Genomic DNA, 72,089 nt, shown 5'->3' with positions numbered 1-72,089 from the left:
ATGTTTTCTTGATTTGGTTTAATGTTGGATTGTAACTTGTAACTGGTGTTTAAGGTCTTAACTTATTTCAATGTATGTTGAGTGCAAGTAGGCAAGGTCCTTTTAGCTTGAGGTTTTTCTTGCTTGGTAGGTTTTGCTCTAACAATTGCTTTATTAAATGGTTTTATTTATGTATGATTGTGCTTATAAAAGATGATAGAGTTAAGCGATTCCTTCACAACAGTGAGACATTCTTTATTCATCAGTGTAAGTCATAATTCTATTTCATGTTTTAATTCTCAAAGGTGGGTTAAGATCAGATTTATATATATATATATATATATATATATATATATATATATATATATATATATATTGATCTCTAACAAGATTATTGCAGGGCAATGATTATCTTCTATTTGCTTCTAATGTTTTTTTGGCTAACAAGAATGGCTAGCAAGATAGGTGTTGAGTGCTTTTTAGGTGCATACAGGAGAAATGATATTATTGGAAGAAAGGAACACACTTCCATTTGACAGTTGGTCAAGGGAAAGAAATGTCATGACATATTGCAATGAGTGTGGTAATCTGATATGCAAAGTGTGATCCTTGGGACTATGGATTGAAATACTGTAACTCATAGTCATAAAAGGAGTTATGGCTTATGTTTAGGGTAGGGATTGCATATGTTAAATGTTAATATTGTATATGAGGACCTGACCCCATATGCCACTGTCCTGTATGAATGGTACGAGATTTGTAAATTACTTAATGTACAGGACCTGATAGGTCCCTGGAAAGACTAGAGGTTTTCTTTACTCCATTCTTTCCTACCAGTGGCCGCACTGAATGGAGGTGCACCTTTTAAATTTTATTAATAAATTTATTACTGGCTACAACATCTTAACAAATATATATATATATATATATATATATATATATATATATATATATATATATATATATATATATATATATATATATATATATATATTAATTACCCATGGCTTGTTATTTATTTATTGGGTTTTGATTTATTTGTTATTGGATAAATTAATTGGGGTAAGTGAATATATATATATTTGTGTGGGTGGGGGTGGGTAAGTATGAAATATAGTTTCTAGGAATATTTCTATTGGCCAACGTTTTCCTATAGTTTTTTTTTAATTTTTTTTATTTATTGGTTTTTTTGTGAATGTTGTCGGGTTAGCTTCTAGACTGGTTTTCTGCGATAGAGGAGTTCTTGCTTGGATTTGGATTGGGAATTCTTGTGGATTGGATTCTGGATTTTGCTCTACTTTGAATTTGTCCTTACCATTACTCCTAATTTTAGGTTGGAGGGTCTAAAACTCTTGCAATTTCATTTTCGGAAAAGAAGTGTATTCTTTGTGTCTGAATGTTGTTTGCGGGAATGGGTGTAGTATTATTGAAAATGGAAATGGAATAATTCAGTGTGAATAGTATATAAATATATATGTTATTAAAGTTTGTGAATTGGATTTTTATATGCTTCCTTAATTCTTTCATATTGGGTTATTTGTCTGAAATTGTCGTGAACGGGCTCTATATGCAAATTTTGTTTTCGCTGGTTTATTGGTTACATTGTTTTGGGCCAATTGATGGTGTTAATTATTTTTTCACAATCCCTTATTAGAAGTGATTGCACTCCCAGGACTTGATTTCATTTGTCTGATTTGAGAGTTTTCTCGGGAGTTACTATGGCAATTTTGAATGATTTTGTCTATGATTTGGGTTAATTGATTGAATTTATCCTTGATTATTATGTTTTGAATGTTACCTTATATTTCTGGATTGTTAATGAATCCAATTTTAATGCCTTCGTATTTTTCTGGGTCGTTTGTGTGTATATCTTTTCGAGTCTGAGTTTTTTGGCTCTTTGTTTCATATGCACGAGAAGAAATGTCATATGCATCAAAATATTTATCAAATGCCCCACTTTAAGTGTCAAATGCACCACTGTATAGGTCATATGCTCCAGAGTACTGGTGATATGCGCTAGACTGCATTTTCACTGTGTTTTGGGGGTTTTTGACAATTTTGATCACTTTTCTTGATTCTAACTTTTGACCAGAGGCATGTTGTGATGTGATTGAGGTTTTGGGGCATTGTGCTCTTCATATTTAATGTATTTGAATAATTTTTATCTTCGGTAAGAAGTTTTGTACTTGTCCATTTAGGTTTTGTATTGTTGCTCCAGCAAGTTGAGTGAATCCTTATTGTTTAAGGATAGATTATTGTTGCTCCAACGAGAGGATATGTTGTGCCTCACTCTAAAGGATTATGTGGAAACTATTGGCATTATGTTTTTCCCCTATTTATGTTTATTTGTCCTTCTCGAGGCTTTTGATTATTGTGCAATTTGGCATTATGAGCTTTATGGCTTGGTTCTTGATGTATAGTTCTTTGTGGATGACTATGGATATTATTTATGCTTTGTTTGAATGAGAATGTGATGTCATTTTCCACCCTAAGGTATTGGTCCGTGGTTGGGAGAGTGGGCTCTTGCATGTGTAGTACCTAGGTCATAAGCAATAGATCTTTAGGAGGGAGTCTAGGCCTATGGAACCACATGAAGAGTTAATGATTAATTGCAAGTGATAACCATAATAATTAATTAGTGGGTTTAGGTAAATAGGATCTACTTAATCAAGATAATGAAATTGAGTTTATGCCCCAATGAATCCCAAGGAGGAGGTTTTGGGATCTAGAATTGGGAAGACTATTGGTGCAGTAGACTGACTTCCCTTGTTTGGCTCCAAGGTTGAGGCAGATTCCACATGAGGCTAGCATGTGATGACACTCTTCCCTACATTTGTCCATTATCCTTATGCCTTGATTTGCCATTCATGCCTTTGGGAGTTTGTTATTTGATTTAGTCATGTCATGTGTTTTGATCTTTGTTTCTTGATGATATCTTGTGGTTGTCATGTTGAGTCCCTTGGTTGCTAGGTGTCAGCCTAGGTCTTGAGTGTGAGTTGGAACCTCATGTCATCTCCTGGCATGGGGGGTGGTTCCTATTTGGTTCCACGTGGTCAGGTGATTTGATGCCTTCTTCCACTAGGATGTTCTTCATTGATGCTAGTGTGCGTGGCTATGGATTCTATGATTCTCCTTTTTGTGAATGTACATGCAATTGATTTCTATATATAAAGATTATAATAGCATTGTAGATGTAAGAAGACTATGCACTTGTATCATGTACACTTATGTAATAGGGTATGATATTGATGTAAAGACTATGATCCTGAAAAGAAATAAGATGATGCTTTATCATATGGTTCATGTTGTGGAAATGTTCATTATGTATAGGAATGAGATCTTGTGATGGATGAGAAAATAGGATGTTTAGACTTAGTGCATTCTTGTTATAACATATGAGTCTTCATTTGGTGTTATAACATGAAATCCTATATAGAAGTGAATTAGTACTTGTTGTTATAATCTTGCATACATGTATGGTTAGTGATTTGATGCATTGTGTAGAGGATAATCTTAAGGAAATAATTTAATTTTATTTATAGGAAAAAGATATAGGTAGTTCCATGATGTAAAAATATGGGAATAGGAACATTTGATTTGGTGCTCTAAAATGAACTTAGATATTTGATGGGGTTATGGAGTTATGCATTGGAAATTTATAATATCATGATAAGGAAATAATGAATAGAACTTAATTGTATTGAATGTTAATGTTTTTATGATGTAGATATGTTAAGGAGATGTTGTTAGTAAGTAGTGAGGTTAAAGTACCCCAGGGAAAGGATGAATGGATATATGTTTATGGTTAAGATGTTATTTACGCTTGAGTTTGTTGTTGTATTTAGCTATGGTTAAGATCACCATGTTTTATACATTCATGTGGTGTTAATTTATGTTGCATTTATAGATGTCTGAAAATTTTTTATCTCTATTTGTTAGTTAGTTTAGTCATTTTCTCTAGGGTATTTTGGCGGGCATTACAAATAATAAAATTATATATAATAATATATTAGTATGGTTAAATATATTAAATTATTAAAATATCATTAAATTTGAGATTAAGATTTGAATAAATAATTTAATAAACTGCATGCAAATTATGTTAATAACATATTTAATTATAATCTAAATTATATTTATAGCATAATGAAATACAATATTATATATCCTTATCATATAATATTAAATCTATATAATGCAATAATTTAATCTAAAATATTGTATAAGATTAATATATTAATTATAAATAATTTATTAATGATAACATTACCCAAAATATATAATAATAAATATATTATTAATTAATAATTGTATTAATTTTTTCATTGAATAATTATTAATTGAAATTAAGATTATTAATTTTATGGTTATAATTTAAATAAATGATTATAACTTAATTTATAATTCTTAATTGTGTTATAACTTTAATCCTAACGCTTATTTATTATTATAATTCTAAACTCATTATAATAATAATGATTAGGATTAAAATTAGGTTTATAATAAGAGTTAGTGTTAGAATAAGGGTTAAGGTTAGCGTTAAAAATAAGGTTCAAATTATTTCTAAATTTAGATTAAATTTAGGCTTCGAGTTAGATTCAAAACAAGGGTTAAAGTTTTTTTGAAAAAAAGGATTGGGGTTGTATTTTATGTTAGATTTAGAGTTTAAATTAGATAAATAATTTGGGCTAGGGTACAAATTATGTTAAAGCTAGAATTAAGGTTATTGTTTAGATTTGAATTAGTTGTAGATATTCTTCAATTATTATCAAACCTACCTCTAAACATTTTTTTTATTTTTTCAATACTAAAAAGACAAGTATAACCATTATATGACACTTGTTAACCAAACATGTGCTTTGTGGATAGAAGTTTTTGGGATTGATTATTTATCAAGCTGTCGTAAACATAAGAGATAGGGTTTCTTGCATTTGAGTTTATGTTTTCTCATATATCATAGGCTGTAAAAAAAAGGTTTACGTAGAGTATTCTTTTTATCGTCCATGTAGAATACTACCAATTAAGAGTTGTGTGAGAGCTGTGTAAGCTACGAATTAGCAGTTTGCAAGAGGAAGATCACATCAGAAAATAACTTGGTTTTTGGGGGAGATTTTGTTTGTTTTTGAACATCATTGCTTTGTTTCTTATGTATATGGTTGTGTGTGAAGGATGTCATTAGTTTCCTCTTATATTTTTGAGTTAGTGTGTCCTCTCGATACAGTAGCTTAAGTTGTGGTTTTGGGTAGTGTATTCAACTTGCTCGCAATAGAGAAAGAACATGAATTCTTAGGAAGGAGTGAGTGTATGAAGAGAGTTGTGCGTGGAGACTAGAAAGTTGAGAGTTTTGGAGAGCAATATCAAGTACAAGCACATTGTTTTCTTCTTTCTTTCTTTTTTTAAAGCATTTCTTAATGTTCATGCAAAACATTATGGAAATGATCATGATCAGTATTTTTCTTCCAAATTTGAAATTATTTTCTTATCTTCGAAGTCGTTGTTGTTCATACATGGACTTCAATAAGGTAATAAACCTTCTTTATGTTTAGTGATAAAAGATTTTCACAATTCATAATATAAAAGATATTGCTTTTGGATTCAATTGTGTTTGATATTTTTGTATCAACATTTTATATCACACTCCATAATCCATCGTTAAGATGAAGAGAACCAAAAGAATCATAAAAACTTGTAAAATTACATACCCAGTGAAATCCTTTATGTTGCATGCATGTCTCCCTTTTCTAGATGAAGTCTTTGCAGTGTGAAAAGAAATTTTGTGCATACCCTTGAGCCATTCTTTATGCTTTTTGAAACTTTTATTTTTTTCTATTTTGCTAAGCACTGCAACATAAGGGAGTGAAATTCATTTTAAGGTGCAATCAGATGTGCATGTTTTTATTGTTTCATTTCTCTTACTGGATTAATAAGAACAACTTTATGCTTATGAATTTACAGTCATTTTCATTTACTTTTTTTTTTGTAAATTCAACAGCTATGTGTGTGAATATATATGCTTTTGTTTTTGAAAGTCCTGGACTCCCATGTGAGAGTGTAAGAAAAACTTGAGCCCAAAACTTGTCTTAAAAGACAATAATGTATCTGAGCTTATTAAGAGTCTCTTCTTAAGACATTGAATTCTGTTTATACTTGTTTGTATGAGGAAAATTTAGTTAGCATACTGACTCTTTTTTGGTTAAATAAATTATAACCCTGATTAAAACCATAATGATAATATAGAAAACCAAAAGTGTAAGAAAAATTATTTTGGTTTAATGACAATGTGTCCTCCACTTGCACGATGCCAAGTGTTAGACATAAAGTATAAGTCCTTGATAAGAAGGGAAATTGTCTGATTTTGGCTTAAATTTGCTAATAAGTCAATTGTTTTTGTGTTGTGAAACTTAGGAGTGTATTTTTGCTTTTGAGTCAATCACAAGGATAAGTGAACGAGTGGCAAAATCCAAGACTAGTGAGATGAATTAATGTTTTTAATAATGTCCATGAGACCGAACAACCTATGGGACCCACAAATAGCTAGCAAAGCATGTGAAGCCAAAAACAAACCCAGACTAAAAATTGAGACTGCTAGGTCTCTTTCTCCTTCTGCAGTTCTTGGTTCTTCTGTTGTGTATCTTGATTAGGAGATCCACAACTCTTGTTATCTTTTCCTCGACAAATAGATTACTCAAGGTGTCTACATTTAATGTCTCAACATAATTGATCTGAATGTCATTGTAGGTTGGACACTCCATGATGTAATGCCATTCTTTCTCCACTGCCCCTTGAGTGCAATACTTACATCTTCTATCTTCCATTCCTCTTTGAGTATCATTCATCTCCTTGTTTCACATCTAAGCTGATGTGAGTTGGTCCTTATCTGAGCAATTAACATTTTTGCCTTCCATTTTATGTCCATTCCTATATAGTTTTTTTGTGTACGATCATGTGTAGGATTGAAATGTTTGATATAGTACTATTTTTTTCTCCATAATTGACCTATCCACATATTTTCTTTGAATTTGTCTTGCACATATTTATTTATTTCTCCATTGTTGTTTGGGAAATCTTTTAGATTAATGCCCCATTTATTCATCCACTTCATGTTTTGTTTCGTCCATGTGCTCTTCCTTCTATCTAGTCTTTCTCCTGCTGCTATTTTTGGCCAGCATTGTACCTCTATGTTTTCTATCCTCCTTAAATAACTTAGCAATCGAAACATAGTTGATGCTTCAATAGGGAAAGCCCTTGCCTCCGCTAGGACAATCTCGTACATGAAAGATGACTTAATCTCGAGGCTAGCCGTAATCAAACGCTTTTGTAATCTTTCTATTTGTTTCCATTTCCTTGTTGAAGTGTTGTTGCTCCATGCTTCACATCCATATAATACCACTGAAACCACAAGAAGCCTAAAAAGAGTTTTCTTAGTTTTCCAATCCCATAACTCAGCTCTTCTACATCTATTTTGAAGTGAGTATAAGGCTTTCCAGCCCCCTTGAATCCTTTTTGCCCTACATGTCTCCCAACTAAGTTTATTGTAGAAGTCTAGGCCAAGGTACTTATATTCATTAACCATTTGTAAGAAGTTGCCCTCAAAAATAAATTCTCTATGAGCCTTCTTTCTTTTCAAGGTGAAGATCATGACCTTGGTTTTGCCAGTGTTCACCTGCATCCCCACCTCATGACAAAAATGTTCTAGAGCCTTCAAGTGTTCTTCAAATCTTGTGTTGTTTTTACCACTAAGATAAGATCATCAACATATAAGAGCAACTTTATGACGTAATTGGTCAAATGAACTCCCCCACCACCAAACTTGTTTATCCAATCCTCTAACTTATCAATGTATAACCCAAATAGAGTGGGAGATAATGGGTAGCCCTGCTTGACTCCAATGTCACTTCTAAAGCATTCTAATAAACCCTATTTGGTCAGTATCTTGGCCAAGACTTGGTCATATAATCTATGAACAACAACTCTATATTGCACTAGAATTTTCAACTCTTCCATTCTGCTCCACAATTTGCTTCTGGGTACTATATCAAAAGCTTTTTTGAAATCAACAAAGCAGCATAATACTTCCCCTCCTTGTTTATCCCATACCTTCTCAATCAAATGTTTGAGTGTAATGCAATGATCAATGGTAGAATGCTTAGGCCTGAAGACCACTTGCCCTTTTTCTCTCGTACCCTCTTTTTCAACCCATATGCTGATTCGTCTTTCAATCATGTTCCCAAAGAGTTTACCGAAGAGAGGATTGATCATTATAGTGTGGTAATTTGAGGGGTTATTGATGTCTCCACTTTTGAGCAAGAGGACAACAACACTAGTTGACGAATTTGTCGGAAATCCATTCTGAATAACTCCATTAAATATTCTTTTGATGTGAGGTGTGAGAATTTCCAACCCCCATCTTAAATGTTTTGCTTGTATGCCATCTATATCCCGAGCTTTACCCACCACAAGCTTTCTAATTCCTTCTTTGATATTGTCTGAGGGAAAAGTTTAATTCTTGATTCGATCATCATGGGGTATCTCTGTCTTGATCCCTCTCATATAATTGCTTTGCATACTCTAACCATTGAAGATTTGTGATATTATTTTCTTTGCCCGAGTCTCTCAACTATAGCTATTTCCAAAAACCTCTTGGGTTGTGCCTCCCAAGCTTAATCAACTCTTTTCTCCTTGTTTGCATATAATCCTCTTTTTTCATTCTCACTAGTTTTGTATATTCCTTGTTATTACCCCATATTTTGACCATTTTCTTTATTGCCTTGCACTCTTCATCATACCATGCGTTTGCAGGGAAGCTATTCTTGTTGTCCCCTTTGGGTCTAGATCATCTGCATGAGTTGAGGGTCTTGAGGATTATAGAAGTTAATTTGATGATGCCTATCATTTCCTTGTTTGAATTGACCAACCCTTTGGCTCCCTCAACATACAACTATTTTTTTTATCGTTGTTCAAAATATTTATTGATTTTTATGTATCAAGAGGATAGTCCCTTGACCAACCTCTTTCTTTACTATTTGTTGCATCTCCTTTTGGTGTTGATTATCCTTTTGCATGTTAGTCTTTACATATATTGGATTGTGATATGATTTCATTTATATGGGACAATCCTTCACCTCTATATCTATAACACTTGTCATAAGTTTCTTTGAACTTATAAAATAATCTACCACACTCTGACCATTGTAAGTGTGACATGTAATGTTCCCAGAGCTCGGCCAAGCCTTTAATCCATTGCATATAATCAAATCATACAAACTGCAAACTCCTAGCAATTCTGCCCCATAATGTGTGATAGTTGCTTTTCCATCTTGAGACATTCTTTCTCATTTTTGGCTCCCCTCTTCTTCAAACCATAGAGGATTGTCCCCTATTCCCTCCTCCATATTAAGGCAAAGAGACTAATTACTGGTTGTCCTAGCATTAAAGTCTTCAATTAGGCTGATTTCAACTTTGTGGTTATATGTTGATACATCTTTTTTCAATGCTACATAGGGATCCTCTTTGTCTAATTTCCTCTTCTTATAGAATTTTGAATCATAAGGAGCAAAGTAGCATGCTGCATGGTAAATTGTGGACTTTTTATCTTCTACTTTTATCCATATGCATTGCTTATTCGAATCTTCCTTTTCCACATGAATAATGCTTTCCCAAGAGTCTCTTACTAAGATGGTTAGTCCTCTGTGGCCCTCGTGTGTGTGAAAAGTGGACCTGTATCTAGAATACACAACACCTCAATTAAGTCATTAGATGCATGGTTAGTAAATCAATAATCAAAAAATAATAAACCATTACAAAGCGACCCATTGCCTTCTAGTAGATGCGAGTTTAGATTGCTCTCATATTGCTAAGCTATCTAGTGACTAGACAACACCTAAACGAAGGATTTTTAATCTATATGAGCATGGATTTAAGCTAGATGGATGCAAGATGTAAGCTAGATATGCATGATTTAAGTTAGATATGCATGTTTAATCTAACATGATCTAAGCAATATTAAGCTAGATGATTTGACTAAGGATGCAATAACTAATATGAAATATCTCAATGCACAAATCTCAATGAACCTAGAGCAAAAACAACATAATAACAATATATTCTCCAGGATCCTTGAATGAGAGATGAGAGCCTGAATTTATAAAAATTTAGAAAGAAACCAAAGGCTGAGATCAAATGATGATGAGTGGTCAAGATTTTCCAAGAGGAAGCACAATCCAGGTGAATTGATGTGATTGGATGCTTTTCTTAGTTTTAAAGGAAATTGAACTAAAATAAAGATAAAATCAGAAAAATTGATTTATTCTCTATTTCATTCAATTTTAATATTTAATTGTTTTATTTGCTTTTTTTTGAGATTATTTATCAATTTTTAATTTGTTTTTCAAGATTATCTCCAATTGATTTCTTTTCTCAAATTTTAAATTCTTTTTTTGTCAATTAATTCCTCTTTTTGATGATTTAATGGCAAATTGATTTATTTAATTAAATATGCAAAAGATATTTAATTAAAATAAATAAGATAATTGTTTAAAATGATTTACTTGGAATGATTTAATTAATTAAATAAATATTTAATTAATATTGAGTGATTAATTTTGCCATGTGACATTGATGATTAAAGAATTAATTGTGTGCTCAAGATTTATTTAAATTGCCTTTGGTTAGGACCTTGGTGATGTTGTCAAAATTAGGGGCTCATGGTTTAGATGACCATTTTTAGGGTATTACAACCCTTTCCATTTGCAGTTAACTCGTTCCATACTGATATCTTCGTATATCCCTCAAAGTTTGAGATCTTACATCCTTCATGCTCGTGTGTTTCAAGGAGGACAATCACATCCATCCCCTCCGTTATGTGCCCTAAACCGAGCCCTCTCCTCCAAGGGTAACCTCTACAATTCCATCTTACCACTGAGAGGTGTGCCTGGGGGGCCTCAACTTCCTATTTACTATGTGTTGTTTTGTTGCTGAATTGGGCCTTCCCTCTATACATCCATGCTTCATTGCCTACACTTCTTGCTGCTACGACTTTTTTCTATTCTTTCCTCCTCTCTTCTAATTGCAAAGGAGTAAATTCTTGACTTAAGGAAGTAAAAAAGTTTAGTCTAAAATCTAATTGAAAGATGAAAGAATAGTCAACTAGTGACAAACCATAGGATGAATATTATTTCCATGTCGAGTTAGAGGTTTGTGAACATTATGACAACATTTCTTATAAGAAATGTCATTTATTTAAAAAAACTTTGGCCAAAGTTATGTAATAGCCTGTGCTTGCATCTAGTTAGTTCATAGTGTCCAAAGTGCATAATCCAGTTAGATTGGTCATACTTAGTTAAAAGTTAGTCTAAGGTTGTATGGTCAATTGGGTTATATAGGGCACAACACCAAAACTCACATGACATAAACTTGTTGGTTCTTTTGTCTACACCCTCATAAAACGTAGTGCCACTTCCAAATGGAAGGTGTGTGGGGGACTATTGGTTTGTGGTTGGAAAAAAAATGCTTGGGTGATGCTCTCCCTCCTATAGATGACATTTTAAAAATAGGGTTTCTTCCTTTTGAGTTCATGTTTTCTCATATATTTAAATATATAATATTTTAAATATATGATTTTACAATATAATTTAATTTAAAAAAAATATATTTAGTAATTTGTTGTTTGCTCCATTATATCTACTTTATACATAAAACATATTTACTATTAAATATTTTGATTTTATTCTTTTTGGCCATTTACCATGTCACTATAGTAGTGTGGAGAAGGGAATGTCTATCCAGTCCTTAAAAGGCATCAAATATATATATATATATATATATATATATATATATATATATATATATATATATATATATATATATATATATATATATATATATATATAATATGTTTATAATATGTTTATAATTTGTAAAAGATAATGATGACTTGGTTCATTCTAAGAACTAAATAGCCATATAAAGTGAGGCGAGTTGTCTAAGAGATGATGCAATAGACACCCACTCTTTCTCGATGTTAGCTTAATCAACTCTATCTGATGATCGTGACCTTAATGTTGCCAAGTTAGATAATCAATTCACATTGTTTATCTTCAAGAAATCTCTCAACTCAAAGTCTTTGTTAGACATGTGGTAAATATTCGAGAAATGTAGAGTTGTTAGGCGTGTTGAATTGCCTAGCTTTACAATAATATATATGACAACATTCAGATGACTGCAATTCTTTTGTTGTCTTCCATCATTATAAGACATTGTCAACCTTTGATGTCGAAAGTTAGCTCATTCCCTCAAAGAAGAAACATTCTACATAAAAAAAATAAAAAATTAGTCTTCAAATTCTTTCATATTTCATTATCTTGCTTTATATCAAATACTCCCAATTTTCATTGTCATATTTTATCTTCTTGATATTTGCATATTATCTTATATATAAAAAAATTTCATTAATTTTTTATTCTATTTCACTCCAAACCTCTTAATATAATAATAATTTTGAATAAATATTAGAATTGAAAAATACCTATTTATTAAAGGTAAATATTTTGATAATTAATAAATATTATTTATTTATTTTGAAAATGAAATTTTTAATTAAAAATCATAAAATTTACAAAATAAGAAAGGAGGATTAAATAAATTTGATATTTATGTAAAAAAATTTTGAGTTAAAATTGCAGGTGGGTTTTGAAAAGCAAATTTACAGCCCGCGAACGCTAAAAAGTGACCCGACTTTTTCATTCAAAAACTCGCGAGCGCAAGGCGCCCATGCATTCCATTGTCTTGTTGAGATTTGAACCGTCGACCTCTCTCTTAGAGTGAACGCCTTCGAAGTAAGTGCAGCTTAAAACTACATTTATAAGCATTAGAATGATTCTACTAAAAGCTGCGAGAATTTGTTGTATGATCATTCAGAATGAAGAATTTTTTTATTTTATCAAGTTATAAACTATAGTCAAATAAAAATTTAAATCAGTCTACTTATGGTTCCCATTATACAGAGACAAGGCATCGTTGAAGGTTGCTAGGGTTTGAACTCGATAAATAAGACGAAGTAAGCAGTTTTCCCCTCCATTTGTTTACAGCCCATTAGTCTTGTTTAAACATATAGACTTGCAGCATAATATAAATCATTTCAATTTCTGCTGCATGTCATTAACTGACAATGGATGGCAATGTTGATAAGTAGGCCCTTATTATTTGGTCTGGTGAAATGCCATTTTCCCGCTTATTGTGTCTTGTGGATTAAACCCTAGTTAAAAGCTCGAATGGAAAATTTCATGGTGTTTTTCTTTCCTTTTATTTTTTCGGAATTGCGAGTTATTGATAAATTCCATCTGTTTGATATTTTTAGTTTTTGTCTGGCATCTGGAAGAAAGCACAGAGAGAAAACACTAAACAAGAAAGTTAACTATATGCACGCTCCTCCCAATATACATAATCCATCATACCTTTCTCGACCCCGATTATCTGCCAAGTTTCTCACACAACCACCACAGGTATAACTAGCATCTTAATAATAAGGTTTAGGGTGTCCTCAAGATTCCAGCAAAGGCATGAAGGCCAACCATGGACACCTATCGATCAACTATACATGTAATGCAATAAGGGTTACTCATGTGATTGAAGTATGTACAGCCCTCATCCAGCAACGAGAACACAAACAAAGCTTACAATGACATCTCTTTGAGGCATTCTCTCTGAGGCATTTTGTCAAACAATTCAAGTGCGTTGTCTATGATTCCACATTTTGCATGCATGTCTACCAGAGCATTCCAACTACAATATCGTACAAAATCTCCCTACCATTATGTTTTGATGCGGCAAAAAAAATGGCTTAATACCTGCCATTTGCATTTGTTTGAAATTTTCCAAAGCCTTTTCAACACATCCAGTTTCTAGAAATCTTGTGATCATTACATTCCATGAGACGTCGTCTCTGAGGCATTTTGTCAAACAGTTCACGTGCAACTAATGAACTAGAAGCAATTAATAGTCTAAGTGATCGTTGTGGCCATTTTTCCACCACATAGCCACACCCTTGCATCAAGAATGTGGGCAATGGTATATAATCTTGTAAATTTAATTCTCTCTATACGTTTCAGACTGACAGACTAAATTTTTTTAATTGGATATACCTAAAACATACACCTCCAACACAATTTTTTTTTGGTCATATCTGCATGTCACACACACTTGATACCCATAACTGTTCCAAAGCTCCCATTTTTATCATAGGCAGGGAGGATGCTACCATGTTGGAGGGTGCAGATTTTTCTGTAAGTAAAAAGTAGTTATAGTTACATGGTTAGTGACTTGCTGTTTCTTTCCGGTATTTTTATTGCTTTCTATATATCTGGGCTAGAACTTGGAGACCTTTCCTAACCACTACACTTTGCATATTCTTAGGTAAAAATTAGTAATGCATTGAAACATCTTAAGAACATTTTGTATATTCTACATTGATGAATTCTTTTCCTAAATCTATGGGTGATTACATACAACACTTGCAACAACTATTTAAAAATATAAAATCTAATTACAAATAAATCATCTATTTAAAAGTATCTTCCAATCATAGAATGACAAGAGCTTCATAGTTGACATTATGATTTCTATTCTTGAAATTTAGACGATCTCAATCTTAATCTTACAATTAAATAAAAATCATATCTGTGAAAGACACAAATACAATTAAAAACTCAAATAATGAAAGCTCATCTTGATATTCTTAAAAGAATCATATACATATTTAAAAAAAAGGCAATTACAATGACTGAAAACAAAGTAAATAAGAAAGACACTGATATTCTCTACACTTCTGAATAAACAAAACCGCAATTTTAAATGAACAATATCCAAACTCCAGGCCAACTTTTGTAGGAAAAACTTATTCCATAGATCCCAAGAGTTTGCTCCAGATAAAGCACGAGCACAAGCAGCTAATAAGGGAGTGGTGATATTTGAAGACTCCTTTCTAGAAAAAAAAAATGATGCTCTAGTTATAGGATAACGTGGCAAACAGAACCACAATCTAGAGCATATATCTACGACATCGACATGCATTTGGGTGCTTTGGTAAATGGAAAAGTAAATGAAATTCCTATGACAAACTTCAGTGAAATACAATTCACAGTCTGATTTTTATTTCAAATATGCTTTGGTAGACATGTAGACATGCATGCAAAGTGCAGCAGCGCACTATAATAAAAAATGCAGAAGAGGTGGCAAAACAGAGCAGAACAAAATAGAAAATAATTGCAATTGTTTTATGTTCAGCCAATAAATTACGAAGTCTATTGTTTACGAAACATATATTCTCTTAAACCTATTTTCATGGTGGGCTAGGTGCAAATGATAATTTTGTTTATAGGTTAATCTAGGTTTTATGCATCCTTCAAATAGATAAAACTTCACAATGCATGATCCAAAAATTAGCATGATGTGTGCTATCGCTGCAAATTTTATTCAAAAATTATTGTCCACTTCCAAACAAATAATGCTCTCAGCCAATGATCTCTATGTCTGTGAACAATCTTGACTACATAGCTAAGGCTGCCGACATGTATTTATCGATGTGGTGCCTATATGTTTAGGTGACCATAACAGAAGTCTAGAAAAATATACTAAAATCAGTCATAAGCTTCAAATGCAGTTAAAAAGATAATGTGGAGAAGGCTTGTACTTAAGATAGTCCGACAAGAAATTCTCCATTCCTTTCGTATAAGTATGAACTGGAAGCTGGTACCAGGTTCAGAACATGTCATCTCACTTTCTACCTTAGGAGTGGATTGATTGGGCTTGAAGTGCTCTATAGCCCTGTTGTAGAAGATTGATCCTCCCAGACCAATCTCCAATACCATTTATCCTTTTCTCTTTCAGGAAAAATCTCATTCAACAGTCTCTGATGGCAAAGTTAAGGTAAAATGGTCCCTCTGTTCAGCATCGCAAACCATGTTAGCAATTAGCCAAACAACACGGGTGATCAGCTGTGATCTACAATCTGTTAACAATCACAATATATTCCTTGTTATGCCTTAAGTTTTCCAATCTCATACCTCCTGATGCGAATGCATGAGAAGTCATAAAAAAATACTATACCCAGCCAATACTGAATATTTGCCAGATCCTTTAAACCGCCATTTCAGATAGTAGTTAGCTTTTTCTTTACCTAAAGAATATTCTAAAACTGATTTGGGCTTTTCTTGACTCAGAGATTCACTCCCTATAATTGCCAAGTCTCCTAGTTATCCTTCACTTTATGACCCCAAGCTTCCATCGGTGTTGTCTAAATGAAATCCAAACATGGATGAAGCTGAAAAGGATGGTCCTTGATCCAAAATCCTCCAAAAGACTGTCTTTTCTCCATTGTGGATTTTCCAGAATATATCTTTCAGAAGAAGAAAGTGGGGCTCCACACATTATTCCAAATAGCCGATCCTTTGACCAGTTACATCATGGTAAAGAGTTTTTGTGGTTTGTCATTCTAGATATATTTGATAAATTTGTCAACTTCAGTCCTTGTGCCTTTTCTTGAAGGTTCTCCAGGTAAGCTTCCCAATTATAATATGAAATTATAATAAAAATAATAAAGAATAGTGAAGGGATATTTTGAAGAGTTATGACCGTTGAAGAAAATTCTATTTAAAGGAGGCCAAGAAAGGAGAAAGGATCATTATGGAAAATATGTTTTATATCTGGTTTTTATTCCTTTTTGAATGTAGAACGTGGTTTAACACGTAGAGGATGAAACCACTCAGAGGCCAGAGATTTAAGGACAAAAACTCTTAATTTCTCTTGCCCAGTTAGGGTGCGAAATCCCCAAACTTGAGAGAGAAATTTATGAAACATTTCAAGACAATTAACAAGTAAAGAAGCTATAGATTGGACAACAGAATATAAGTTTTATATTTTCAAATTTGTATTAAGCTTTAAATTCAAAGTTAAGAATGATCAAAGTTAAAAGTTTGAAGTTAAATTAATATTTATAATTAATTATGCAAGTATTATTGTAACTGTGAAATATCTATTTAAGGCAAAAATGAAGAATTTTTAAAAAGGGACATTACAAATGGTATCAGAGCAATAGTCTTGAACTCTTGCTCTTGCCAGCCTGCCGGTCTAAATCAAGTTTATGTAATGGAAAGAAAAGACTAGAGGCAACATTACAAGATGCTGCAACCAGATTAGAGAGAATAAGATGGCCAATCGAGAGGAAGTTTGGGAGAATGAGTGGAAGGCTTATATGCAAAGACACAAACAAATGACACAATTTCTCGTTCAAATGCTTAAGAATATGAACAATACAATTAATTCCCTCAGCCTGCTCGAACTTTTGGAGAAGATAGTAATTCAAATCACTCAGAATTGGAGCATAACAATAGAACTCCACTTGGATCACCACTCAGAATCACACAGACCACATTCTTACCTAGAGATCACTATTTCAAGCATGGCATGAGGGGGGTTGAATAGATCCATTATTGACAAACTAAAAATGATCTTTCACTTTAGGATATTGGAATTAAATGGTTTTAAGTTTGTGGGTTACAACTTAATTGTAACTTCTAACAGTGTACATATTTTTTTTTTAGTGTACTCAGCAAACATCATAAGTAATTTAGTTCTATAGAGATCTATATAAGGCACTCTAGGCTGCAATTGCTATTTATATTTCATCCCAATGATGGATCATGTGGCATGATAGAAAACATTGATTATGAAAATCTTATAAACCTTTTTTCTTCCAAAAGGCATTTTTTCTAATGTATGGAATGTGAAATTCCTAGATCTTTGTCTCCTTTTATTATAGTTTTTTTTCCCATAATGAAGATATTGTTTGATTATGTGCACTATTTTCTCTATTAAAGGCTCTAAATTCTGAAGGAGGGCCAATACCTCTAATGCTCATTGATAAGATCCTCATTGTCTGCTCACATGAAGGAAATATTATTATAGTTGGGGTTGATTGAAGACAAAGGATTACCTTCAATTGGAGCTCTATCTTGTTAGCATTTTTGTTCTCTCTTGGAGATTGTGGAGATCTTGTAATGTCCATTTTTAGCCATGGACAAACCTCAAGAAAAACCTAATTAGTATTTTTGTCAAACAATGCATCATGCCCAACAATAATGTGACACACAACAAACTATGCCATTTCTACATGCAATGCCACTCGGAATTGATGACATGGCAGTGAGTGCACAAGAAAGGGGAAGGTAAAATTAGAAGAGTGAATTCTTCCATGGGTGACGAGGAAAAAACATTAGGCAAGGAGATGCATCCATGAAATTATCTAATTGAAACACTAATAATAAATATTAATGAATCTTTATTAATCCTTTAACATGATAGCATGTAAATAAGTAACATGTTATGCACTTACCTTTTTCATAAGTTTGCCCAAAGTCAATTAACATGGAATCATTTTCTAAATCTAACCTTCCCAATGAGAGTATGGGAATGGAAACAAGTACTCATGTATCATTCATACATATACCCATAGCCTAGACAACCTTCTTAACAAGAGCATATAGAAAATATTTACATTTTATCTTACATTTTTTATTCTTTATTTACTTTCCCCATTTTTGGCTTACTTAAGATTATTGTTTTTCTATCATTCCCACAAGAGTTTGAGAGAGATATAGAGGCTAAAAAAATACTTATCATTTATCCTATAGAGTTATTGCCTACTTGACCCCTTTCGAAATTAACACATAATCTGTAGAAGTTGATGATCAACCACAGGAGCCAAGAACCATCTGCAAGCAAAACACCTCACACCAAGGAGATCAAGCAAAGATTGTATGCTCTATAATAACTAGAGAATTTTGTATTATTGCACAAAAGAATAGAAGATTCAATATTGAAGGTACACAATATTGGAGGTACAATTACAATGAATGAATGATTTGCTTTATAGAAAGCAAGAGATGCCTTAATCCTAAAATTAAAAGAACTAAAACAATGCAAAGTAGGAGCTAAATTAAGCTCAACTACAAACTAAAAAAAGCTAACTAGAAGTGCCTCTAAGTGAACTCAAACTAAAAAGTATAACACCTAGATAAAATAAAGCACATAAGATTAGCTTAAGTGAAAAAAGTAATAAAATGACTTAATTAATAAATAATTAGATAATTATCCTAAAATTACTCCAACACCCCCCCTTAGTATTAACTTAGGGATAAGCTAAAGAGCTAATTATGAATGCAAAATGCATGCATGAATGAGTCTTGAGAACTAATGCTTGATCAGGTACTCATTTACAAACCAATGCAAAGCAATGCAACTCACACCAATGAGGTCTCTCTAAAAGGAGAAAAACCACATGGGAAAAACCCCTTTCCAAAAACGAGAGATGCAATGAACTGAAAAAGATCTACGTGTAACTGAGATGGACTCCAAGTGGCCCCCCAAGTACAGAATTGGTCACATAAGTACAATGAATATCCCCCCCATAAGAGAGAGAATGAGGATAAGAATCCTCCCAATGTAGAAGTAGCTTCTATGTCAATGATGAATGCTTGAAGACAGAACATGATCCATTGCCTGCAAACAACATTTCTCCCCTTCGGACGAAACCAATCCATTGGAAATAGTAGAAGCGACTCCCATAAATTGGAAGATGTAGGAATCCAAATCTAAAAATATGATAATGTCTCAGAAAAGTGCTCGTGTTACCAACTCCTTACATGATGAAGATGCCACAAACCAATCAGGTACATGCCCAATCACAATAGATGGTGACAAACAAGGAACCAGTGGAATTGATTTTGAAAAAGCTCCAAAGACAAATATGATGTGTCAACAATTGTGCTATGACTGTCATCAAATAAGAGATAAATCCTCAAATGTGTCCTCCAAATTTGAAATATGAGACTCCACAAACAATGAAGTAATGTTTGTCAAATAGGAATCCCAATTAGGGAGACAAATGGATGAATTATCTTGCTTAACGGGAATTTGGGTTTCAATCAATGAAGGTACAACAACTGTCTTTGTTGGTGGAGAAGGAGCAACTTGAGATTTTAATGCACACTCAAGCAAGATTTGAAAAGCATTATGTGAGAAATTAGGACACATTTCATGTCCATCCTAATTGCTCCCACAATATTTACACCTACAACCCTTATACATGATTCACTCCACAAGATAATCTCCAAAAATGAGACAAACATAGTATCCCTCAATACAAATAGAGACCCGATTTGCATGCAGCCCAAAAAGGACAAGATTGAGATCTCTGTGTACCTGATGAAAATTCTGTAGAAAAGGACCTAATATTTGAATAGGGGACTCTTAGAGCTTTCCAACGATGTATGAAAGTCGAAAAATGGAGTTTGAATGTGCAAGATATGGCCCCAGAAGCGCAAAACTGAAGGCTGACTTTGGAGGCCTGGTGTAATGTCCCCAAATTTTGGCGAAATAAATTAATTATTTTAAAGTTGTCCAAATGAATTAAATATTAAAAGGATGACTTTATTTTAATTAATTTAATTAAAAATGACTTCAATAAAATAAGTATTATCAAAAGTCACTTAAATTAATAAGTCCTCCAGCTTGTTGGAGAAGCTCCATTACACGGTGATAATTAAATAAATGGGCAAAAAACTATGGTTGTGCTAAAAGAATTTAATTATTCGTTTGCCCTCGCTAAGAAGGGGCCACTTATCATTCCTAGTTGATATCATGGGGGTGCTTTGTTTAAATAAGAGACAATTAATTTTTTCCTTAAGTCACCTAAGTCAAAACATTATTAATTGGATGGCTAAACACATGGGCAAATTAAATATTAAAGCCTAATTTAAATCAGTTATTGTATGGGGTGGCAAGCACATATCTTTATAAACCAAAATGGAATATTAAATTCATACAGATTGGGTGGCAGAAATTGTGGATCACATAATTGATGGAAAAGGGCAGAAATAAAAAAAAGATCGGCCTTGGGAAAATTTACATGACTTTGATAATTTTTACAGATTTTCTCTCGAGTGGCGTAGCCTTGAGAAAGCTTTCCAAGACGAAACCCTTGGTGGTTGATCGACTTGGACGTAGCCCCAAGTCTTCTAGTTTTGTGATCACATTGCCAGATTTACAGGTTCGAATCCCAGGTTTTTGGTTAAGAAGAACAATAATATTTTTGAGGAATCGCAGCAATTGGTTCACAGCTTCAGTTTGCAAAGACAGAGGAAATTGCATTGGAATCATTCATCTATAGACAATCTGTATTTGGGCATTTTTTGGAATTGTTTGGCATTGGTCAGAACTTCTGGAGAATTTGGTGCAGGTTTATATCAGATTGTACAGGGCAGAAATTAATGTTATATGGCTGGAAAAACATTAATACAAACACAGATTTGTTCTAGAATCAAATCGGCTCAATTGGAGGAGGAGCGCTTGATGTAGGAGGTGTTTTTTGTGAGTTGGAAGTCGCCCAAATTATATCAGAATTTTATAGCAGCAAAGGGGAGCTCAATTACAGGTAGGTGGAACATGTTTAGATATTCAAACATTTAATTTGAATCGGTTTGTAATCACTGTCACACTTATATCAGATCTGATCAACATTGTAATCAGACCTTTTATTATGATAATAAAGGTATAGTTGGTGTTGGTTTTCTGGTCTTTGAATGCAAAGTTATTGGTTATGTTTCTTTTATAACAGCATATGTAGTTTAATGAAAAAATCATCTTTAACAATCATCAAAACCAAGCATTCACCTCAGAAATCAGAATACAGTGACATTGCTTGACAAGTGTTTGACGAAATGTCAATACTCCAAAATTAAAAAAAAATTAGGACAAAATTTATTAGGGATATTTCACCTGTTACAGAAAATTGTTGCAGAATCTGATCAAACCACTTGTAGAATAAGATCGATGCTGGAACCGGCTTTTCAACGATATCTCGTTTGCTTGATTTCGTCTCTGTATGACGAAGTTATGAGCAAAAACCATACGTTGCTTTTCAGAGCAAGGAAGCCAAAAATAGAGGAGGTTCGCTAAATTTAGCTAGGTGTTATTTTTAGTAAGTCTGCCATAAAAGGTAGGACAGGGCTGATGAACGTCAGCATGCTGTCAATAAAGGTACTCTAGTGCAGAAAAAAGTACGTGCCTTATTTGATTTGACTTTTTTTAAGAGTATTTTTAACCCTTCTAAAAATCAACACACCCCTTTTTCAAGAAAAAAATGACAATTAAAAGCGAGTGATGGAATTTTTTTGCGAGCCCGTATTTTTTTTTTAAGTGCCGTTTTTTTCTGATGCAGGTGCTGACATAGGTGGTACGGATCTATATAGAAATTCGTGCCACTAAGAAAAATTTGCAATTTTTTGCCCGATCTTCGTTTTTGACGATTTTGTAAGTGATCTTAAGGTTTTCGGGCCTATTGAGCACGATGGTGACCTACATTTTGTTCCAAAATGCCCCAATTTGCGTGCTCTTAGCAAATTTGATCCAAATTTTCAACTGCTTTGATTTTGATGAAACAATAGCCAATCCTAGGGTTTTTTGATGTCATGAACGCGATGGCAACCTCCGTTTGAGCCCAAAGTGCACAAAAAATTCACCTCAAGTTGGATCCCTCAAGCATGCAGACATGAACTTGACATAAAAAGCTTTGATACCATGTGGGAGCTAAGATTGCACTCTGATACCATGTAGAAGTTGATGATCAACCACATGAGCCAAGAATCATTTGCAAACAAAAGACGTATCACACAAAGGAGATCAAGTAAAGATTGTATGCTCTATAACAACCAGAGAATTTTGTATAATTGCACAAAAGAATAGAAGATTCAATATTGAAGGTACACAATATTGGAGGTACAATTATAGTGAATGAATGACATGCTTTATAGAAAGCAAGAGATGCCCTAATCCTAAAATTAGAGGAACTAAAGCAATGCAATGTAGGAGCTAAATTAAGTTCAACTACAAACTAAAAAAGCTAACTAGAAGTGCCTCTAAGTTTACTTAGACTAAAACAAGCATAACACCTAGGTAAAATAAAGCACCTAAGTTTAGCTTAAGTGAAAAAAGTAATAAAAAGACCTTAGTTATCCTAAAATTATTCCAACATAATCATTGTTAAGTTTTACCTTTCGAGAAGAATGTACAATAAGGAGGGATCATATCAACATACACATGTTAATCCACCCTTTCGACTTCTCTAACTTGTTTAGTTGAATGAGATCATTCATCCAAACACAAGTATAGGGTTAAAAGAGCATTTAGCATTGAAGGGTGATTTATGTTTTTATCACGCATGGCTCATTTCACATCAACTACTCATTTATCTCACCATCAACATACATGGATAGTAGGGAGAAAGAGTGAGTGAACTAAAGCACTTGTGTTCATTTCCAAATGCAATGATAAAATATAACTACTTACATTTGAAGGTGATAAGGTGAGAGATAGAGTGTAGTCAACAAAATAAGGGATCATCATCCATTTATTATGACATCCATTTTGTATAATAACATTACATTCTTTTTGTAGCAAATTCACAATTTTCACAACAATTATAAGTTTAGTTACAAGTAAATATAACTATTTATTATGTAAAAACATTCCAAGCAAGATAGAGTTTTGACGTCATATAATTAATCACCACTACAATTTAAACATAATTTGTCTATTATGAGAAGGTGTGCGCTTCTTATAATATATTTCAAATCTTATTTTTATAAAGTAACTCTAATTCTCAACCAATGTTCCTATTTATATTAGTCATTCTACGCATTGGCTAAATGCTTTGTCAATCAGTCAAAGGGTTTTAAATTTCATTTTAATTCATTTTCTCTCCTCACTTCTATGGGAAGTCGCACCCTCTCACAATGACTATCTTATACATAAAATTCAATCTAATAAAATTGGAGATATTACCAATTCTCTAGTAATTTCCAAGCTATACAAGGCTCATATAGTAACCTCTATTTTAATACCATTGTTTTTGATTAAGGATAAAACAGGTTTTGAAGGGACCCAAAACCCTCAGATTTTACCAGGATCTGGAACCCACAAAAAAAAAAAAACGCTGCCAAAGGATACAAACAAGGAAAATCAACAACCCAAACATAGCTAAACGGGCTAGCATCAACCAAACACCAGCCAAACACCAGCACAACCACAAATAGACTATGCCAACCAAACAAACAAAAGATAGCCATTACAAATCAGGTTGGCATCACCAACAAGACTACAACATCAAACTATAGCTTATAAAAGCAAATAATGAGGGTTTAACAAGCACCCTCAGCCTACTAGCAGGGAATTTCTCGGCTCCCTTAACTTGTGACAAAATCTCCGAGCAGCTAAAAGCTAGCCCAAACCTTAACCAAAAACAACCACAGTTTATACTGGGCCCTTGAAAACTGTCAGCATCCAACCAAACAAGATTCCACAAGATAAACATTAAGAGCTGAATAAAAACATGAGGTTTTTGAAAGGCTCCCTTGACCTTTGATTTGGGTTTTGTAATGGTTCCCAAAACCACTAGGATGAAGCCAACAACCTCAAAGCATTTGATAGCCACACCTTTAACAACAACGCACCTTTCCACATCAATAGGATTGGGACCCACCTCAATAGGGCCTAAAAAGATGGACACTGTCAGCAGAGAGAACAAAGCTTCAGACCATGAACCAAAGTCCAGCAACCAAGAGATGGAACCACAACGCTTTGCTAGACAGCTAGGTTTTAAAAAGGCTCCCAAAATCAAATGTTGAAGAAGAGGCTTGAACCAATCCAACTCCAAGCAGATAAGCTCAACCAAAATCTCCACCTCTATAGGAGAAAAGGGACTGAAACCCAGCAGCAAGGAGAGAGCAACAATCAATCATCCGGCCTCGAAAATAGGGCATCCAAAGCCCCCAACAGGATTTGTCCCCCCGAACTCAACCTACAACTTTTCCTTTCGGTAGAAGAATGATCCACCTCAATAGGACAGACTGAGAAAGGCCGAACAAAGAAATCATGAACATATCCAGAAACTAGGGTCAAACAGACCCCCCAAACAAAACACCCCTGCAACAACACAACCCACAACAAGGGCTGAAGATGAGCATCCAAAGCACAACCTGAGGAGATATAAAAACCACCAAAAAACCTTAGCAATGGTGAAGAAGGAACAAGGTTGTTAGAAAAGGCCCTCAAATAGATCATCAAAAAAAGCACCCAGTTCGGGCTTAAAAAGCTTTCACGCAGCCCTCTGAAGAAAAGAGGGATCGGAGAAAAGCTAGAACAAGACAACCCCAAACCCTTCAAAACTACCCAAAGCTTAGGAAAAACGACAAGCCCTAAGAAGAGCCAGCCATCGAAGACTCCACCTGGATCACAGATCTCCCCCCCACCCCAAGACAACAAGAAGAGGGATGAAGGCACGCAAAAACCACCATCTCTGTCTGTAGACGCAACAATGAGGGCCCATCCACACCCAACATGGGCCAGCCGCACAACGCCAATCACTTGAAGCAGAGCCCCGTCCTCAGGGGAACCGACAATAGTCAGCATAGAGTCCGCATCAGCCACAACCCCCTCCTTGCACAACACCGTAGCAAAACCAGGAAACGCCGTAGAGCCCAAAGATAAATGCAGACCCACGATATGACAGGGCTGTCCAAATGCGCACAACACTACAAACGCCCCTCCATCCCCATCGTCTTCTAAATTAGTCTCCTCCACCCTTGAGGAAACCCTAGCCCCTCCACAACTGCTTCTCCCGCCTTCGCTCATCTTCTTAGATCTTATCAATAAGTTAGAATCACCGTTCCATATTCTTTTATTTTAATACCATTGTTTAATGGTATGCATTAATGCATTAGTGTATGACATGTTGCTAAATCAATCTTCTTACTTAGATTTCAATTTTATTTCTTAATTCTCCTAGCATGTTCTATAAGAAGTTGTATCAAAATAATTATAACATATTACAACTCATTTATTTTGAATCTAGGATCTTGTTGTAACCACTTTTCTTAATTATGACTTGATCCCTTTCTTCATTGTAACCAAAATAGGCTTTTATATTCACACTCTCAATTACAAGAATACACTAGATTTCCTAGTCCCTCAATACAATTATCATCTATTCTCACTCATTTATCCTTAAAGATGTGCCTCAATTTTTTAGTCATCCATTGACATTGATATCTCATTATGTTCTATTATCTTAATAAGGGTTTCCTTCTTTCACCACTACATGATGATTCTATTGGTAATCCATCACTAATTATATTACTAATACAAATGTATCTGGTTTCAAATCACTTATCACAAATAAACTTAATCCAAGCAATTTCAAATATGAAAGTTCAAAGAAACCTACCACCTAATGCCAATATATGATGTCAATGGTCTAAACACTCAGCAATACAACTTCATTAACTTTGCTAATGAATTAAGTTATCCTATTTAGGTGATGATTATTCCAAATTATTAATGGAGGTGATGATGGATTCCAACTTATGGATTTCATTTATTTATTCACCTAATTAGAGTTTGATTAGTATTGTAGTCATTTAGGTCAAGCAAACAATTGTCAACTCAGCCAATAACTCTAGTCCAATCCTCATAGCCATAATTTCAATTCTGAAATAGTATATCCAAACAATACTTGAATCCAACTTGGCTTACTAGACAATTGTTCAGGGTTTGACACAAATGTGCACACAATGAGATAAATTTGATTTGTTGACACCATTGACTGAAATGCCCAATTACATGCCTACATATCCACACGAACACAATTAAACTCATAATTCTATTATATCCTTCTCACATTAAGCATGACAATCCTTTTTTCCTAATTAATATTATTAACAACTAAATTATAAATTCATATTTTTCATACCTAGCTAGTTTTCTAGGACATTGTATTCACGAAATATATCACATTCAAACAAGAAAAACAAAAGCTATCTTACATGCAAAGGGTACCGTGTATTTGGTGGCTTGCTATGTTTATTCAAATTACATTATTCAACAAAATTTAACAAAAGAAGTTTAAAATATATAAAATAGAAAGTAAGAGTGGTTCACAAACCCTACAACAAGTAACTCACAGTAAATTTTAGTAGATTTGACTTCTTTCTCCAACTATTTTATTTCTTCCTATTACTATTTGTGGATGCTCTACTTAAGTGTTAATCATTTCAATGATCAAATAGTCAAAAACAATTTTGTATTATGTTGACAAACAAAGTGCTAAATAGTTGTCCAATTTTTTTATTTGCAACAATTTACCTTTAATTATCAAACCCTTTTAATGTTTAAGAATAGCTTGTGGGGGAGAGGTTAAGCATACCAAAACTAATGTGTTCCCGATAGAGATGAGAAAGTGTCCAAGCATTAATTCTATTATAATCAATGTATGTAACATTGGTGCTGCCCAGGTCCATTACAAGGAGATTCCTTGCCATTCTCATCAATTGTGCATACACTCCCAACATTGTGGCTGTTGGAATCATAATTTCAACTTTCTTTGCAACTTGTTCAATGGCGCTTGCATCATCTTCTAAGAATGCATGAGGAACAGCCACTTCTATGTTTAGGTGTTCATTTCTCCCATCGCCAATGGGATGAAGAAGCCACTAGGCATCCTTGGATTATTCTAGAGCATGAAGAGTCTCGAGCCAAGCCTGTTTGGGCTTTGTATGCTTGCTTGTGAAGATGCAATGCAAGAGATGTTACTATTGATATTTATCTGGCAATGCATTGATAAGGAATAAAATAGTAGTTAGTAGTAATAATTCAACACGACCCAATATCAGTCATTTGCTTCATTGTAAGTCTTTATTGCATTCTAACATAACAATTGCAACACAAACAATCACAGCATTGCAATTGCAAAATACCATACTCATTAAGTATCAAGCTGTATGATCTTTCCTTTAGAATTTTCATACATCATTAGCATTTCGTAATCATTTTGCAAGCACATCTTTCTTTACACTTTACAATGATTTTTTTGATTATTCACAATCTTCTGTTATCATAGCTTTCGTATGTTAATCCTTATCCAAATTCATCAAGTAAGGAGTCAAGCAAGCATGCCTACAAGTAAGCATTACTACAAGATATCTAATTTTGATACTTTGCTATCAACTTTAAGCAACAGAATGATCACAAGATAAGGAAGCAATTTAAAGCAATTAGGATCCAATTTACCGATGAGAACCAATAAAAATAAATATCCACAAGAATACAGTTATTGCACATGCATGTGCAGCAGGCAAGACCCGCAAAAGAAATTCCCAGAGCTCTCAGTGTTGCAACTGGTCTCTGATATATTCCAGAGATTGGCTAGGGGATTGCATGATATAATTGTCTTGATAATGGTAGGTTTGGCAGTTTAAAGGTATATTTCTGTACTGAATCTTTAGCAGATACAATCAGTGAAAGAAAGTTTATATGTAGAGAATGGCTTCCCTAAAAGCTCCCAGGTACATGTTTTCTCAGCTTCATTACTACAAAATGATGAATCAGCATTGAGATAGGAGAGGGAAGTAGATCTCTTTCCACACAATAGAAGAAACTCTATTTACATTCCACCTTTTGTATAAATGCTTTGGTTATAATAATCCATTGTAAGATTCTTTGATATAATGTTAAGGATTACCTGAAATAGAATGACGGCATGAAGACTGTTGAAGTTTTTTGAGTTAAAGAAAAATACTGATCGTTTGGCAGTCTGTGAATGTATCTATAAAGAGGTCTAAAATGATTGATGCTCTGTTAAAATAAAATTATTAGGCTTCTGGGATTTTTGTTGAAAAGAGCTAGTTCTTAATTCAATATAAACATCTGTCTTTTTGCATTAGGTAATATGTATTAAATGGCTAGCTATTGTCACATGGGCAGTTACAAGGCCTCAAGATCTTTGTGAATTTGTGTTTATGCCTGGTTTAATTTAATGCATATTTGCTTTTTTCTTTCAATTTTTTTTTGATTAAGATAGACAATGAAGCCAGTGCACTGCACCATCTAATATGCTTTGCATCATTTGCAGGAGGAATCAGGATGAAGGTCAAAATTCTCCGTATCCTTTATTACAATAGGGAAAGTTGTTTGTCCTCTAGCAGTACTGAAAAACTTTTCATTTTACTATAAGTGTAAATGTGCGATGGGTATCCTGGAATACTTTCTTAACTCATTGACTTGTGGCAATTTTGCCTTGGACATCAATGATCAGAGTATATTCTCTCTCTCCTTTTCTGTGTTTAATTTGTTCACCTGCTCTAACACACCACAATTATATATGCACATGAAGAAATGCCACCAAAAATGGTGATCTATGTATTCACTTCCTTTTTGTGCACATACATTTTAATAATAAATGTCTAGTCCACTTCTCACAGATGTAAATGTTAAATTGCATCTTGGTAAATTTTACATTGCAGTTTAATTAGTCAAAAACATATGCATACATGTATACAAATCTGTATTTCATATCTGTGTATGCCACAATTTATGTGGTAGGTTGTATCTGTTATAAGAGGTTCTGCAGAATAACAGTAGTAGTAATAAAATTATAAAATTGTTTTGAATCTACAAGGCATACATGGTGTTGTGACCATTTCACACATCGCACCATCACAAATGGGGGCCCCTCTTTTAATTTCATGTTTTAGGAGTTTGTTAGGTTAGATTGATAGGAGCGATCCTTTTAGAATGAGCAAGTTTGAGTTGATCTCACATTCGACATTTTGAAGGTCAAGGATTCACATAATTCGCTGGCTTTGATTGAAATAAGGTACAAATTTGGCTAAGGCAAGTTGCTTTTGGAGGGTAAACATTCTAAGTTTGCATGTTGGAGGGCAGTCATTGACCCCTCAAAAGTGTGACTTAAGCATTCAGGCACAGTCATTGACCCCCCAAAAGTGCGACTTAAGCATTTCAGTCACTGTCATTGACACCTTGAAACAGCGACTTAAGCTTTTGAGCGACTTCCTTTGCCTCCTTGAGGCAGCGACCTAAGGTTCTATTTTATTTCCTTTGCTGATCAGGATCAACAAGTTGAGCAATTCCATCTCCAATCAAGCTTCCAATGGACATCTTAGGCATTTTGAATTGCACTTCCTTTGACCCCCTGAAAGTGCAACTTAAGGGTTTGGGTCATTTCCTTTGCCATGCCAAAAGTGCGACATAAGGATCATGCCATTTCCTTTGTCATGTCAAATGTGTGACTTTAGAATTAAACGATTTCCTTTGACCCCTTGAAAGTGCGACTTAAGGATAAAGGTGATTTCCTTTGCTAGGTGAAAAGTGCGACTTAAGACATGAATCACTTCCTTTGACATGCTGTTTGTGCAACTTAAGAGTTGAAGGATTTCCTTTGCTACCTTGAAAGTGTGATTTAAGGGTAACCAATTGTCATTGACATATCAAATCAGCGACTTAAGGAAGATGTTTTTGTAAAAGGATGCATTGAATGGGCCCCACAACTTGGAAGGAAAGACGTTTTATTTGAATTTAAATTTGATGATTCAAGTCGGCCTTATAAGTTTTAATTGCAAAACATTTAATTATGTTGGCCTTGTGATGAACTATCACACCTTTCCAAGCGAGTATAAAGTTATGTTTGATCATTTCGTTTGATCAAACTAAAATCGATTTTGCATCAGCTATATTGGAGATAGCAACATTGTTTCCTTCAAACATCAACAAGTTGATCAAACAGGGAATTTTGAAAGCAAGTCTATCACCTCTACATCAGCGATTATATGAGTTCCAGGCCTTTGACATGAGCGAAGCCTTAGGAGAAAGCAATTTTGTTTAAAAGAGCAATCTATTCAGAGATTACCAGCCCATTTTAATCAGTTTGCAGGTCTGAGACAAGCACATTTAATCATTCTTTCTAAGAAATCAGACTTTGTTCAACGCTGTTGTACCTTATTGCTTATCACTTTTGATCAAAGGAGGCTTTAATTCATTGCATAGCAATCATCTAAGTGTATTTCAAGGCATAATTCGTTGATTAAGATGGTTATGTTAAGGTTTTGTAAACTAGGGTTTTGGCATAGACACCTAGGGTTTTAAGCATAATTGGGATTTTGATGAATTATCAGCTCTACAGCTGAAATTCTTAGCTTAGGTGATTGATTTCCACTTACAAGCATTCATACCATTTCAATAGACTAACTTGGACAAGTCTCACAGGTAGAACATGGCAAGATCATGACTTCTCTCATCAAGGAGGACTCAAAGTGAGAGGCTATGGAGTCCAAGATTGTATCATTCTAGGGCAACGTAGGAGATATCAACCTCGTCCAAATCAACATGAAGAAATTTCAAGGACTGTTGTATACCACCAAGCCTTTTGGATACTCCAAGATGATGATTGAGAGCGGAATAGTGAAAGCAACAGGCTTCCCTCCAGCTATGCAATGCAATGAGTTGATGGTTGAGTGTGCCAAGCACTATGATACAAGCAAGAGGACGATAGTGGCACCGAATGGCAGAGAACTTGCCTACCTTTCTGAGGAAGCTATTAGTGAAGCCTTCCATATACCTAAATTCAACAACATGATCTACAAGAGCAAGGAGGCAGCACAGGCGTTCTATGATGATGATCCTACCAATGCCTACGCATAATCAACAAGTACTGGCTATTGAAGAGCAGGCCTAGCTTATCCAAGATACCTACCAAGCTCCATAGAATTGACTTCAATGAAGAATTCAGTGATTTGATGATTGATGGTGAAGCTCTTGGGCCAATGACATGCTAGAGGGCAGGAGCCAATTTATTACAGCTGTTGTAATGCTGTCATGATATATTTTACAGTCATTTTTTAATGTTGTGAACATTTTCTTTTTAAAACATTATTAAAAATTCCTTTTTCTAGGGGATGCCTGGCTGTCCCCGGGATGGTTGAGGGGTGTTTGAGACATCCCCAGCCGCCTTGGGGAAGACCAAGCGCCCTTTATGTGTTTCTTGCCATCCCTGATTTTAGGGATGTGTTTTGAAATGTTTCCAAATTTTCAAAAACAACAATGTCTCCAAAAATATGCAACAAAAAATTCTGAAATTTATTTGTAAATAAATAACCCTTCAATAAACCAGATCTAGACTCAGAATATTTATCTAATTTTTTTTGTTAATTTAAAGAAATTTTTGAATATTTTTGAGTATGAAGAAGTTACTGAAAACACTCTAAATCTGCCCAGAATTTTGAGAAATAACTTACATTAATTTTTTCTTATTTTTCGAGGTGAATAAGACCAGTAGTATGTAGATTTATGCTCAAATACTTCAGAAATGCCTTCGAAACCCTACCCGCCCTTGCCAAAACCCTCAGAAAACCAGCTCTGGGTCTCACAATGACGTCTCACTTGTCGTTTCAGATGTTAGCTTCAATGATTCTCAAAACCATGCAAAAATATTGCTGTAGGTTGTCCAAATCTGCTCTTGATAACTCTGAATCACACCTTCAAAATGGCCTCCAAAGCTTATAAGGAAATGTCTCTCTAAAATAGTTTCTTGAAACTCTGCTTCTATCGAGAAAAGAGCTACCGCCTGTTGCTTCTTATTGGTCCATGTGATTGTACCTGTGCCATGATTGAAGACATATCCAGAAGTAGACTTCTTGTCATCAACAAAACTTGCCCAATCTAAGTCTGTAAAACCAATCAGCTGAGGATCTTTGTTTTTTAATTGTAGAGAATGCCTAAGTCAAGCGTTCTTTTCACATATCTCAGTATATGCTTCATTGCAACCCAATGTTGTGCCTTAGGGGTTGTCATGAAGAGATGTAGCTCACGACATAACTTGGATCAGGTCTAATGGCTCAAAGATAGATGAGACTGACAACTAGTTGCCTGAATGCTAATGCATTCACCACTGGTGAATTTGATAGTTTCAGCCCTTTCTTCATAGGTGTAGATGAAGGTTTGCAGTTTGTCATTTTGAACTTGTCCAACAAACTCCTAGCATACTTCAATTGAGAGATGAAAATGCTGCCACTTGTCTGCCAAACCTCTACACCGAGACAATGTAGAAGAGTCAAGACCCAAATCGGTCATATCAAACACGTGACACAAACTCAGTTTGATCTGCTCAAGCAAATGTGCCCCTTTACCAGTAATGATGATATCATCCACATAGATGACAAGAAGAATGATATCACCACCAATGCTCTTAACATATAAGTTGGGATTTGAAGGACTTCTCTAAAAGCCCTGGCCATCCAAATATTTGTCAATCTTGATGTACCACACTCTTTATGGCCTAAATCAGGCTCCTAGAGCCTTTAGTAGTCTGCATACCTGGTGCTCTTTGCCTGTAACCTTGAAACCTTGAGGCTGCGTCATGTAGACCTCTGTAATATCCGCTACTAGATATAAGCCTGTTTAGCAACAATTGCCTAATTTCAATACATTCATAACTCAAATCGATTTGCTTAATTAGGAGACAATTCCTATCTAAACTTAATAATAGTAAATCTGAATCAGATACTTATCATAATGCTCAATTAATTATTCATAATTTCATAAATTAGAGATAGGGTTTGAAGCTTACCTTATATTTGGAGAGTAGAGACTCAATTAAGATAACCTGCACCAACAAGGAAAGGCTAACACCTACAAACATATTCATTCTTAACTAGTTATAATCTATTCTGCTGTCATAACAGAGAGGGAGAGAGTATATGAGACATGAAAGGATTGCTTGGGTCCGTTGTCTACCAAGCCCAAGGAATGGTTGCTTCTTATCTCCTTGCTAGACCTGGCGGCCCGTATTGCTGCCCTTTCAAGCTTTTATACCCTTACACACATCTCCATCTTGGTGAGATTGGCATGGGAGGAGTAACTGGTTCCTTGACTCCATGGGTCCTTATGACCACATGTGAGCCCCTCGTCACCACTGGAATACTCCCCCATCCCTTCTCACACAAACAAACACAGTTTCTAATGAATTACTTTATACTGATTGTATAATGCCTACTGTAAGAGTTCATTTTCAGTATAGCAGTGACTAAGATATAAACTGACAATACAGATTTTCTGGCTTTACATAATACTATTTGTGCAATCTCTAATTTAATTAGACATCATCAAAGACTGATAGGAAACCCTCTATGATCATGACCTATGTAATACAAGGGATATGTTGACTTACCAATCAATAATAATGGATGGCTGACCTTTAACGGTGATAGCTGATTGTTTCCTATTACTGGCAATAGTCTCTGCCTTCTGCTATATTCCTTCCAATTACTTTTAACTGTATTAACTTAAGAGTTCTTTCTGATTTACATTCTAATATTATTATTTGTCTGGTCAAATATTTTACATATATGTATATTAATATTAAGTATGACTGCCATACATATTGCAGTTTATATTAATATTACTATTAAATTCTGCATAAGAACATTATCAGGCTTCATATATTAAGCATACATATTAAACACATTCTCAGGCACACCACCAAGAACAAGGATGTTACTGCCTGTAACTTAATAATAGTTCTGATATGATCTGATCGATGGTGACTTACTGAAGAGGACTGATGTTGTGTTCTCCTATTGAGTGCCAATTTCTTGATGATTCACTCTGCCTCTTTTTGCTCTATATTTATTGCTAAGTGATGCTGATATTCTGCATAGCTGTTCTTCCTTTCTTATTCCCTCTTTTTCTTATTCCCCTTATAAGTATGTGTCCGTATTGTGCTAAGAGGCTGGCTTTATGGACCGATTCAATGAAGAATGTCAATTAGATAATTCATGGTTTCTGAATGTGTTTTTATCTGATCGTACTTGAGTGCCTGAATGAGAGGGATTGATCCCCTTCTTATGCTATGCAAGTGGGGTATGATGCCTCCAAGAGACATACCCAATGACTCTTCTTAACAAATGGATGGTTATCATAAATACCAATTAGAATTCTAATTGATTGCTACTTCTTTTGCCTAATTATCATTAATCGATGTTACTTTGAGTGTTGCTTATCCCCAAACTTTGCTCCTCCTAATAGCAACACCCCTTATAATATAATGCTGCATTTCCCTTTGGCAGCCCCAAGCATTGACAAACCACCACAACATATTAAATAATAAAATTGTAGCTTACTAAGAAGGAACATATATCTAATCTGTCGTACCACTACATGAAGTTATTTGGTGTGATGCGGCTTTTAAGAAGTTCTAAAGGTGGGTGATGAATTTTATGAGTTTCCAAGACTTTTCAAACCTTCATCGTGGCCTTTTATATTATTAATTTATTTCATCAAAACATTTCATAAATATCATTTAATAAATGTTAATAATAATATCAAACAAACTTTAATAAATATTAATTAATTAATAATAATATCAAACAAACATTGATAAATATTAATTAATTAATAATAATAAATATTAATTAATTAATAGTAATTGCTACATTTATTTCATTTGTACATAATGAATAAATTAAATATTAAATTAATAAATAAACAATTTTAGTTGCTATATTCAGATTATATTTCTTGATTGAAAAAAAAACAAAATATGATGATCAAGGACGGGGCATGACAACCTCTTCCTCGAAATCGCCATTGAGGAAGGCACTCTTGACATCCATTTGATGGACCTTCCAACTAAACTGTGCTGTAATGGCTAGGACAAGCCGAATGGTGCTCATCATTGTTGTAGGAGCAAAGGTCTCCTCATAGTCAATGCCCTCTCTCTGTGAGAACCCTTTAGCCTCCAATTGAACTTTATATTTATCCAAAGTTCCATCACCTTTGTATTTCGCTTTGTAGATCCATTTGCAGCCAATGGGTTTTTTCTTTGGTGGAAGATTTGACAGAACCCAAGTGTTGTTCTTTAAAAGACTATGATGATCAACGTCTATAGCCTTTTCCCATTCAGGTTTGCCTTTCACCTTTGAATGATCTTGTGGGTCATAAACACTTTGAATGTTAGCCATTAGAGAAAAATTGATTGTACTCTTCTTGCTCTTGCCTTTAGATGATCTACCCTCAACAAACTCATTATCTTGAACATCACCGATGAGCTTTTCCCACCACTTAGGCTAGAGAGTAGATCCATCTTCTTCCAAATCAAGATGATCATCATGACGTGGGCTGCTTGGAATGGAGTCATTTGGATGCTGATCCTATCCAGAAGGAAATCTGCTGGTATAGGTTCGTGCCTAGGAGATCCCACAAGTTCAGAATCGTTGAAATCCTCCCTTTAGGTGAAGTCAATGGAAGACTAACAATCAAATCCTTATCCTTTAGAGGCTGATCTTTGGGACTTGTGATGGGAGAGGAGAGTTGAAAGGGCCTACCTTCTTCACCAAACACAACATCTCTACTGAATGTGAGAGACCAGTTCAGAAGGTACACTGCACTATACACTGCCTCAACCCAAAACTTCTTAGGGACATTTCTATGCTGCAAGATATACTGGGCCATCTCCATTGTTGTATGGTTCCTCCGATCAACAACACTACTATTTTGTTGAGGGGTATAGGGTGTAGTAAGCTGACACTTAATGCTGTGTTTAGCACAGAAGTTGGTGAATTCATTTGAACAGAATCCCCCCCTATCTGACCTAACTCTAAGAGTTAGGATTTGACATCTTGACTCTTTTACAACTAATACTTTAAACTTTTGGAATTCATTAAACACATTTGATTTTGCCTTTAGGAAAAACACCCACATTTTCCTACTAAAATCATCTACAAACAGAAGAAAATACGTGGCACCAGTGATAGATGCAGTATTCATTGGTCCACATACATCCGCATGAACCAGCTGCAAGACCTTGGATGCTCTCCAAGCGTCTTCGTCTGAGAAAGGAGTGTGATGTTGCTTCCTTGCTTGCCAAAGGTCAAACATCAGCAACGAACTTGATTTTTGAAAAAGTCTGATTTTTCTGGTCAAAATCAGTCAAATCCTTTAGAGAGTAGCTGGCATGAATCTTGAGGTGCTGCTTAGAAAATTAATACCCTTGATTTTATTGCAAAAATCAGTCAAAAAACACAAATACTCCTACAGAAACAAATAAATGTCCACCGATTTTGTCAAAACCCCTAGGTATGATTCTGAAAAAAATAGATCCACGTTGCTCATGGATTGCAGAACCCTAGAGAGTAAGCAAAAATAAAAAATTTGATCCAAACAAAAAACCATGGAACCCATGTTGTAGAAAGCCCTAGGCGGAAATAGATCCATGATTTTAGAAAAATCGTGCAGAAAAGAGACCAAAAATCACGTGAACCTGTAGTGCTGTCGTGGAATAGAAATATTGAGCACAAAACCTTCAATGTGAGCAGAAAACTCGTTTGCAAAACCCGTTGTGAAAAAATGATCTATTGTAGAAGGAAAAATAGTTCGCACGAAAAAATCCGCAAGATCAAGCAGAAAACAGGTGCGAAAAAACCCTTTGTTGGACTGGGAAAAATTTGTAAAAAACTTGCCACAATCTATAAAAAATACTCCAGGATTTGCAGAAGCCCATGAGAAAAATCGATCAAAAACCCTTGGACGTGCAGAAGAACCAGAAAACCCTTTGAATTTGCAGAAGTAAAACCCATGAACTGTAGCTGCAATTTTAACTGCAGAAAAACCCACGTTTTTTCTCATAAAAAGCGATTCAAAAAAACTTTAGGAAAAAATGCCAGGTAGCTCCAAATTTTTTCATTTTTTATTTAAAAAAAATCGTAAAAAAATCTTTCCCCACTCTAATATCAAACTCTTGTGGTAAACTTCTGGCAAAATGTGCGAGTGCCCAATATGCTCTTCACAAGAGCAGTTATTTTTCCCCATCTAGAGCAGATAAGTAGTAATCATTTCCCATTGTGAACAAAAAAACACAAATTCAAAGCTGATGCCTTGAAAATCAAGGAAATATTACCAGGTTTTTCCATGAAAATACCATAGGCACAAGAAGTCAAATAAGATAACATTGGTGGAAGAAACATCATCCTACTGTCCAACAATTGCATGCTAGTACAATCTGTGGGTATCAAAATACTTCAAATTACAATATGTATGCTTGGAACCAGTCCGATAGAGTCTTACCTTCTCCAAAAGCAACTTTAAGTCTTAGATGATGAAGTGAGCCTTTATGGATGTTCAAGTCACCTTTTGATCACTATTTCCCAATGTGGGTAAGGTGAGAGCATACAGTGAAAGGAACAGAATAATGTTGTATTGAAATTCTTGTTGGCGGCATGCTGCACAACTCAATATTGCAAATTCTTACAAAATATGGAAGTAAAGTTTTAGTATAATCTTGTGGCAAGCCTTCCAAATTAAATACATGCTTGATTGAAATTGATTACAAAGTTCCAGGCCTTCTAGAATGATTACAGAATCTAAAACTTGTGGAGAACAACACAGATTACCATATATGAATTAAACTTAATTCATTGATGCTATGGCAGCATAGCCTTCTAGACTTAGAAAATTAAAATCAGCTACAAACTTTTGATATTTCCAGTAGTAAACCACCTACAAAATTACATGAAGAAGGACTACTTTATTATGTTGGAGAGCTTATAAATAAATCCTTCATGATTTAGCTTGTTATCAAAGAATAATGTAATCCTAGGAAATGTTAACAGCTGCACTGATAACAATTAATGACAAGTAGCTGAAATGAAATAGACAATCACTCAAACTGTATTGACAAATTTATCACTCACAAAATATGGCAACCAGCTGGAATATTGGCATGATTTGGATTGTATGTTGACTGATATTGATTGCTAAGTGTGGTGGCCAGAAAAAACAGATATAATAATCCAGAAATTGCTGCAAACTGATTTAACATATGCTACAGGCAGATAATATGGTATGATGGCCCAAATTTATAGTACGACAAAATCTTGAATGAAGGTTTGATCCTTAAAAGACTACGATCACCTTTGGAAAAGGTACGGAAGCTTAGAAATCATTAATATTTACACTTTGAAAGAATACTACAGCAATGTGGAAATATTTCAATATCCTTTGATATGGTATGACACCCTCAAGTATGTTAAATTATAAATATAAACTTGATCCATCACTTTCTACAAACAGTAAGACTTTTGTACTATATATGACTTCTCTTTGATTAAAATAAAATGATTCATTATGATTTCAGCATCTCAACTTAGATATATAATCAACAATTAAATAGTATCACATGGACATTATATGAATGGTACGACCAGCCAAGGTGTGGCCAATAATAATATAAAACGATTTAATACTGAGGACCAACAAATATAATATCCCGAAATCACCCAGACTGATACCACGTACAAATTTTCTTAAACTGTCTGAAGACTTCAATCAGCAACTGTAATTGGAAATCAATTTCAAACTTTCAACACATTTGCAATCCTTGAGTGGAATGACCATGAAAGGACAGGAGGCTTTTTGTTCTCCAATCTGAAAAGGAAACTGAGTGTTTTTGTCCTCGGTTATAGAGATGAACAAAATGCCCAAACTTTGAAATAGGGTTTTGATTTCATCGATTGGTAACCTTCTTCAATGCTCAACTCCTCCTTAAATAGGTTCTTGAGGGAATGTAATATATGTATAATTTTTTCTCTTTTCCCTCCAAAACTTCAGTTTAGAATTGCCTGCAAAGGCCTTTTAAATAACATTACTTTTAAGCTTTCAATACACCGACACCTTTTTTTTAAATATAAAACATAAGTTGCCGTTTATAAATATTACATAAAGCTACTTTTTTGACAACTCAAGTTAAATTATTAAATTATTTTCCATGCATGACCCCAGTAGTCTACAAAAAATTAAAATAATAGGCTAAGGGTCTTTTGATGGCTTGCGCTTGGAAAGGGCCATGGCAATCAAATTGTTTTATAGTTAGCTTTTAGAAGTTTGGCCACTTCCTTTGGCAAGTACTACTATTGTGATACCTTTACAGTGGAGGGAAGTCCTAAGGGAATGTTTGGGGGATAAACAAAGAATGCAAATGTTGAGAATGCTGGTAGTGACAATGAAACTAAAGTGGTTATCTGACACATGGAGAATATTATTTTAGACTACAATGTTGCTGATGTCAATAAGCATTGGGAAATCTGAGTTTTGGAAACATGGTGCTAAAGCTAGACAAGGACAAATGAGATGCCATGATATATCAATTTGTGGGCATGGAGAAAAATACCAATTGGCTGGTAGCAAGGAGGATCATCAATTATGCTCATGTTAGACTTAGATACCGTGGATTGAAAAATTGTTTGGCAATTAGGAAATCCTTTTATTTGTGTCCCCAAATGTAGGATCATGCTAGAGGAGTGGATGGTTTTGACTTCCAATGCATTAATGTGTGGCATCTCTAAGTGGTGAAAGACCATATTAATAGTTTGGTTAGTGATGTGGACGATCACATGATTGCTATTCCATTTAGGCTCCAAGGTGTGAAAGAGCATTGAAAGATTTCTTGTGCATTGCCGTCTAAAGATGTGGATGCCATTTATGGCTTTGGTATTGATACTTTAATGGCTTGTTTTATTCTAGTTAATATTGGTCTCATATGATGTTTATGATTTCTTGCTATAATTGGGAGATGGAGGCGTTTTGTGTCATTTGGAATGTATCATTCAAAGTGGGTAAGTTCAGGATTAGCAGCTAGCTATCTTTTGTAAGTTTTTGATCTAAAGTTTTGTTTAGTTAACAACCTTTGGGTAGTGGCACTGGTTATGTTTTAAATTACTATAGGGTGACAATTTTTTGTGAAACTTTGCCTTGTATAGTTTTTGTGCATAATTTACTTTTCATATAAATATAGTTCTATTCTTCAATGAGCAAAATAAACTAAGTGCAAATAGCTAGATTATAACTAATGGCGAATCTTCAAAAATAAATTGTACAAATTATTTAGTTATCTAGTGTGCTTCTAAGAGCAATGGCATCGATTATAAGTTTTTCTTTCAACTACGTTTTTTTAAAAAACTTATAATTTTGTTGGAATATAATATTTTTTTTCAGATAAAGTCAAAATTATGTATCAGAAGGATAGATGGGGGAATTGATCATTATTTTTGGTTTTGTTTCTTAATAGGCAAGAAAATGTAATAATGAGAGAGAGCATGATAAAGAAAGTCGGAATGACATTTGTTATAATTACAGGTGGCATGCTGTAGCTTCTTGGACATGGGATGCAAAAGATGAACTATGTGCAATTTGTAAACTTCCTTTTGATGGTTGTTGTACTGAATGCAAGTATCCTGGTGATGATTGCCCTTTAGGTAAGTTGCTTTATCCTGTTCATATTACCTTCCTTAGAGAGCTTTTAGATTATGATTTTAAAACATTTGTATGATGTTGTCTTCAGTTTTCATTACTTGGGAATGATGTTCTTGTTTTTAATACTTATTTGCTATTATCACACTTGTAGAATGCATTATGTTCTTTGTGACTAGAATTCATGGCGCTTAGAGTTCATTAAACAAATTGATTTTTTATTATGTATATCTTTCCTTTTGAAAAATTCCAATGATAATAATGCACTTTTCAGGTTTTTGTTGATATTTTTATATACTCATTTTGAGGTTTAACAGCATGCATAAGGCTACTGATGAGAACCTGAACTTGCCAAAGCTGGTTGTAGCTAGCTGAAGATCTAATGTTAGATCTAGTTTACTTTATTTCTTTTGGTACTTTAAACTGGCTTGTTAATTGGCTGGGAGCTAGCTTCCTTCCTATTACAGATTAAAAACTTTGTTTTATTAAAGTGCCTCTTTGCTTAATACACCAGTGACCTTATTTTATTTCTTTTGGATCAAGGTTTTAGAATGTAGTCCCGTCTCTATTTAATATGTGTATTCAAAACAAAAGGCAAAATACATTTGCATTAATTTGTTGAGATTTTACAAAATGAAACTCGATCTTGAAGCATTGCATCAACTATTTGCATTTGTATAGCATAGATTTTAACACAACACCCAAGACCATGTAGTCCCTAGAAGGTGAACTGTTTCATCTTCCTAACCTGTTTGTCTTTCTTCCTGCAACAAACAAGAACCATGAAGTTAAAACATTCAACCCAAGTTAGACATAGGTGCTTTTCTACGTTCCATGGTGTTTCTGGGACAGGGATGGCGGGATGACAGGGGACAAATTTCAGGGGCAACAGTCAAAGGGCTATATATATGAGAGAGAGAGAGAGAGAGAGAGAGAGAGAGAGAGAGAGAGAGAGCGCAGGGATGGTGGGATGACAGGGGACACATTTCAGGGGCAACAGTTGAAGGGCTATATATATGTGTGTGTGTGTGTGTGAGAGAGAGAGAGAGAGAGAGAGAGAGAGAGAGAGAGAGAGAGAGAGAGAGAGAGAGAGAGAGAGAGAGAGAGAGAGAGAGAGAGGCGGGGGGGGGTGTCAAATTTCAAGTTAATGAACAGCAGTTTAACAGCAGCAATATTACAAATGATGCGAGAGTCTGTAGAAGTCTGCATGCAAACCACATTCCAAAAATAAATTGTTTGTTTGTACTTCTCACACAATACCACATTGTACCAGACCATGGCAAATGCACCTCTAATCTCTTTTGCAACTAACAATAATAACTGATTCTAATAATCTAAATAACTATTATTAGTGTTTAATTCTAATATAACTTATATTATTAACTATGAATCTGAATCTTGATATATTTGTTGCTGTTATGCTACACTTGTTGCTGTCATTGTTGTTATGCTGCTGTCATTATATATTTATTACAGCTGTTGTAATGCTGTCATGATATATTTAACAGTCATTTTTTAATGTTATGAACAATTTCTTTTTAAAACATTATAAAAAATTCCTTTTACTTAGGGGATGCCTGGCCATCCCTGGGATTGTTGAGGGATGTTTGAGACATCCCCAGCCACCTTGGGGAAAACCTAGCGCCCTCTATGTGTTTCTTGCTGTCCCTGATTTTAGGGATGTGCTTTCGGATGTTTCCAAATTTTCTTAGTTGGGGGAGGATAGCTAGGGGATGTTACCTAAAGTCCCTCTATCCCCAAAACACCTCAGCGGACGGGGATGGGGGTTTGAGGGGTGGGGTATTATCCTTGTGTGACACAGGGCTTTTAGAATTTGAAGTAGTGAAGGGGATAAAGTGGGTGAAGCATGAAAGGAGACAAGTTAGTGTAGCATGTAAGAGAGATCACAAAAAATCATAAAAAGATGAGTCTGGAGTGTATTTCTAATGTGTATCCATATTGCTCCCAAAGCTGGTCAACATAGATGAGGCATGCTCACTTACTCATTTAATTTTGAAAGTAAAATCTAGAAAACAATCCACATGAAAAGAACAAAAATATTTCTAATCTCTCCATTAGCAAGAATAAATAGGCTAAGGATGTTGAATGCACTACTAACAAGGTTGGTTTGTTGAAGAAAGAAGCATTGTTTGGTGTCAAGATCCTTAAAAAAACATGAAATTTCCATAGTCGACGATATCAATATGGCAATATTTCTGAATTTGTTTGTGTAAAAGTTTTTATCATCAATGTTCTAGGTCATACTCCATGATCCATCATCAGAGTGAGTAATAGTTAAATCCATAAATATTACTATATTGATTTCAATGTCCTTGTCAAAGATGTTAAATTTGATGCTTTGTTTGGTTCATGTTCACAAACTACTTGATTGCATAGAGATTCGTTAAGAAGCTTGGTTTGAAGACATTTCAACATCCAAAGCTATACAATTTGGGTTGGATGAAGGAAGGTGGTCAAATTCTTGTTGATAGAAGGCTGAAATTTGCTCTTGGAAGGCTTGTTGATGTGATTATGGTAGATGTTGCTCTTGTGGATGTTTGTGATGTAGTATTTGGAAGCCTATATTTGTATGATAGGAAAGTGGCCTTCTATAGGAAAGGGAACAAACAAAGGATCTCCAAGGATGGAAAAAGCTTCATGTTTTATGCTTTTCATGGTGGAAATAAATCTTCTAAGGTGTTGAATCTTCATGTGAAGGTGGGTGGCAACAATTTTGTCATTCCAATTGTAAAGTCTAATGTTAAAAATGTAGCTCCTAGCTCAAGCAATCACATATTGTATGATTTGGACCCACAAAAATAAATGTATTAAGTTTTGGTTTACTTTTATTTTGCCGTGTAAGGTAAATTGGCACTTGTTGAGGGTTTCTACTACCTTCATCCATTTAGTTACTAGCTTTTAAGGACCAAAAGATCCTGATTGGGGAGGTATGATTTGAAAAATGGATTCAATATTTCGTATTTGATGACATGTTTATGGATAGTGGTTTTACTTTTTGATGCTTGAGAAGGTTTAGGGATTGTATGGGACATCTCGGAACAATCTTTGGTAGAGGAGACATTTTCTTTTAGGTTTGGTTCTGCTCACTGATGGCCTTATAAATGCAGTTGTGTTGCAAGGGAAAAATCAATGTGTAGATGAAATCAAAAGTTGAACATGATTGCATATTTGGGTCTCTCAAAATGCTGTGCAATTTAAAATCAACAAGTTAAGAGCATATTAACAGGAACAAGTAAATTGAATACATACAAATGTCTAAGGCCGATAGGCCAATTAGACATTTGGATTAGCTAGGTTGGTCAGAGGAATCCGACTGTAGCTATAACATCTTCAACAAGTAAAGGCATACTGCAGATGCGATTATTGATTTATAATTGAAAAGGGGAAAAAAAGAAAGATAAATCACACAAAGTTCACCCACTCGGCACCCTCAACGGATGATTAGGAAAATAACAACAACTCCCTTCGAATTATGTGAATATTCAAGACCCAAAGTTCATTAAATAAGCACACCCATGATCTGATGTAACAGGCGAAAACATCCAAGAATGATTGCCTCAACAGATGATTAGGAAAATAACAACTCCCTTCAAATTATGTGAATATTCAAGACCCAAAGTTCATTAAATAAGCACACCCATGATCTGATGTAATAGGCGAAAACATCCAAAAATGATTGCAATTCGCAAAGGGAAATGACAATACAAAAGAAATACAAATAAATGCAAAGTTTCAAAAAGTCTCCTTTATTTCTTGGAAAAAATCAGAGAGTCCAAAGGCTCTTTATTTCTATACAAAAGATCGAGAAATACACTGATATTTCCCCTTTTCAAAATGCTAGAATAAAAAATGTTTCCTTCTGATTGGTGTGTCAAAGCCCCAGTTTCAGAATTTGGGCCCCTGTATTGTCCTTCAATTACCTAACTAAAGAATTTTCTTCAACCTTTTCAGTTACCACTTCCGTAACTGTCTCCTCTTTTTAAAGAATTAAAAACGCTTCAGTTTGTGTAACTCCCTATCAGTTATAAGTTTACATTTCTAATTTTCTACATTTCCACTATTCTCCACTTCAGCCTAACTTTTTACGTTTTGGCTGTTATAGCCCAAGGGAAAAATTGACTTCCTTTGTTCATTATAATCACACTGAATCCTATTAACTAATGAGTCACAACATAATTACTGGTAGGGTTGTGGGGCTGAACCGTCCACAATTTTATTTGCTTCATCATCAAAGGAACTTAAATGCATTTCAACTTCTCTCTCTCCCAATGTCCTGCTCTTGAAAGTTTGGTGTCAAATTAGCAGATACAATGCTAACTCATGCTTGATGTTTGGATAAATAATGTGTCCTTCCCGGGTGAACACCTTGATTATTTTGTATTGGAAGGCACTCAAAGGAATTGAATCCAAAGCATGAATCACTATTAAGACTTTTCTCCAAAGTGCAGTCATTATTTGAGGTGCATTCCTTTGAAGTACTCAATATCCTGAGCCTGTGGATCACAATATCGTGTGGGATGTAACCAAAACAAAAACATTGGATCTACATTCTGATCCTGTATCTGAAGCATTTCTATAGACAAATTCTTTGTTTTATCCCAACTCTGCAAACTTTGAAATAGATAGATGTCATTTCTGATTCCTCATCAGCCATACTAGCATATGCATTTGCAATGGGCACATCCAGAATAAGAGATGCCTCTTCAATTGGAGTAAACATAGATCAATCAAAAGTGGGAAGTCCTCTGGCAGTAACTGTTTCAGATTTCTCTGTTGTAGAAAAAGAACTAGTAACACATTTGAAGGTTCCCATTTTTGTGCAGCTGTGAGAGTGTTGGCAAAGGTTGTTGAATTCTTCTTTACACCTCCCGATAGCATTTCAATGAAGCCTCCAAGACATTTTCAATAGATACATTCTGTGCATGTCCAGCAATAATTACATTCTACGCAGTGACACCTCGTTCAAACATTCAATCAACAAAATGCCATGTAATTCCTCCATGTACAACATGATATTGTTGGGAGTTTTGATGATTTTTGAACCGTGTCGGGGAGATGAAGAGGTTCGGAACCTCCTATTGGGCTTGAAATGAGTTCATGAACCGTTATAATTGCCGATTGCCTTGAAATATAGAGTTTTTCAGCAAATTCATTTTAAAATGCCTGTCGGGTCCATGCTAGTTTTCAGTAGTGTTGAACCCAGTTGGTAAGTTTAGTGGTTCAATATCCACGCCAATGCCCGACTTGTAAAGCCTTTTCAACAAATTTATTTTGTGTATATCATGCAGTCGTGGCTTTTCTATGCACTTTGTCAAACTTTCAATGTGCATTGTCTGCTTCACATTTTTGCATGCATGTTTACTGGAGCATTAAACAAAATTCCGCTGCCCTTAATGCTTCGATGGAGGTCCTCAACCTGTCCCAAGCTTCCATTTTGTGTGGCTGAGGAAGATTGTGGCAAAGGTTGTTGGATCGGTTTTATACCTGCCAATTGCATTTCATTTCGAAGTTTCTAAAACTTTTTAAACAAACCCATTGTCTGCAAACTAAGCAATCATTTCATTTCGTTCCTTGAGATGACATCTCTATTAAACAATGTAGGTGTGCTGTATATGAGTCCACATTTCTCCTGTTAGCAGTGTGATTTCTTTTAAAGACTCAAGTTTTGTACTATTAATATTAATACAGATGCAAAAGCATATGGATTTCAAAGAATCGATGTTGTTCAATTAATCAAGGAGACAAAGCTCCTTTAAATAGAGTTACAAAGACAATGTTTCTAAAAGAAACAATCGTTAACTAGAGGCGAAATTAGAAACAACTTAAATGACCATTAATAACACAAAGAGAAAGATATTATTCTAATACCCTCCCTTAATGGTCATCGTTCTAACTATCAAGAGAAATAACAAAGAAGGTTGCCCTCTTCTTCTCAGAACACGCTGCAACAGAAGACAAGAGCCTGCCACTAACTTTGCCACTTGAGATGAGTCTGCCACCAACCCTCCCAAAAACTGCAGAACTTCTGGAGATACCCAAAACAACACCAACCATCCAACCTGATGTTGGAGAACTGTCCCACCCTGTAACCAGAGACACACCAAGAACAACTGTCACGATTTTGAGGAAAAAATCGGCAAACCTTCCAAACTATTGTAGATGAGCAAGATGCCCGAAAATAGACTGCAAATAAGAGACTAGTGTAGATGTTCGCACAACAACTCCAAGTGCGACAAAAAACATACTGCAGCAAAGTACAATTTTTGAGGAAAAAATCATAAATCCTCATGATTTTTTTTTTTTACAGGGACAAAAAATATTGAAAAACCCAAAGACCTTTTTTAAGGGAAAAAAATATTAAAACCCATAAGAATTTTTTTTTTCCTATATAAAAAACCGAAACAAACATCGATGCCCATAAGCCATCTTCACGCTTTTCGAGGCACAAAAAACGAGGTACTGAGAAGATGCTAAGTGCACAAAACCTGACTGCCTTCCAACATCAAGTTGGTCAATGATGCCATCTTGCACGTTTCCCATTGCACAGAAAACGAAAAACTGAGAAGAGGCGCTGGCATGAAATTCAAAAAATTCGAATCTCAATGCAGAAACAGAGGTAGATGCAGGTACAGACTTAAAAAAATGAAGTGCGGTGGGCACAAATTTCAAAATTTTTTTTTCGGCTGACCCAAAAAAATCCGAAGACAACCCAAAAATCCTTGCAAAAAATCCAGAAAGAATCTGTTGTCGGAATCTGGATCCGCTGGCTCGAAAATAGAGGCACGAAAATTGAAGCACCCAAAAAATTCTGACAACGACCCAGTTGAGATCTCGAAAAGCCCACCACGAATATGTGCTCAAAATTTTTTTCGACTGAATCTGGAGGGTCAAAACCCTAGCCGAAAATGCAGATTTCCGTCCAAAAATGGCAGAAAAAAATCTGCAGGCAGGAAAAAAACGTGTCACGTGGTTGCGTGAAATGCAGGAGAGACAGGTTGCGGGAGAGGGCAGAAAATAACTAGAAAACCCTAGTAGCTGCAGCCAAAACGAACTGCCAAAGTACCAATTTCGAATAAACAAAGAAATTTTTCAAAAAAAACTGTTAAAAATTCATGACGAATTTTTAATTGAAAAATTATTTCGAAAATAACCAAGGCTCTGATACCATAATACAGATGCAAAAGCATATGGATTTCAAAGAATCGATGTTGTTCAATTAATCAAGGAGACAAAGCTCCTTTAAATAAAGTTACAAAGACAATGTTTCTAAAAGAAACAATCATTAACTAGAGGCGAAATTAGAAACAACTTAAATGACCATTATAACACAAAGAGAAAGATATTATTCTAATAAATATCTGTGGGTGTGGTCTTGACAAAGGTGTGAAACCCATGTCTTCTTTTTATTGTGCCATCAAAATTTAATATTGGAGGGCACTGCTTTGATCAGAGGTTTATAAAAACCTTTTCAATGCATCTCTTTCTTGTATATCAGGCGACTTGGCAGCCAAGATGACATCTCATTTCTTTGAGATAGATTATGGATTCACTTCATAGAGGACATCCAATAGTCTAATTAACATTCCCATGTACAAAACATGATGTAGATGATCGCTATCTTCCTTGGCATTTCACTTCAAAACATTGTTACTTGTATTTGCCACTGCCATTTGGGAGAATATTTCTACTAGTAATGGGGCCACAGCTACTGTAACATTGGCAGACCTGTAAAAAGGAAACATTAAATGAACACTATCAAATCTAGATCTGCAGTATGCCTGTGAAATCTGAGCCTTTGCTTTGCCTCCAGAAATGCTTGCTAGTAAACATCTTTGCGGAATTCTTAAGGCAATGTTGTAACCAAATTCTTTTCAATCAAATTACCAAGAGAGATTAAAATACATATGCAGATATTAACCTACTCATAGGAGTTGTTATTCATGGGACAATGGCAGAACCTAAAAGTCTAAATTTGGCCAAGTTTCAAATAGGGGCCAACACAAATTACATGGTTTGTAAATGAATCAGTGGACTGTTTCATTACTTCAGATGGATAAACTACATAGACACACATACACAAGATTTGATATCATTTGTCAACCCTATAATTTGAGAACTTTTTTTCAATTTTGGAAATGCATCCTTAAGTTTGTATGTATCTCCATCTTGTTAACATTGATAAATATTGAAAGTTCTACTCATGAGATGATGCATTCTTGGCAAGGGGGGTCCAGGGAAGGATAATCTAGATTCTAAACCTAGCAACCTATCACCCATCAACACATGGACATATCCAACGAAAACAAGACACCAGTACTACATGCATTAAATTGCAAAATCTGCTTTGCATGTTACTCACGAGCCTTCAAATTACATAGTTTGTAAATTTACCAATAAACTGCTTCATCACTCTAGATGGATAAACTAAAGATCTATTCCCAACTCCTTTGTTTTTCCTCTCCTCTTAACATAGTCCACAACTCATCTCAACTTTTGTCCTCTATTGTCTATCCCTTTCCATTTTTCTTCTTAAAGGAACATTGCTACCTTTCCAAAGAGAACTTGCCTTTTTCTCTTTCTCTCTACTTGGAAGATGTAACTTTGTTGTATGTTAGCTCTCAATTCAGTGAATCTACTCTTTTCCTACCCTGCTCCCTATTATAAAGAAGCACTCTAGTCCTTCCTTGAAGGATCTTTGTTGGAAGAAATCATGTTGCCCCATCATCAATAAGAATTGCTTCTGCCGAGAAATCGACACACCACTTGCTCAAGAAAGTTAAATAGTTGCTAGTGTGCACATAGGAAGTAACCACAGTTTCCCAAAGAAATAGGAATAGTCACCAATGATGTAAAGAAGGTTAACAACCATGGTTAGGGGAAAGAATGCTAACCCAAAGAAAATGACTTGATGACCTAACATTGCCAAGTCAAGAAAATATAAAAGCTTTGTTCTTTTAAGATGTCAATTGGCCATCAAGAAAAATAATGGTTCCCACAAAGGAAGTGCAGTTGTCATTTTTGCCACATCAACATAAAAGGGCAAACTCAACCAATGTAAGAATACCCAACTACATATGAAAAGAAAAAATCCGTTAATCTTTTGCCTCGATGACTTCCATTGCTGAAAGCAAAATAAAGTGTCCCAGTCATGATCCCGATGAAAGCATGTTGCTCCAACATCTTGTAAGAAGTCAGGAAACAACTCTTAAGAGACCATAAAACATTTGGGGTGCAAGACAACACTTGTAGCCACCAGTAGACAACATGTAAGCAACTCGTAACATAGTTACTGGTAGGTTTGCGGCATAAGAGAACACCTATAACCAATTTGTAGTAACTTCTACCCAATCTGCAACAACTTTTACCCAATCTAGCATTCTAAATATGCATGTTTGACAAAAATCCTATCAGACAAACAACCAAAACTAGAAACAATTTTATTTTGGCCTGCAAGATTGCTTGCAGACTGAAAAGCTCTTACAGGCTCACAAAGTAGAGCTGAGTGCTAGAACTGCCCTTTTAGATTGTGCACAATCCTCAACATGCTTTACCATTAAACTTGTGTACATTAGAAGAAACATTGCTCGTTGCCTCTTTTAGCATTTGGGTGGCCATATCCTAATCTCCTCTATCAAATTTGGCCATTCATTTTCATTCCCCTTGTGGGTTTCTTTCCACCATAGTCCATTCACCTCCTCAAAGTGCTTCTCCTCTTGTAGGAATTGATCCACCATTATCTGTCCACCTTCACCAAGTTCTTCTTTTCCCCTCTCCTCTTGTGGGACTTGACCTACCATTACTAGTTCATCTCTACCAAAAGTCTCCTTTTTCTACTCACTGTTTCTTCTGCAAGTGCAAATCAACACAAACAATATTATCAAAAGCAGGATTTCTCTTAGGCACCTCCTCATCCTCTTCTTTTTCTTCTGCACTTTTTGCATCATAGCCACCAACACCTTCATGTTTCCCAAGGAACATGCTCTCTCTTCTCGAGATTTTGCATAGCTATTCCTTAGGTGGAAAATCTTCCTTGGGACTCAACTCATTCTGCATGATGGTATCAAATAATTTATCCATCAATTCTTCTTCACTCTTCTGTCCATCTCCCTCTGCTGTAATCATAGTTGGAAGTGTGCAGAGACTCTAACCTTTCCCAAGCTGCCCTTTCTTGAATCTCTACAACTCCTGTTCTACCTCTATTTGTGGATTCATCTGCTCCACCTTCATCAGCAGACAGATCTAGGTTTTCGATGCCTCTACAGAAAAATGACTGCAATAGTTTTCTAGTATTTTTTTAACCATCTACCCAACAATTATATTCCAATAAAACAAATCACATATTAAGCTACAACCTTCTCATGGTTTTACAATGATTTGACAATTTATAAATATAAAGTTACCAATTTATAATATCTACAGGAACCCATGACATGGTCCAGTCAACAGGGTTCAATTATGTCCTTCATATGTTTTAACTTGTCAGAAACAGAGACAGACAAGTATGTTATTTTGTTTTGAACTGAATGTAGAATATGCCATTTTGAGACTATTATTATTTTGTCTACATGATAATAGTCTCAAACTGAATGCACAATATCACAAATTTAAATAATAATTCATAAGCAAAATAACATTTTGAACATGATCACAACTTTAAATATGGTTGGCTATTTTAAAGAGGGCCGACTAAAACTATTATCAACCATGAGTGTAGGGCCGACCAAGGCAAAGGTAGCGTAAACAATAAAGTGAGGGGAGCGATTCCCAAAGGGCAGTGTTTAGTTAGAAAGGGGTACAACCCTTGCAAAAGGCAGCCAAGTTGAAAGGGTGTGTCCCCCTAAAGTGGAGGATATAAAAGGAAAATTATTCCTTTGGAGGAGGATCAAAAAAAGGTAATGGAGTAAAAGCATTTTGATCTGAAATCGGGTATCAAGCCATACAAGAGCAGTTCCAGAGCAGAATAAGATCAGATACAACATTCTGAATTCTGAGTTTGAATTCAGAAAAAGTATCCATAAAGGATTATTGAATGAAAATGAACTTTTGATCTATAATCAGAAAATTAGACATGACTTAAACGATAAGCAATTGAGATCGAAGGAGATTAAATCTGATATAAGTGATCTGCATTCAGAAAAACAGAAATCTTGTGATCTAGCAAGTTTTGTGGTACACAATGTGATGATATTGTTTAATAGACAATCTCTTGTATTTTTGATATAGTTAATAATGAGAATTGTTAATCTATCTGTATTCTTTAAATATTTATTTAATTAATTTATTCTCCTACAAACAATCATGTAGGGACTAGTAAGAAAACATGATTAGGAGGGCAGAGATGGGTAGCCCACCTCATGTAGGATGGACAAGAGTTCTTGCCACTTGTGGGCCAAGGGGTGTTATATCCAGTGTTCCACGAAAACGTGTTCCCCCCCAGGCCCAAGTCCCCCCGTTCCCGAAACCCATCCCCGAAACTTTTTCATTTTGTCTCCTCGTCCCCAAGGCCCGTCCCCAATGGCCATGGAACAATGGTTATATCATGCCCTTGGGGTTAGTTGCGAAGAATGTTTCGGGCACCCTATTGTTCTTTCCTCTCCAATCCCTACGACGGTTGGTTGTTGGAAGTGAAACTAAAGAATAGAAGCAAAATTATGTCTGGTTAATAAGCACACATGATTGTGAGGGCAGAGATGGGTTCCCCATCTAAGTAGCCCACCCCATGTTGGATGGACAAGAGTCCTACCACTTGTGGGCCAAGGGGTGTTATATCATGCCCTTGGGCTTAGTTGCGGCCAATGTTCTAGGCACCCTATCGTGCTCTCCTTGCCAATCTCTACTATGGTTGATTATTGGAAATAAAGCTATAGATTAGATCCAAGTATGTGATGTTATTTAACTTAATTGCTTATTTACTTTAAAAGTTCAATAGCTATTGTATGGTTTAATTATAGAATACTATTTGTAAACAAATTATGTTGTGGAATTATTACTTTCGGCAAAAATCAGGTATGCCTCATTTTGGGGGCATTACAATTGGTATTAGAGCATTAATCCTGCCAGCCTGCGGGACAAACATACTTAACCACCATACAATAGTTTTAATTATTCAGCCCCTTTAAGTGAATCAAAGAATAAAATAAAAAAGGCCAACATTGCACTTCTATATGTGTGTGCCTTTCAAATGTATACTTCATGCCTTATGTATATTCGTATGTATGCTTCCTACCTTACATGTATTTATGCTTCATGCCTTACATGTATTTATGCGTATTGCTTCCTGCCTTACATGTATCTTCCTGCCTTGCGTGTATTTATGTGTATTGCTTCCTATGCTTCATGCCTTACATGTATTTATGCTTCATGCCTCATGAGTATTGATTCACACCTTACATGTCTTACATGTATGCTCCATACCTTACGTATATAATTCATTCATTAAGTATATTTGTATGTATGTTTCATGCCTTATGTGTATTTGTGTATATGCTCCAAGCCTTACATGTATTTGTGTGTATACTTGATTCATTAAGTGTATTTGTATGTATGTTTCATGTGTATTTGCATGTATGCTCGATGCCTTGCGTGTATTTATTATTGCTTCATGCCTTACCAGTCTTACATGGATGCTTCATGCCTTGCATGTATTTATGCTTGATGCCTTACATAAATACCTCATGCCGTATGTGTATTGTTTCATGCCTTACATGTATACCTCATGCCTTAGTATATTACTTCATGCCTTACATGGTTTACGTGGATACTTCATGCCTTACATGGTTTATGTGGATACTTCATGCCTTACATGTATTTATGACTATGCTTCATGTATATTTATGGATATGCTTCGTATCTTATGTGTCTTTGTGTGCTTGCGTCATGTGTACCTTTCTCATGTATGCCTTATGTCTTGAATATGTTTTGCATCATGTCTGATGTGTTTTTCGCAAGTTCATGGGTACTTATAACTGTTTCAAGAGTCATATTCTTGCATTCAAATTAAAATGGGGAGCATGTTTTAGATTATTAAGATCCTTCTTTCTGCAAACATGAGTCTCTTAGTCCCCTAAATAACAATAGCAAGACACTAAAGTCATAGGACAATAGCCATAAAATCATGTGAGGAGCAGTCTATAATAACAATACCATCCTCTGGGGCACACTCGTGACAAGTTTACAACTCAAGACTAAACTTATTGATAACCTTGATGGAAGAAAGGAACTTGCTTCAAATTCACAAACAACCACATTTCCATAAATAGAGATTTCTGACAGAATCCAAATTACTGTTCAAAGAGGTTTTTTGATCCAAATGCTTGGTGAGGATTGAGAACATTACATAATATAAATCTCGAAATTTAGAATAGCCAAGGTTAATAGCATGAACATACAATATCAGCATTTCTTGGTGAAACTCAGTAATCTATCGCACTGAAATTTCATAGTTTCCCAATAAATAGACAAAAATTGGAAAGAGTGTGTCAGACCAGACAATGGGAAGCATTAAACCATGACAAATGCTTAAGAAGAAACATCATTTTCCTGGCAAGCCTCTGAGGCCTGCTCCAATATGTGAATACACAGGAAAATTAGTTTGATTGCATCAAATAATGCAAATCAACTTTTGTAGATAAATTTCCTTGGGGTATATTTTCCGCACTTAGCAACTGCTACCTTTAGACTCTAGTAGGTGTGCAGGTAATAAATCTAAATTAATTGACTTTATAGGCACTACTTTCCATTGATAGGAGCCTAAGAAGCACAGTAATCAGTCAGAAATTACTCTAAAACTATTACATATAATCAGCTAAGAATTGAACCAAACCTATTTGCAGTTAAGCTAGTTCTTGACATCAATATAATACAATTCCTTCTGACTTATGTAAAAACCATGAAGGGACCATGGTATATCACATCCAACAATCCTAGGACCAAACTCAAATTGCATTTTTTTTGGGGGACTCTGTTGTATGTCAATTACAGACACCATAGAATTAATGAAAAATATATTACCCATTAACCATTATACTGAAGTTGCTGATTAATAACCAACATATTTTGTACACCCTTGTATGATCGATGGGAACAGAACTAAGATCGAACAAATAGTGAATTACATCAACCTTAACTACTGAAAATTAGACCCTATGCAGTCAGCCATTTTGTAATGTCCCATTCCCGAACTAAGGATAGTTACCATAAGCATTACCCTCAGAGATCATTCAAATTCGAGAAGTATCCCATGGAGACGAATTTGTAAATCAGATTTGAAGAGAGATCAAATGATCTTTATGATCATTATATCAACCATCTCCAAATGGGCGATCTTGTAGATTAATGTCTATTGCGAACCAGTCAAAAAGAGAATAAGGAAGATGATCCCAGCGATTGGAATGTAACAACAAGTCTTCAACGTATACATACTTCTGCTGTCTCAAAGAATAAATAAATGACGCAGCAATACTATACCTAAGACCAAATGATTCACTACGCAGTTACGTGAAAGGATGGTCAATACATACTTGGCAAACATAAGTCAATATAATTACGGGACATTGCAAAGATCTTTTTCGTTATATCAACACTAACATTCTCTCTGAAATAACCATTCACTAGAACAAACCGCCTAAAAGAAAATGTCATCATCCAACTCCAAAGGCATTCCTAGGATGTTTCATACATTCAGTAGTTAAGACTATTGCTGTCCAAGAAGAAGCAAATATTTCGATCAAGAGTTAATTAATTGATGAATGATATGGTTCGTAAACATGGAAGAGGTCCAATTAGACTAATTAAGTCTGTTTGCAAGGGACATGGCTGTTGAGATGCAACTTCTCACATTATGCCCATTCGATGCATATTAAGGGAGAATCACAGACTCACCAAGAAGGGGGTAGATTTGTTTTTCCTATATTCACTTCAGATTTGGAGTGCTCAAGAGATCCATAGAGAAGCCACGTAAAGGTGGTATTTACCCACCCATTTGTAAGGCTAAGACACACGAATAGAGAGTAAGATGAGCAGAGGTGGCATCAAGACATCGCATGGTTATAAAGAGATAAGACTGGAAGAATGATCAGATATAATAATCAGATACATGACTGCTTAAAACGCATGGTCATATGGACAGTATTCCGGAAGAGCGATCAGACACAAGTATTAGGAGCAGAGCCGTAACCTCTTCAACTGTGTGCAGATACCATTTATATATCAGAAACTCAATCATATCGATTTCGTGAGTATCCATAGCACTTGTAATAATTAGAAAGGAATACATCAATTCAGTCACCTTTATATACTCTCACAGATATCATATATCAGTTAGAACCAGAGTTCTGTGACTCACCATGACTCGCCAAAAATCGGTGAGTCACGGGCCGAGTGACCCTTGGCGAGTCCTGGGTGGCTCAGACCTGGACTCGCCGAGTTTTGGCCGAGTCATGGTGATATCTGGGAACATAGGCGAACAACATGAAATTTTTTTACTTTGATTGATCTTTTTCTGATCTGCAGATGTTTTATAGAAATTTGAAGAAGATAAGATGTTGATATTCTCTTTGCGATGTTGAAAATATTCAATATCTAACTGATATTTGCTTTAGAAACTTGAAAAATAATAAAGATAAAGCCTGTTTGTTGTTCATGAATGACAGTAAATTCCCTGTGTGAATTATGAACGCTATCTTCATACATATAGAAGACTCTAACTATCTCTTCTAGTCTTGAACTGTTCGATCAGGTTGGAAAAATGCACAGTTTTAACGCTACCTTTAGGCAATATGCTATTCTCAGAAGGCATGAGTTTATGGAGGATGTGTGTTTATTTATAAACTCGACAAATAATTGACAATGTTTAGTCATAAAACATTGTCAATTATTTAAGGTTTGTTTAATAAAGGGTGCATGAAACAAGTTTTAAATTCTTAAAAATCGCTAAATTTCTTGGGTTTTTCACTTTGCCGAGTCCTGCCAAGTCCTGGCCGATCCGAGTCTCGAGTCCTGAGTCGAGTCACCCTTGCCGAGTCCGCGCCGAGTCCGAGTCCCGTGTCTATGGTTAGAACTCTTCTACGCATTAGGAAGTTATTGCTACATCTAAGAAGTATTACTGCTGATCTATTAAAGTTACTCGGGGTACCTAAGGGATGATAGAAATTATATGACTTGTTCTTTTAATTATATTCCCCCAATCGAGGCCTTAACACAATGATCACAATTGACAGCTTTGTGCAAACAAGTTGACAGCAACAATAATAGGAAAAAATCCGTAGAGATCTATTAAGGGACATTACACATTTGGTCTTTAGCTTTGTACAATCCATGCATTAGTCTTGAAACCCCAGAGAATGACCAAATACCCTTGAACTAACTTGTGACTAAATCAAACAAAGGTGTTAAGGAACACAACTGTTAGGCATAACTCAAAGGTATATTAGTATTACTATATTCCATTGAATCAAGGAAGACAAAAGTTGATCAAAATCTTTTAGCCAAACATGATCAAGACAATATATACCATACATATGAAAGAAAATTTGATTAATACTTTATCAGCTTTATAAAATAATATAAAAAAATTATGTTTTGAATTTTCAATGTAATGATATTTTCTATAAATTATAAATTTATATAAAAAAGATAACATCTCCAAGTACCTTTGTCTCCTATTTTCAAAGATGGTCTCCTGGCAACCTTGGTATTGAGCTTTTATTGTCAATGCATATTGCATGTTTACTTTTTTTTTAAATTACTTAATGCCTTTTTACATACATGTGTTGCATTTAAATTATTATTGTTTGGTTCCTTGTATGCAATACATCTCTTAGACCTTGTAACTCCCCTTAACTAACTTCTTCCAGTTAAATCATCAAGAACCTGGAATTGTGTTTTCAGAGCTGAAGATTATCATGCATATGTTTTATCAAGATTGGGTTGTAGTTTGATCATCATCATTGGTTATAAATTTCACACAATCTTTCAAACTGGAAATACAGCATTTTTCTATCCCCATGTTCTAAATAGCTAATTGCTTTGTGATGATGCTTGTGCAGTTTGGGGCGTGTGCAATCATCCATTCCATCTCCACTGTATAATTAAATGGACTGGTACTCAAAATCGACCACACTGTCCATTGTGTCGAAGAGACTGGCAAATTCAAACTGAGCCTCAATAGCTGAATATTCTACTTGTATATTTCTGTTTTAGATATTTTGGCAATAGACACGTACTTTTTTCTCTGGTACTTAATTTGGATCTTCAAAAAATATGTATCAAAGTTGCTTTTGTGGAGCCTTTTTTTCACTAGTAAATACTTAGTGTAACAACAATGTTTAAAATTATTACCAGTTGTGTGTACAATGCTAAATTCAATATTGATATTTGCAGATACTGCATTGCTAAATCATGAAGTGAGAAAATTGAATTACTCAGATGCTTAAAAGTCTATTAATACTTATTTCTAATTCTAAGAATGGGATACCTGTTGCTGTATTTTGTATATCATGAATCGGGGCTGATCTCAAACTAAATAGAAGCATGTTGCTTGAATCTGTGGCTTGTCTCGGCTTCAGTGCATTTCAAATACATTTTCCCATAACAGTAGTAACTTGGTCATGCGTTTTAGTTTCAGTTGATAACCATAAGTTTGCTTTCTTATGACAGAAAGTTAGACAGTAGCTGACTTGCATTCTAAGCACTATTTCATAGCGAAACAAGATGGTTTTGTATTGTGTAAGTGCCAGCTTAATAGCAAAATGGGACAATTATCCACATGTCATATTAGGTCAGTCCATGGTTCATTTTAAATTATAGTTCATGATTTTGTTAGTTTTAGTTGTGGAACCAGTGGCTACCCTGCTTTGATTTAGGCAGAAGACATTGTAGAACTGCTAGGGATAAGAGAGAAATTAGTGAGGCCATAAAGTGCTACTCTTAAGGTAAGAGAGTACTATTGAGACATTTTCACACATCGCCCCATTGCAAATGGGGACCCCCTCTTTTGCCAGTAGTCTTAGGTATTTTAGGCAGTGTAGCAGCAATCAGGTCTCCCATGAGGTTAGTTTAGAGCTCTATTAGCTTTAGTGCTTAAGTGGTGGATAAGAGTCAAGAGCTTCACTAAGAGGTAATTCTCAATGCAGCCTTCAGGCGAAAAGGGCCAAGTCATGTGATAAGTTTTGTGAATGATGGGCAACTCTCAAGCAAATAGGAAGAGCGCTTCAAAGACCTGATGATGAAGAATGAATATCAAATTTTTTTACAAGCGTGGATGAAAGCAAAAGTGCTCATTTTCCTTGACCTCGAGGAATCCATGACTTGAGGGTCTTGAGTTCTAATTTTCCTTGACCTCAAGGAATCCATGACTTGAGGCTTGATGGCTAGGTCGAATAGGAGTTGCATTATCAATTTTGTTTGCTAAGATAAGTGAGAGTCAAACCAAGCAATTTTTTTCTATGACTTCATGATCAAATGCAAGGACCCAAGACTTGAGAGAGATGTTTGCATTGAGTGCTCAAATTCCTTGACCTCAAGGAATCAACGACTTTGGTGAGATTATCAGCTTTACAAGGGTTGGGCAAAATACTAGGTTTGATGACTTGATGCACAAAGTGATTCCAAAGGAGAGATCACCCAAACCAACCTTGCAACAATTCCTTTACTTGGTGAAATCAATGAGTTGAAAAAAAAGGTGATCTTGAGGGAAATCAAGCTATTTTTCCTTGAGTGCCCAAATTCCTTGACCTCAAGGAATCCATGACATGGAAGTCATGAGAGTTATTATGAATGCAAGTTGCAATATCAAGTTGATCTTTGCAAATTTGCAAATTTGCAAACAAGATGCTTATGATGGTAAGGCAAGGAAGAGCTGAAGCGATCAATTTACTTCATGAATCAAGGGAACGAAATCAAGCTATTTATCCTTGTCTTCTCATTTTCCTTGGGTTGAAGGAATCCACAAACTTCTCATCTTCCTTGGGTTCAAGGAATCCATGAACTTCTCATTTTCCTTGGGTTGGAGGAATCCACGATTTTTATATAATACTTAAGGCATGTGCTAGAGAGGGAAGGGTTGTGATGATTCAATTTGCAAATAGTGTCGGCCTTATCCATAAGGAAAGTTGCCACTTTCAAAGCAAGAATTAAACCAAACAAAGTCAGCTTGTCTTGTCAATTGAAACATTGCAAAAAAGGGAAAAATGAAAGGTCGGCCACTTAGAAGTGTGAAGGCCAAGGTTTATGACTCAAAGCCTTTATATAAGATGAAAGCAATTCATTTCAACATCACTTCAAAACAAATTTTGTCTTAAGCAGACTTGAGGCGAGTTTCTTCACCAGCAATCCATTTGTTTGAAGGCGAATTCCATGTTATATTAGCAAATTTGATCAGCCATCAAAGAGAGTTTGAAGGTGAATACAACATCAAAGCAAACCCTATCAGCGTCAGGAGCAAATTTCTGGGAAGTATCAGACCTGGGACATTAAACTTGCAGACCTGGAAACATCATTTATTAGGCTGGAATTTCATCTCTAAGCCAGAGTGACATCATTCCAGACCTTCATTAGTGCGAATTTAGGACATAGGTATCTATCAAGGCTCAGAAGAGGTTTGATTCCCTGCAGTTTGTGGAGTTATTTCATTGTATCAGACCTGATTTAGGTTAACTTTTGTAAGTACAGACTCAGATTAGACTTATAAAGGGCCTTAAACACGAAAATTGCATTAAGATAATTCATTTCTATGCCTTTAATCATCAAATTCTGTTTCTGTTGTTGCTGATATTGCATTTACATGGTCATTATCAAGCAAAATTTGAGTCTAACAAAAGGCTAGGGTAGGAATTGAGCGCTGAAATCAGAGTAGTTTATCAGATTTCCAGAATTGATTTTTTCTCTTTGCTACTAAGTTTCGTGCCTTTTCACCTTAGTATCCTTTCAATATCTTAACTTAGGGCATTAAACTTGTAGGAGATAGATGGCAGCCTCAAAGACCAGAGGAGTATTTAGGCAAACTCAAATCAAGGAGGACTCAAATGGCATGCTTCTAGAATCGAAGATTGTTTCACAATGGGCAAATGTTGGAGATCAATTTAGGAAAGTTCAACATGGACAAGTTCCAAGGTTCTCTCTACAAGAGCAATCCTTTCAGTGTGTCAAGGAGGATGATCAAGAACAACATAGTACAAGCAGCTGGCTTCACTTCAGCTATCCAATGCATTGAGCTAATAGTTGAGTGTGCAACGCACTACAACCTTGAGTCGAGACAAATAGTGGCTCCCGATGGCAAGATATTGACATATCTAACCATCAGTGAAGCATTCAATATACCGGAGTATAACAATATGTTCTACAAGAACAAGGAGGGAGCACAAATGATATATGATGAAGACTTTGAGAAATGCTTGGAAATCATCAACAAGTATTGGATATCCAAGCCTAGACCGCATCACTCCAAGATGCCAAAGAGACTCCACTGATCAGATTTCAAATAAGAGTATGGAGATTTGATCACGTTGCTAAATCGAATTATGGGGAGTTCTCAATCATCATACTTTGTGATTTCGATGTTCTACTATGTGGAAGTAGTGACAGTTGATGATGAGATGGTCAATTGGGCAAGAATCATATGCAACAACATTGATTAACAATTGAGAAGACTTTAGCGTTCCAAGCAATTCTACATGAGCTCATATGTTGTCTATTCATTAGCTAGGGCCTATAGATACAGATGATTGACATATCGAGGTCCAGTTGGCAACAATAAAGGAGAAATAAGGGCATTTGAGTACTATACATAGTTGCACTTCTACAACAAGGCACACTTTAGGAGGGTCAGTGATGCCTTTTCAATGCATATAGTGAGAACCTTGCAAGGAGGCATTCACCAAAGATTGTCTCAACTAGCGAAGAAGTATGGAGCATGGTTCATCCAATACCCCAAGTTCACATACATAAGAGTTCAAGGGTGTTTATCTTTACCATACAAGCTTTTGAGGTACCTGATTGACTAGATGGCGTTATTAGAACTCTTGAGGCAATTGGTTATATACGACAAAATCCAGAAGAATAGGCACAAGGCTGAAATATCCTTTCCAATAACTATTGGACAAAGTGATGAAACCTATCTTAACATACACACAAAGGTGGGCTGATATACAAGTCAAGAAGCTGAGAGAACACAATGCACAATTAACATATGATATGATGGGAGATTTGGATTCCCAATCATTTGATCAGGAGACAGAGTATGAGCGTTAGGAAAGGAGTAGCTCAAACATCTCAACCTAAAGGGTCTAAAAGGAAAGAAAGTCACAAGGAAAGATCGAGGCAAAAGAGACAAAAGGCTAGTGTAGATCATCCTTCCACTAGCACTTTGCACTTCATCTCTTCAAGAGAGTACTATGAACCGAGCATCCATCATAGAGGGTCAATCATTAAGGAGAAGTGAAGGCCAAGGTGTGAATGAGTCCTTAGAGTCTACCTTACAAGATAATAGAATCAGAAGAGCATCTCAAGAGGCAAGAGTGCCACCAAAAGTTAATGCAGTGGTACAAGAGCAAATCGTAGATGATATAGTTGTAATGAATGAAGACATCAACATCATGGATGAGGATGTGAACGAAGGAAGGAGGTCTCCTCTCCAAAAATGTCAAGCGCCTAAAGAATTAGAAGGGGGAGATGAGCAATCAACTATCCCTACATGGTTGTGAGATAAGATGACTAAAGAGATAGTAGTAGTGGAAGAAGATACCACAAATGACTTAGGAAGTTTCTTGGAGAGAATTGGCAAAACGATTGTGAAGAAGAAAGCTACTAAATTCTCCAATATTACAAGGGATAATACAGGAACTCACACTTTGCAAATTGCTATTCCAAGGGTAGATAAAGCATAAGACGAGATCATTCCTTATGAATATGATGTAGAAACTATTGATTTGGGACCTACTATGTTTGAACATGAGGTGAAAGAATTGAATGACTTAGTAAGGCTGTACAAGATAGATTGAAAGTTGAACTAGAAGAAAAGAAGAGGTTAAAAAGGAATTAAATGTCCTAAGGAGCTATGTCCAACAACTAATAAAACCGGAACAACAAGTTGATGCTTCATTCATTCCACTAGTAGTGCTTCCATCAGAATCAGTCTTGGACTTAGAGGGAATGAGGACAACATTCCAAGTCGCACGAAGATGGATGGATAATGCCTTTGCTAAAGCAAGTGAATTTATTGGTGAATTGGTGCACATCTTTGAGAGTCACATCCATTCAAACAGAATCCAAGTCTTACTAACCTCTTATGAAGAATTTTGTAGTGTTAGGGAGTTAACCATTCCATGGCTACATGTATTAATGTGTATCCCTAAGCAAACCTTAGTGGATGGTGGAGTGATGGAGGTTGGCCAAGCATGTGACTTTTATAGGTGGTATTACACAATGTAGATGAGGAAAGATATGTTTGAATTTTTTTTTAAAAGATTGTGCACGAGTTGAAGGAATGATCAAGGATATGTTTGATAGCATCCTCATCACAACTGAAGTGATACTCGGAGGAGGAATGAAAGAGGAAGATGATGTGACTATTGATAAACTGATGGAAAGAGATGCATCTTCTTCAGGCCTACAAAAGTGATTTTAGAGGAACATCTCGCTGACATTTAGTCACTCATGACACTTGTGAGCAACCTTCTAGACCTTGGACCTAATTGGGAGAAAGTATTTGCTTCTTCCTGGGCTAACTTAGCATTCATGTAAATTGGAGATTATGCCAAGTGTACCGATGGATGAGCTTGATATCATTATGTCTAGATTCCTCGAATTTGCTGGAAGAGAAAGAGACAACGGGAACAAACTTCTAGATAATAGTTTGTTATGATCCTATGTGTTATGCCTTTCATACTCTTCCCCTTCATTTCAGCTTGAGAAATGTGGGTCCCCCGAAGTCCTTTGTTTTCTTCTCTTCTACACTTTGGAATCTTGGGTTTTCGGGATCTCGAAGTGTGTTGTTCTCCTTTGTTTCTTAGTCTGCTTCGGAATCCCGAAGTCTGCCTCATTTTCCTCTTGAGGCTTTCAGGACCTCGAACTCTCAGAATCTCGAAGCCTCCCTGTTCTCTCGATTTCGCAACTCCAGGACTTCAGAGTCCTTACATCTGTCGTGTCTCGATTTCAAAACTTTGGAGTTCTGGATCCCAAAATCTCCTTCCTCTTGGTTTTGTTCTGCTTCGGAACTCTGGAAGCCCAGAATCTCGAAGTCATGTAGCTTGTGAACTGGAACCTCGAAATCTCGGAGCCTGTTTCGTTCTCAGTGTTCGGGGAGGCTATAAATAGCCCTCCAATGTGGATTTTGTCTTATTTGCCTGCTCATGCTTTTGAATTTCTTGCTGATTTCCCTCCTCCGCCAATTCAGTCCTCCCATAACACGCTTTGTCCTCTACACTCTTTCTTCTAGTTTGGTTGTTTGCCCTCCTGTTTCGCTTTCTTTCTCATTTTGTATGCTTGTTTCCTCGCTTTCAAAGAGTAGGGTTAGGTTTTTTTCGCTTTCAATAAGGTTGATGTTGCATTGATGCCTAGGGTTTCTATTTTCGGCTTTGGTTTTTGTGCTCCAGAATTTTGGGTTTCTGAAATCAGGAGCTCCTCCTTTATTTTCCCACTTTGGAGTTTCGGAACCTCGGAATTCCGGAGTTTCCTTTTGAGCCTTTCCTTGCGACTTTGGGATTCTAGAACCCCAGAACCCCAGAACCCCAAAGTCTTCCTCACTAGTGAATTGGACTCCTTTGGAACCCCGGATCCCTGGAATCTCGAAGGCTATCCTTAAGCCTTTTATGATTGACTTCAGAACTTTGGGTTCCCGAAGTCTTGAAGTCATCTTTCTGAGGAGCTCTTCTTGATTTCAGAACTTTAGACCCCCGAAGTAAGGGAGTGTCTTCTTTGTTACCTTATTCACCTCGGAGTTTAGGAACTCTGAAACCCCAGAGTAAGTTGATGTTGCTATCTTTTGAGTTTTCAAGCTCTGGAACCCGAGGATCCCAAAATCATGCATAGTGGGCTCCTATTGACCTTGGGACTCTGGGATCCTAGAGTATATTTTTTTATTTTAATCTCTTGAGGTACTGATTACAAGTATTCTTTGCTGTAGGTTAAGGCAGTCTTATGGAACCATCCACATCATCTTGAAAGAAGACTAGTGGCGAAATCAAATTGGAAAAGAACCCACCAACCATGAAGTATCAGTATCAAGGTTAGACCTTGGTGTCGAAACTGAAAAGTGAAGTACAATGGGTAATGGATGCAAATATTGGTCACATAGAAATTGAGGAAATCAGAACGAAGGTTGCTCGACCAAATCTTGAAGCCCCATACAGGAGAATCAAGAGAACAAGGCTAGTTGAAGCAGCTATCTTCTCACAGGCGATGCAATCACCTGAATCAATCCTCGCAATAGCCCAACATTACAACAAAGGCACAAGGAAATATATACATGCAACAGGGAAAGTGGTGGTGGATCTTTCCTCGAAAATGATTGGAATGACATTTGGAATCCCTCAGTTTGAAAAGGTCCTCTAGACCACTGAAGTAGACGCAACTTCCATTTTCAATAAAAATGCCTTAAACTATAAATGTCACATTAGCGAAGCTTGGCTGGAGGAACCAAGGAAGTCAGGTCTTAAGGCCACAAACAATATCCTCAGAGTTGATTTCAAAGGGAACCTCCCCTTGATGAGAGGAGAGATTAACTTCTCAACATAGCTGTGTGTGAATCATATATTTTGTCATTAGTACGCTGGTGACAAAATATTCACCCAACACTTAGCCGTGTGTTCAGGAAGCTAAATTGCAAAGATTATCATCTATGGATGTTTTATTACATTCACACAGTCTTGATAGTTAAATAATATTTTGATTGGGCTCAGATTATCTCAGATAACATTCATGAGCAACTATCCAATGTTCTGCAAACAAATAAATTCTTCATGACTTCTTATGTCATATGGGTGGTAGCAAGGAGTGGCAAGTACTCGAGACTTAACATAGAAGGAAGGCTAGGAGAAGAGCCCGAGCAGAAAAGAGTCTGGGAATACCATACTCAATTGCCGATCACACAAGACAAATTCTATTTCAAGTGAATAAATAATGCATTTGTGTATGTTATATGCAAACTGGCAGGCGACGTGGGCTACCACATCTCCTCAGAAGCAATGAAAATGATAAGCAAGTGGGGTTGTTGGTTCCTTCAAAACCAATGCTCCACGTACATCCGAGTAAGCGGATTCACCGGTAGACCCTTCCTCCTTCCCTGATACTGCAACAATAGAATAATCATTCTGGAATACACAAGGGTGATCATGGGGCTGGAATCACTCCTGACCCTCAAGCACAAGATTGGGGTCACGTTCCCAATTTCACCAGAATACTACACATGCCCAAACATACAAGCTGCCAAATTAGCCATTCATGAACTACATGACCCCAGCTTAAAGGAAAGTGATTATGCCAGAGATAGGTATGATCTGCTTGGCAAAATGAAACAAATGATGCCTGTCTCATTTTTGGGTCACCTACCAGCTTTAGAAGACTTTTGGGCAGACATGCGAGATTGTTTTGAAGCTCGAGAGGGGATAATACAGGTTGACAATACCTCAGTTCCAAGGTAGAAACCAACATCCCCAAGGACCTCCGAGATGTTGGTGAGCTATTGGATTCGGTCTACAAGGAAACAGGGATTAACAAGAAGCCACTCTTGCCTATCAAATGGTCAGACTTGAAGAAAGTAGACATTGAAACTGTGATAGAGAAGGTAATTGAAAGAACAATGCAATGGTTGAACCTGAGGATTCACCCAAGTACCTCTAAGGAGAAAAAGAAAGGAAAAGCCTCTGACAATCGTCAATCCAAAACCATTAAGGAATATGTCAGGAGAACCAGGTTTGAATAAAGGAAGAACACTCCTATAGATCCATAAACTGCTGCTCAAACCATTAACAATGAAGAACTAATGAAACAACTTGATGCAAAAATGAAGGAGTCCCAACTCCTCAAGACGATAACTGAACACAGGATCACAATCAGTTTACAAGCAGTGCCACATGCCTCCATTCATCCCGCTAGACCTGCTATTGGAATCATCCTAGGAGAGGGTACAAAACAAGCACCAGGTGTGGAACAATCAACTCCTCCTGCAACTTAGCCACCTGCTACTCAGAGACCTGCACCAGCTCCCGCACCATCTCATGAATAGGTAACTATCCATAATATTGAATCTAACTCAGATGAAGATGATGGACCTATCTCAGTAATTGCACGTAAGAAGAAAAGTGAGACAAGGTTAAGACACCCCGCCACCCAATAGGTTCAACAAGAAACAATTTCACAACAAATAGAACCTATGGAGGAAGAAGAACTTGAAGAGCAAGATGAACGTCTAGTTTTAACCCCTCAAGATCAAGAATTGTTGCTCAAACAGTTGGAGGGAGACAAGCAATAACCAAAGATTGAAAATGAAGCTTTTGAACAATAGGTTGGTGAAAAGTTAGAAGAATTTGCTCAACGACAAAAGATTGAACGAGTCCTCTTGGCAAATCTCGCCCTACAAGTCTCTTTGCTGCATACACAAAAAGAGGATCCCACATCTTAGCAAGTACATGAACAACTTCGTGACGAGGAACAATGAGAGGATGATGGGCATGAACAACTTGTGCAATCACACATGGTAATAGCTGAGGAGACAACCCAAGGTGAAAGTCAGGATGAAAGCATGCCACAATGGTTAACCTTCAACTTTCAAAAGAAGAAGAAAGTTGTCCTCCCAAGCATCACCCTTCAAGATGCAATAATCGAGTCACCAAGATGGGTAAAAAGGGTGAAAACTCTCCATTGTTTGTCAAGGAGTAATTCGGGGGATATCATAGCTAGTGTTGCAATCCCAACACAAGGAGAACATGAAGATGCTCAAGTATCCCCAAAATACCATATCTCACAAGTTAACCTAGGCAAATAAACTATATGGGGAGAAATAGCCTCTCTAGATGCAACAACAACTTCAATCAAAACAAGGATAGAGAAAGAACACAAGTCAAAGAGTGAGGTCAAGACACAATTACAACAATACATGCAACTCCTCATCGAGATGTCTAAGCCATTGGATTCAAGATCCGAGGATGCTCTACCTTCCACTTCATCACTCCCACAGGAGGAAGTAAAGGCAATATATGAAATGGGAAGGGTTGTGTCAGCTCTCAAGACTTGGAACGTTGACCAACTCAACAAGGTGAGGATGTTGCTTGAAGATACCATGGAGATATATGAAGACGCTCATCTCCTTGAGCATGGTCTCATCCTTCATAGCAAACAGTTGAAGACCCAATCAGACGTATTCTCAAAGGCAACCAAATCGTTAAAAAAAATCAAAAGATTGGGCGAAGATGTGATAAAAGGAGAGGACCCTAGTAACTTGCAAAGGTGCATTGATTTCTTGGAAATGAAAGTGGACATAATAGATCAATGCTAGACAAAAGTACTAAAGGAGCATCCACCTTTCCTGGACCTTTTGGAGCGTTATGAGTAGTATGTGGTTGAGCTACTGGACAAATATGACATAGGTTTACTGCAAGCCAAAGCGCTCAAGTATGAGGTGTATTACCCTAAAAATGGTCATCTAAACCATAGGGCCCCTAATCTCGACAACATCACCAAGGTCCTAACCAAAGGCAATTAAAATTAATCTTGAGCACACAATTAATTTCTTAAATCATCAAATGCCACATGGCAAATTAATCACTTTGAATTAATTAAATAAATATTTAATTAGTTGATCATTTCAAGTAAATAATTTTTAAACAATTATCCTATTTATTTTATTAAATATCCTAGTATATTTAATTAAATAAATCAATTTGCCATTAAATCACCAAAAAATGAATTAATTGAAAAAATAATTAAAAAAATTGAGAAAATAAATCAAATAGAGATAATCTTGAAAATCAAATTAAAAAATTAAAAAAATCTCAGAAAAGCAATTAAAACAATTAAATCTCAAAATTGAATAAAATAGAGAATAAATTATTTTTTTCTAATTTTAATATAATTTCTTTTAAAACCGAGAAAAGAAGCCAATCACATCAATTCACCTGGATTGTGCTTCTTCTTGGAAAATCTTGACCGCTCATCATCATTTAATCTTAGTCGTTGGCTTCTTTATGAATTTTCTATAAATTGAGGCTCTCATCTCCTAATCAAGGATCCTGGAGAATATATTGTTATCATGTTGTTTTTGCTCTAGGTTCATTAAGATTTCATATTGGGAATATTTGCATATTAGTTATTGCATATTTGTTAAATCATTTAGCTTAATCATGTTAGCCTAATATTCATTAATCTTGCATATCTTGCATTCATCTAGCTTAATCTTGCATCCATTTAGCTCAATTTCATACTCATATAGATTAAGTCCTTCGTTTAGGTGTTGTCTAGTCATTGGTATTGCATATAAAAAATTTGAGAGCAAGACTAAACTCACATCTACTAGAAGACAATAGGTCGCTTTGTGATGGTTTATTGTTCATTGTTGATTGATTTACTAACCATGCATCTAATGAATTAATTGAAGTGTTGTGTATTCCAGATACAGATACTATCCACTTTTCACACACACACATGAGCAAGTCATTAAGCAATGGGAAGCATATATTTTTTATAAAGGTAAAAACAGGTTTTGAGGGGACCCGAAACCCCACACAACAGGTTTTAAAGGGATCCAAAACCTTCAGATTTTACCAGGATTTAGAACTCACAATACAACACTGCTAAGATGAATAATCATGAAGAAACAACAACCCAACTACAACCATGATAGGAAACGATAGCGACAATCACATGCCCAAGGGTTTTACCAAGGCTCCCTTAACCTTCAACAAATACCATGGGTGTTTCCAGGCACCCATAACTTTCAAAGACACCATATTACAACAGATAGTGTCATATAATAACAATTTGGACATATAGGGTTTTGAAAGACTCCCCTAACCTTCACAAGGAACATAGGGTTTTGAAAGACTCCTCTAACCTTCACAAAGAAAAAGGGTTTAACAAGCACCCTCAACCAAATATCAGGGATAATCCCAGCCCCCTTAACCTGAGACCAAATCTTTGAGTAGCAAAAAGCTAGCTCAGGCCTTGACCAAAAACAACCATAGTCTATGATGTGCCCTTGAAATCTGCAAGTGACCAACCATACAAAATGACACAATAAAAACATAAAGAGTAGAACAAAAATCTCACTCCTGAAGAAACCCGTTGCACCCACCTTCACATCAATAGAAGGAAGATGAACTCCAGAACAAACCCTGTTCATCTCAATAAAAGAAGGGGCCACCTTAATAGGCTAGCCCAAAGAAGACCAAAGATACAGTTGAGAAACCAGGAGCACAAGAGAGTTGGGTTTTAAGAAGGCTCCCAAAACCTTACAGTGCTGAAGAGCCGCAAGCCAACAAAACACCAATGAGAAAGCCTCTACCCACGACCCCACCTCTATAGGAGCAGAAGAATTGAGAAACCCAAAACTGGTGCAGAAAGCCACAAAGCACCTCAGCAGCAAAGAGACAACAAGACAAAGACCCAAGAGGTCTCCCTCAACAAAACCCTCAACCCAACAAGCAACCGCAAAAAGAAAGCCATCCACCTCAAGAGGATAGGCAACAAGGGGGAAGAAGAGTGAAGGACACCACCACCAGGCCCTCTCCATCAAGATTTGCAAGAAAAAATGTTGAGCCATCACACCGGTCAAGCCCCACCAGAAAAAGAAAAATCCTCAGATGCACCGGGGCCAAACAAAACAACAAAACAAAGCCCCCAAAACATCAAGGGGGACTCTAGAGACACCAATAGGGCTCCGAACTCCAATAGAGAGCTAGCAAAAAAGCACAAACAATGGAACATCAACGAGCGCCTCACACAAAGCTTCAACCACAAACCCCCACATCTGCCAAAGATTGTAGGGACGGGCAAGGGAAGGAAGCAAGGGGAACAAAAGACACCACATCCAAGCACAAGTCGAGCAAAACCCTTGGCCTCAAAACAGAAAAAAGACAGAAGCCCCATTTGCACCACAACAGTCGCATCTCGCCAAAGGTAAGAGCTCGAAGCGGAGGCAAGACGAAACACAACGTTGCCAAGCCGACAAAGACCACCACCGCGAACCACAACAACTACCAAACGAGCCAGAGGGAAAAAACAAACACTGCGTACACAAGGGGATGCTCATCGTCTTCATCATCCTCTGATTCAGCTTCCTCCACCCCTGAGGAAACCCTAACCCCAGCACGCCCGCCACAACCACCTCCCCTGCTCATACTCAAAATGTGAAAAATAACTAATGGTAAGAATATTTTGCCAAATACTTCTCCTCAACAATTGAGTTCGACACAACAGTCAAGGATAGGTACATGCACATGATCTTCCAATCTTACCGAGAAACCCAACTGATCGATAGCTTGGTTGACAAAGTGGATGAAGTAAGGGTGGCTAAGTTCTGCATGAATATATACTAGACCCACCATTCACTTCCATAGACTGCTACATAAGTAACTACCACAACTATAGGAAGAGAAAGAAACAAACAGGTAGTTAACACACAAATACACATGCAAGAAGGCGCTACTTGAGGAGGTCATTGTAGTTCACCAATAGTGTTCCCATTACACCTATCGTGCGCCAACACCGCCATCTAAGGATACCATACACATGGGGATTACATAGCAACAACACCTGGAAGGCAACTCATTGATGAAACTATTTTAGTAACAGTTGAGTAGAGTTTCAAAAGCAACGACTTGCATGTTGACTTCAACTCCCACCATTTTGTAACTAGGTCATAGGCATATGTTGTTCCTAGGAAATAGGAGGCATATAACTATAAA

The 72,089-nt window shown here is 35.8% G+C and overlaps 1 protein-coding gene across 2 annotated transcripts; it reads left to right on the top strand.

Annotated features, from left to right (window-relative positions):
• Positions 1-12,669: 12,669 nt before the first annotated feature.
• On the top strand, positions 12,670-58,591 carry LOC131043543 (anaphase-promoting complex subunit 11). Of its 2 annotated transcripts, XM_057976757.2 has the most exons (6): positions 12,670-12,812; positions 12,981-13,033; positions 28,994-29,023; positions 29,177-29,271; positions 41,062-41,180; positions 58,242-58,591. In XM_057976757.2, the coding sequence occupies exons 4-6, from the start codon at positions 29,243-29,245 to the stop codon at positions 58,361-58,363; spliced, it is 270 nt and encodes an 89-aa protein (XP_057832740.1). In that variant the 5' UTR covers positions 12,670-12,812; positions 12,981-13,033; positions 28,994-29,023; positions 29,177-29,242; the 3' UTR covers positions 58,364-58,591. The 2 variants fall into 2 exon arrangements, with proteins under 2 accessions (XP_057832740.1, XP_057832739.2); XM_057976756.2 differs by lacking the exons at positions 12,670-12,812; positions 12,981-13,033; positions 28,994-29,023 and having other exon boundaries at positions 29,242-29,271; positions 40,994-41,180.
• The last annotated feature ends 13,498 nt before the right edge of the window (positions 58,592-72,089 follow it).

This window comes from Cryptomeria japonica, chromosome 2 (assembly GCF_030272615.1).
Source record: "Cryptomeria japonica chromosome 2, Sugi_1.0, whole genome shotgun sequence".
NCBI classification, from domain to species: Eukaryota; Viridiplantae; Streptophyta; class Pinopsida; order Cupressales; family Cupressaceae; genus Cryptomeria; species Cryptomeria japonica.
Note: the sequence above shows the minus strand (reverse complement) of the source record. Positions and strands in the feature narration are given on the sequence as shown.

Coding starts and splice junctions, on each gene's coding strand:
- LOC131043543 (XM_057976756.2), top strand. Junction 41,181..58,241: donor TGGTGATGATTGCCCTTTAG/GTAAGTTGCTTT, acceptor ATGCTTGTGCAG/TTTGGGGCGTGTGCAATCAT.